Here is a 70,898-nt window from a genome sequence, read left to right on the forward strand (position 1 = left end):
CGCTAGTCTATGGCTCTGATACCATGTTAACTAGAGAAAGATAAACTGAAGTTTCTAGAGAAAAGCACAATTCAGTAGTTTTATTTTCTAACTGAATGAAATGAGCTTACATCTGAGATTTGTCTTATACAATTGAGAAAGAGAAAGGCGTACAAAAGACTGATTGAAAGAAAGAGTAAAGTGAGAAAGTAAAGAGAGAGTAAAGTGAATTGGAATTGAAAACGACGTCACTTTGCATTAGTAAAGGCCAAGCAGAAACGGCACCATCTTGACCTTTTGCTGATACCCCTTAAGCAAAACTGGTTCACTTTTCAGCACTCTCAACTTCTCAGACATTTTAACTGTTCTGATAGGTTTGACCATCGGTCAAACCGATTCAACTTGGGACCCAACCACTTTATCAGGTTTCACCCCGGGTCGATTATTAAAACACTGGTAACAATAATTTATTATTCATTTAATAATGAGGTGTATATGCCATTTATCTTATTTTGTCCCTATAATTATTGAATAACATACTAAAGTAAAAATAAACTTGTCTATTTAAAACCATTTGTTAAAACCCTAAAAAACAATCAGTCTATTGTTCACTATCACTGCATCGAAAATTTTCTAGAGATGTACATAGCTTAATTAATTTCTTCTACAAAATTTATAATTTCCTTTGCCTACAATAAGAGAAAACAGAAATACAAATTAAAGCCTGATGAGAATCTATCACAACTAGCAAGTACGTGGCATCAAAGCACATAAATGAGCTGCCTATCACTACACCTATGGATTCAAAACTCCCATATAAAGAGAAATGAGAGAATTGAGATGGGACTTTTAGGGCAGTTTCTTTTTCATTCATAATGAAAAAGAGATTGCCCTAAAAGCCTTCACAAAGAAGCTCTCTTCACTACTACAAGTATTGATTTCTTCAACTCTGAACAACTGGTTTCTTCTTCAAGCATCATTTGTAGACTTGACGGAGCCGTAAAAGAAAGATGCATGAAGAAGATTGAACTATCCTTGTTAATTTTTCGATTGTTTATGTTTTGTTGCCGAAAAATAATGGATGTTGAAGAGAACAATTTTCTAATTTCATGATATGCATTTGTGTTGTAGTAGAGCACTTAAGCGGTACAGCGCTGGCTTTTTATTCAAGGTAAGTGATGGTTTGTTATGTCGTTGTATAAGAATTTTTCCGATGAAATTTCTTGCATCAAGATCTGCCTGGTTGGTAGACGGCATTTTTCCGTCGTAATTTATTTAAGTGAGGAGAGAGTTCAATAATTAAGAATATAGATAGTCCATTTTAATACCATATATAACTCAATCAAAATACTATTATCTCTTGAACAAAATGTGTGTATCTTTAACATCTTAGTTTGATATACATCTCTCTTAATTATGCCTTTATTCATCAAATTGCATTGTTTCGCAACCTACTATAAGTTTTCGATGAAATCTTAATATTTTCTAGGGAAATAATTTATTTGAGTTTGAGAAACATTTTTTTTACCAATTTATAAGATCATACAAGTGTTACAATATGAACGAATGCTCAATTTAAACAGTGAAATTCTTACGCGACCATTTTTTTATAATGCAAATAAATTCGTTTATATTAAGTCATAAAAATTATGTTGTTCTGCACACAGTAAAAAAATGAAAATCATCTTATTTGATTTATTAATGTAATAAATTAATTGAATAAATTAATTGCATATTTTCGGATGACGACAAGGATTATAAGATTTGCCTATTTTTGTTTTAGTTTCCCTTTATTAGTAAAGAAAATTAAGATCTTCTGTTATTAACTCATATTAAATTATGTAGTTTTAAAATATGGTTAATATTTATAGGTAATTTATTAAATCCCATTATTGCTTCAAAACATGAATATGAAAATTCTCTTGCTATTTTGTGGGTGGTTACAAGTAATTAATTTTGGGCATTTCCTTTAACTTGTCATTAAATAATAAAATCAATTACATTTAACTCCAATGGGGGTGGTCTGACAGTCAAGGTGTTGCTCTCTTCCTTGAGTTCCATAATTCAAACCTTGGGGTTACCTACCACATAACATTATAGCTACCTGGTCCTTTGGGATTGTAAGGTGTTCAATGGATCTCAGGTATTAGTTGAGGTGTGCCAAGCTAGCACGGACACCTGGTTACCAGAAAAAAAAAATCAATACATAAAATTTATTATAAGAGGAAAAAGCTATAAAAATATTGTGATAAATTTCACTAATCTTCCCTCACATCTATGTAGAACTGTTTTTGAGCCGATCCGAGCCGAGCTGGGTTTTTGGCTTAACGAGCTCGGCTCGTGAAAGGGAGGGGAAATCAAGTTGGAGCTGAGTCGAGCATTGATTTCTGGCTTGGCTCGGCTCGTGAAGGAAGGAGGGGAATTCGAGCCTGGCTCGCGAGCCGATAAAATAAAAAAAGCAATTTAAAAATAAAAATTAAGAGCAGATTTCAATTTTTTTGTACTGGTTCAGAGAAAATAAAGTGTATGGCTTGTGTTGACTGTTGGTTTAACATTGAGCTTCAAATTAATTAATTAATCTGTTTGCTGTTTGTGTTTCTGGAATTTTAGCGGCTTGATGAAGGCGTTTTCAAAATTAGTTACAGAGTAGTGCTAGTGTTTACTAATTATTTGCTCTTTTCAATGATAATAATTATAGATAGTATAACATATTAAACAGTTCAGAGGTTTGAGAAATTAAGTAGCATCATATAATGAAAGTCATTATCATTAATGGAATACAAGCAAGGCAGAGAGATTTTTTCATGAACTTGAAGCTGAATCCAGATTAGATCGATTCTTCAATAGTGCGTGTGCAATATGCTTTGTTATTGAATATTATGAACCTGATTGCTTCTATCTAAGGTTTTTAAAGCCTCAAATAAAGTTTAATTACTATAAAGTTCCATTAATGAGACAATTTCGCTATTGAAACTTGAAAGTTATACACAATTATTTTTTTTTTTTTTCACCAGTATCAAAGAGATGACCCACATTTTAACCAACCATCCTGAACTGATCAGCTAACGCATCTTCCTCCCCCACCATCTTCATGACTTTGTACTTTGATATATACATTTGTGGTATTTATATGGTATTTAACTATTTTTATGCTTTCTCTTCAATCGTTTATTATTCGCTTGGTAATATGACATAACACAATAATCATAGAATAAATAATCTCTGACTTCATTATTGACGAGTGACACTTTCACAAGCAACATCGCATGTGATGTGATACTGAAGAAGCCAAAAAAATGAAGTGTATAAAATATAAATACATTCATTCAAGGAGGAGGGTCCATGTTTCGAATTCAAAATACCCTTTGTTGTTTGTATCAATAAAATGCCTCTATTATATTGTCTCGTTTGGCTTGAAACTCACGCAGGCTCACATTCTAATAACTTGTTTCGTGCAAATTACTCATAGCAGCTTCACAAGTGTCGCTTCTTTTAAACTAAAGTCTAAAACAGTCCTAACTCTATCAGATGTGCGAGCAATATAACACACACAAACCTTTACAAGCCAACACCTTCAGCAACCTTGATGATGGCGACGAGACAAAAGGAAAACACGAAGCCTCCAAATGTCGGTGAGATTTGAAGGGATAGATATGCAAGTCCGCGACAACACGACGGCGAAGCATATGGGTTTGACAGCGACAAGGAAAGACATCGGAGGCGACTGAAAAGTTGGTAGAAATTCTTTACTCGTTTTGGTTTTACGGCAAACAGTGGTGGAGTCATGTTTTTAGGGATTTCAAAATCGGGGGATCTTTTTCATTTTTGCAAACCTTTTTCTTTGCAAATTTCGGTCTAATCCCCCATACTTTAAAAAACTCCTAAAACGCCCCTACGAATTCGAGCCAGATGCGGCTCGCGAGCCTAACTAGCCAAGCCTAGTAAGGCTTGAACTCGGCTTGTTTCCTCTCACGAATCGAGCCAAGTCAGCTTGAATACAGCTAAGTCAAGCCGTTAACGAGCCAGACTCAAGTCGGCTCGCGAGCAGCTCGATTCGTTCACAAATTATATAAGGTTAAGGGTTCCTCAAATTAAAAAAATAATTTCTAAAGTGTTGTATGATGAAGCTACTATGTTTCAATATTAAAGAGAATAATCACTGATTGTATACAGTAAAATTAAGATGCATGGCCAAAGTTTGTCATTTTATTGATAACTAAGATTGAATTAATATATAAATGGCTACAACAAATAACAAAAGAATTAATGTATATATATATGTGAGTGTGTGTGTGTGTTGATGGTTTAATTTTTCTCTAAGAGCTGGAGTTGCATTTTGAAGGAAGGCCCTCGGGAAATCTCTTGGTGTCACTACAGTAATTGTATATCATGTAGTTTTTCTGTACTCATTTCAGTTTTTCCTGACTTGTTGTATCAAGGTCTTCAGAGAGCCAGCCATTATTGCTGGATGAAGAAAAAGGTGAGTTTTGTTGATGCTTGATTTTAACACCAATGACTCACACGTGCAAAGTGCTAAGCTGCTCTTAGAAATTACATGCGAATGATTCATGAGAAGAGTTTATGGTGCTTAGATTATATATGTTTGCAGAAACATAAATAATAGATTGACAAGAGGGATTTTTATAGTAGTTCGGATGTTTAAAGCGAATCCTACATCCACTGTTATTTTATTATTCTCTGACTCTTTTTTTAATATTGTCTATAAGGCGTACAAAAATAGAGAAATGCTTTGTTTACAAAGAAAAAATAATAAAGCTCAAATGTTTGTCTAGCTCTCATATACCGAACTAGCCCCTTTTTCATAAAGAGATGTGCCTATTTATACACCTTTGAGGTCAATGTAATGAGTATTTTTGTAAGTTGTCATAATGCGTGGGGACCACTCCTTAAACCTTATCTTAAAATGTGATAGGAATGATATAAAATATCTCTTGGAGGCGGTTTGGGCTAATGACAGCTAATACCACCTTATCTTTAAGTGTTTGTTGAACTCTGATTAATGGTGCTAACATCAGTGTGTATTTTTGGCACAACAAGTTTGAAGTGTAAGAAGATGCACCATTAGACCACGAGCATCAGCTTTAAAGTTTCTGTAGAAGCAGGGAAAGGAGCTTAAGTCCAATCAGTCTTCACAAGTCCACCTCTAGTAGCCCAGTCTTCAGCATTCCAAAGAGAAGAGTATATTCTCATTGGTTGATTCTTTGGGAATGGAACACCAATTGACTCTGAGTTCCTGAACTCTCTTATGGGAGTGCCATCCACAGAGAAACTGAAATTACAAACAAAAAGATGATTGGTTAAGTCTAAATGGATTAAGATAAACAAATAAACATGCATGATTGAGATTCGACTTGGAGGGAAGTACTTAATATATATACTTACATGATGCGCTGGGGATTTCAGAGAATGGAATAGGTATGGAAATCTGCTGTGGGATCAAACCAGAGATAGAATTGTTGTTCTCTGTTACCCTTTCCTTGACTGAACACATTAGTGTGAAGAATGTAAGGATCACCACTCAAATTTCCTAGGAATTCGAAGTCTATCTCGTCCCATGTAGACCCTTTTGAGGATAGCTGCAAAATTAACATAACATTTAGTAACATAAACTTGCAAATTTAGAAACTAGAAGCATATTTATTAAAATGGTTTAAGCACTTTAAACTTACATAGTAAGCAGTGACAATGCCTGTAGAGTTTCCACCAACAAGCTTGAGCTGCATATCAATCTTGCCAAATAAATACTCATTCTTGGACTGGAAGCCGGAGCCAGAGGCTTTATCCAGAGACAGAGTAAGAAGCTCCCCATCGTTAACCATCTTGGCACGGCCATCTCCCCAATTGATATCAAAATTTCCGTTCAAGCTACCGGCAGAAGCAACCATCAAAGAATCAATCAGAAGAAACAAATGCGGCATTGAAGCCATAGAAGCTTTGATTGAACTGATCATATAATGAAACTGAGTAAAGTGTTTAATTGCTAAGTGAGTCGATTAATGTGTTGAGCGCATGGTTCATATTTATACTGACCCTTGGCTTGTGAAAGTCAGAAAAGGAAAGTCCTGGGAAGGTACTATCAGCTAAGCTGTGGACAGTTATAGGAATGAAAAAAAATTGTTAGATAAAACTTGCATGTTTGTTCCAGGATAATAAATGAGTAAGACGCGGCTTTCCATTATTTTTCCGGAGAAAGAGAAGGTGAAGTGATACTTTCTCCCACATTTTACAACCACAACTATTGCTAGGTCCACTTAGCCAACCCACCGTCAAAAAATCTATCCTACGACTCTACGAGGAGAAAAGGTATACTATAAAGCTCAAAGGATAATGTTATTATTTTAAACATTAATTGATAATGTTTAAGATTTGCAGTGACGCTTTTATCTTTCAGATCCATAGGTTTTCAAAAGTTACACTAACACCCCTATAATTTAATGTTGTAACTTGTCAGCTTATTATATGCGTAGTAAAAGACGCATTGCCATCAACTGTACCAGCCCTAGTACTTCCCGCTACCTGGCCACCTCCACGCATGGCATGGTGTAAACTTTGTAGGGTTTCACTGCAACACACCAGAAATCCTGGAGTAGCAAAAAAATGGAAAACAACCAAGCAAAGAAATTATAAAGTTTATCTTGGAAAAAACGGCTGGAAAACTTAGTCAGAAAAACATAAGGGAGAAAGAGTTTTTTTGCAAAATACGAAATCAGAAAGAAGAGAAAATGGCTTAAAAGAGGTAAGAAACTCCTCCATAAATGTTTGACTTTCCAAATTGCCATTTAGTTTCTTGTTGCATAATAAAAAAGGCGAGCTTTCTATTCCCCCCTCCTGCACAATAAGATTTTGATACTCTTTATTCCTTAAAGTTTTGCTTATTAATTTATTGTACACATAGTAAAAGATGCATGGCCAAAGTTGGTCATTTTATTTATACTAAGATTGAAAAGAACAAAAAAATTGGATTCTATTAAGTACATGATAAAAATACTATACAAATGACTATAACAAATAACAAAAGACTTTATGTATTATATGTGCTGATGGTTTAATTTTTCTCTAAGAGGTGGAACTGCATTCTGCCGGGAGGCCCTGGGGAAATCTCTTGGTATCACTGCAGTAATTGTATATCATGTAGTTCTTCTGAACCCATTTCAATCTCTCTTGACCTGTTGTATCAAGTTCTTGGGAGAGCCAGGCACCATTGCTAGACGAAGAAGAAGGTGAGTTTGAAGTGCAAGAAGATTTTCCATTAGACCAAACACAAGCATCAGCTTTGAAGTTCCCGTAGGAAGCAGTGAAAGGAGCTTGAGTCCAATCTGTCTTCACAAGTCCACCTCTAGTAGCCCAGTCATCAGCATTCCAGAGAGAAGAGTATATTCTCATTGGCTGATTCTTTGGGAATGGAATACCAATTGACTCTGAGTTCTTGAACTCTCTCATGGGAGTACCATCCACGGAGAAACTGAAATTACAAACAACAAGATTAAGAAAAACAATTCTAAACAATATAGAATTTAAGTAGAGGAAAGAAATTAAATAGAATACTCGCACAATGCGCTTGGGATTCCAGAGAATGGAATAGGTGTGGAAATCAGCAGTTGGGTCGAACCAGAGATAGAATTGTTGTTCTCTGTTGCGCTTTCCTTGGCTGAACACATTGGTGTGAAGAATGTAAGGATCACTACTCAAATTTCCCAAGAACTCGAAGTCTATCTCATCCCATGTAGACCCTTTTGAGGATAACTGCAAATAATACATAAAAGTTAGCAACATTAAACTTCTATATATAGAAACTGGAGGTGTATTTAATATAGTTGATGAACTATGAACTTACATAGTAAGCAGTGAGAGTGCCAGCAGAATTCCCAGCGACAAGCTTGATTTGCATATCAATCTTTCCAAATAAATACTCATTCTTGGATTGGAAGCCAGAGCCAGTGGCTTTATCAAGAGACAAAGTTAGTAGCTCTACATTGTTAAGCATCTTAGCACGGCCATCTCCCCAAGTGATATCAAAATTTTCGTTCAAGCTACCGGTAGCAGCAACCATGAAACAACCAAGCAGAAGAAACAAATGCAACATTGATGCCATAGAAGCTTTGATTGAACTGATCATATAATGAAACTGACCGAACTTTTTATTGCGAAAGTAAAGCGATGAATGCGTTGAGAATGATGGGTTGTATTTATAGTAAAACAACCAGGCCTGTGAAGAGGAGAAGAGGAAGGTCATGGGAAGGTTCAATCGGCTGAGCTGTGGACAGTTGTAGGAATGAAAATAACTATAAAAAAAAGAAAAAAAAATTGCATGTTTTTTTCAGGATAATGAAGAGTAAGAAGCGGCTTTGCTTTATGTATGCGGAGAAGGTGAAGTGATAATTCTTTCGCCGACATTTTACAAGCACTTCTAGTACTAGGTCCACCTAGCCCACCCACCGTCATAAGGTCTATCCTAGGCGGAGAAAATTATATTATAAACCTGACTGGAGAATGTTACTATTTCCAACATTATATAATGATTACATCATATGATGATTATGGACGGGGTTTTGTAGTGGCACCTTGTAAATTTGAGATCCGTATGTTTTCAAAAGTTATATCAACACCCCTATAACTATAATTGTCGGTCGCTGGTCAGATTTAGTGACTAACACAGCAAATATAGAGTAATAGACCCCTTAAAGATCACAAAGTGTGGCAATGTTCTACAGCAATGGTGGCCAGATTTAACTGTAATTGTGACTTTGCAGTGAGATCTGACTATACTTATGGTTATATTGCAACGTTGTCACTGAACTGGTTGATAAATAGTTGGTCACGCAGCTACAGTCAGAATCAGTTTGTCATAGCTTGATTGACATAATGCCCTTTGAAATAGTCTAATTTTATCCTTTAAACGGTGAGTTTTCCCTAACATCGATAAACATAATAGGGGTGTTCAAAAGAACCGATTAGAATCAGAACCGGCGGGTATCTTGGGTTTGGTTCTGGTTCCTACTCAGAACCAATCGTCAATGGATAAGTTCCGGTTCCAAATTTTTGGAACTGTTATTGTGCGGTTCCGGTTCTGGTTCCTATAGTTAGGAACCAGAATCGAAACCAGGAACCAGGAACCGACACTAATATAAAATAAAATTAAAGATTAGAGGGGTTAATAAAAGCTTTTGTAGAAAAAAATAATGTGAATACATTTATATTTATATTTCATAACATTTAAAGTAAGTTGGTTTGACTTTTGAGAATCTACCTTTACAAAGTAATGGAGTTTGTAATTTTGAATTTATAATTTATAATTTGTAATTTTATTTTTGTTAACAAGTGCCAGGTAGGGGGGTATTTGTAAGTTTTTAAGAGTTTTTTTGCCATTTTAAAAACTTTTGGGGGGTCATTAATTTTACAGGGTACCTAGAACCAGAACCTAGGAACTGGAACTGGAACTGTCGATTCTGGTTCTGGTTCCAAATTTCAAGGAACCGTCGGTTTCGGTTCCTTCAAAAAGTGTAGGGTACTCGGAACCGAACACCCCTAAAACATAAGTGTGTAAGTGTTGTTTTGTGATATATATGGGTTTCATGAAACTAGTCAGCTTCTTTAAAAAAGGGAGCATAGTGAATCAAATGTTTGACAACCGACTAAGTATACCAAAAGCAAAAAGATTTATCATTTCTTACACGTGTGTAAGGTTGGGTTGGCTCCAACACATACATTTTTTTCATGAAACTGTTAAATTATGGGTCATGTCAAAACTATGTAAACTATTTTTGATCCCAAAACTTGTATAATTTCCGAACATAAAGTAGCTTACCCTCTTGACTTTCTATTTTTCAAATAAATACTAACAAAATCTCCTAGAATTTAGTATGCTTGCGCATGTGCCTAACTTGGATCCTTTAGAAGATTATTAATAGAGTAAACAACTTTTACCCGCCCAAATATGTCTTAATGACATTTCTTACGCTCAGACTTTTAAAATACTACTTTTCCACCCAAAAATACATTTAATGACACTTTCTTGCCGACCTCACCAATCACCAGTCGATTCTGACATCGTTGCGACCATACACTATCACTATTCTCTTCTCCGATTATCACTCACAAAAACTCTTTAAACCTTACTCTTGCCAACCCACCCCGCCAATCACTGGCAATCGAGCAATTAGAGTTTGCGCAGTCGCCCCTCTCAAGTCAAATTTCAACCAATCACGACCACCAAAATCTAACATTCCACCACCAAAAAACTTACCGGCCTCCCTTCTTCAAAAACCCCAAAAGAATTGATCAAGTTTGCTCTTGGTTAGCCACCGAATCGGAAAATATATTTTTTGGGTAGAAAAGAGATCCTTTAAAAGTCTACGGGTGAGAAAGTGTCATTAAACCATTATTTGGTTGGGAAAAAGTCGTTAACTTTTTATTAATAAACTAAAACATGAGCTCGTTTAGAAGTTTATTAATGTACACTTTTCTATTTTCATGTTATGTAATGTTAAAAGGATATTAATTAACATTCCAACTCTTATTTTTTTCCTTTTTTTTTTTTTTTTCTATTTATTTGTTACGTTATAATAAAGCACTTAAACGGTGCAAACAGTGTCAATTTTCGATCCAAATTGAGTGAGGTTTTATTGCGTTGTTGTATAGAGACTTTTCCAATAAAATTTCTTGTGTAGAAATCTGACTGATAAAGGGTATTTTCCATAGTGATTAATTTAACATGAAGAAGAAAGTTTAATAATTAATAATATAGATGGTCTATTTTAATACCGTATAATAACTCAATCAAAACACAATTATTTTCAATAACAAAATGTTTGTCACGTTTAATATTTTTAGTTGATTTATATTTGTCTTAATTCTGTCATTTATTCATCAAATTGCATTGTTTTGCATGCTATTATAAGTTTTTGATGAGATCTTTAATATTATTTTAGAAAAACAACTTATTCCAGTTCGAGAAAATTCTTTTTTCCAATTATAAAAGATCATAAAAGTCTTACAATATGAATGAAGGCTTAATTCAAACAGTAAAATTCTTAAGCAAACAATTTTTTTATTTTTTATTTTTGGTCTTTTTGTTCTCTTATTCAAGTTTTAAAATGTTTATTGTAAAACTTCCTTCAAATGCAGTAACCCTAACAGGATCGGAAGAAAAATAGAGAAAAATTATGACGTACCTCAATCTTTTACTGAATGAATATAAAATGATTTTACAAAATTATTTATACTACACTTGCTGTCTGCGTTGGCAATACATGTAAAAACAAATCTAATCCATCAATTGTTTTAGAAACAAACACAAATAAATATAATCTGGACCACTGAATCATCATCTTCTTCTTCAATAGAAAGAGAGAGAAACTCTAAGTCTTAGTATGCTTCAGCATGGTTGTTAGTATCCTACGATACCCGATACGTATCATACGATACGATTCGATACAAGTCTCCAACGATACGTATCAGAGAGTGTATCCTAAACCATTCGATACTTTGATATGTATCCTACGATACGATACGTATCCGTTCGTATCTTTAAAAATATCGATATAAATCGATACGACTTTATTAATTTGGGCCAAATGTCCAAAAAAAAAATCGGGTCGAAACCGGGTCACCCAACCTGATTCACTAAAACCTGTCCAAATTTATCTATTTTGCATGGAGAAAGTGAAGAGGAATATGTATTGCCCATTTTACATGATAATAATAATATAAGTGGAGATATAAATATTGAAATTGATCTTGGAATTTTGTGAATAATTTTGATTATGTAATACCGCAATTTAAAGTCAATAATACCACAAAATTCTTTAATTAATCTCGGGGATTATATTAATTTTTAGAAAATTTTGATTATTTTATTAATTTTTTTTAAAAAAGACGTATCTTACGATACGATACAATACGCGATACACGATTAAAAAAATTAAGTTTTCGATACACGATTTGATAACCATGTGTTTCAGTCCTTAATTTGTAGAGCGTAGGAAGAGTGCAGAGATATTTTGCTGAAACATGAAAACGCTATTGTTTGTGTTATGTGAATTAACAAGCCAAAACGCTGTCGTTTCTTCTTATTAGAACTAACGGACTTGGAACTTGGAACACTGTTAACTCTTTTTTTTTTTTTTTTTTGACACCGTAAGCTGCTGTTATCTTCAACATTTATTAAATTGTTAAACATAACACTTACATGAATATAACATATAAGAATGCAAATCAATACATTTATATTAAATCATAAAATTATCAGTAAAGTCTTGTTGTTCTATACCATGTTAAAAATGGAAAATATTCATGTTATTAATAGATTTATTAAATGTTGATAATATAATGGGAATAAATTAATTGCATATTTTCCATGACGACAAAAATTATTAAGAACATTATTTACCTGTTTTTGTTTTTGTTTTCCCTTTTTCTAGTAAAGGAAATAAATATCTTCATTTGTTAACTCATATTACAGGATAGTAATTATGTTCAGTTATTATATATATGGTTAATGAATTATAGGTAATTAATTAAATCCTGTTATAGCTCATGATAAAAAGTTGTTGAAAATGTTTTTTTTTTTTTTTTTCAAATTGGTTTTTCATTTAAAAAAGAAATTAATAAGAAATTCTCTTGCTATAATTATGGGTGGTTGCAAAGGATTAATTTGAGCATTTTAAAATTGATTATGAATATAAATACAAAATAAGTGATTTCTCTTAGTGCCTCTCATGGGTTTTAATAATAATAATAATATTATTATTATTATTATTTTATGATCCTTAACTAATATTTTAATATTTTGAAACTACCGATCGGATAAGAGTTTTATTGATTACCTCTATTAACAATTGATGAGAGATTCGAATTCAGGACCTCTTGAATAATATACTCAAAAGCTCCTATCGAATCACTCGACCACCTAGAGGTAGTTCATGGATTTTTTTTATCATAGATTTTGAATAAAATTAACCAGTGTTTTCGAAATTATAGCTTCGATGTGATAAAAGAAATAAAAACCAAGCCCTGTTTCTGAGTTGGAGACAGTGAAGATGAAGTAATTGTTCACTTTCATTAACATAGCATTAATGATAAGATTGTTTAAGTTAGACAATTTCTACTAAACTAATGGCAAGTTGGCATAATAGATTCTGCATATATCACATCTTAATGCTCTGTTTATAGAAATAGAAGAATTTGGGGATTGCCATGACAAAGAATTAAAGAATTGAACTCTACAAAATACATGACAAAGAATTAATTTGTCTAGCTCTAAGAGGTTTTGCTGCATTCTGCAGGGAGGCCCTGGGGAAATCTCTTGGTGTCACTGCAATAATTGTATATCATGTAGTTCTTCTGAACCCACTTCAATCTCTCTTGACTACTTGTATCAAGTTCTTGGGAGAGCCAGGCACCATTGCTAGACGAAGAAGAATGTGAGTTTGAAGTGCAAGAAGATTTTCCATTAGACCATACACAAGCATCAGCTTTGAAGTTTCTGTAGGAAGCAGTGAAAGGAGCTTGAGTCCAATCGGTCTTCACAAGACCACCTCTAGTAGCCCAGTCATCAGCATTCCAGAGTGAAGAGTATATTCTCATTGGCTGATTCTTTGGGAATGGAACACCAATTGACTCTGAGTTCTTGAACTCTCTTATAGGAGTGCCATCCACAGAGAAGCTGAAATTACAAACAAAAAGATTAAGAAAAACAAATACAAAATATATTAAATTTAAAGTTGGAGTGAAGAAATTAAATAGAATACTCACACAATGCGCTGGGGATTCCAGAGAATGGAATAGGTGTGAAAATCAGCAGTTGGGTCGAACCAGAGATAGAATTGTTGCTCTCTGTTACCCTTTCCTTGACTGAACACATTGGTGTGAAGAATGTAAGGATCACCACTCAAATTTCCCAAGAACTCGAAGTCTATCTCATCCCATGTAGACCCTTTTGAGGACAACTGCAAATTTAAGATAATATTCAGTAACATAAACTTAGATATATAGAATCTAGAGAAATATTTAATATAGTTTAGGAACTTACATAATAAGCAGTGACAGTGCCAGCAGAGTTTCCAGCGACAAGCTTGAGCTGCATATCAATCTTGCCAAAAAAATACTCATTCCTGGACTGGAAGCCAGAGCCAGAGGCTTTATCAAGAGACAGAGTAAGAAGCTCTCCATTGTTGATCATCTTACCACGGCCATCTCCCCAAGTAATATCAAAATTTTCATTCAAGCTACCGGCAGAAGCAACCATTAAAGAACCAAGAAGAAGAAGCAATTGCAGCATTGAAGCCATAGAAAGATTTGAGTGAATTGAGCAAATAATGAAACTGAGTGAAGTGTTAAGTGAATTGAATATGTGTTGAGCGTCATGGATCATATTTATACTGAGACCTAGCTTGTGAAAGAAAGAAAAGGAAACTCCTGGGAAGGTCCAATCGGCTAAGCTGTGGACAGTTGGCTTGAAGAAGAAAAGCGTAGTAATGATAAAAAAATAAGAGCTGTCTGTACTAAGATTTTTTTCTTATTATTATTATTATATGACGCGGTTTTAATTATTATTTTTAAGAAGTGAATGTTTGTGTTTGTTATGCAAGTTGCCGTCACCAGCTAAGTCTTTAGATTTCCCAACGACCACCATTAAAGACAGTATGAGACAAAAGCGCAGCCGATTAGGAAGCATCCTGACCGAATTTTATACCACATTTTTAATGGGAAATTAATTTTATTTTTAGTATAAAATGTTTTCCTTCCCTATATATACATATAATGGGTGTTTTATATATTGGATTTAATGTTTTATCTAATTTCAAGAATGACGTTTCCTATTGAAAAATCAATGTGAGATATTATGCTACTTCTTGATACGACATTAAGTTATGGATATGATAATTTAATAACATTTAGTAATATATCAAGTATTAAATTTAAAAAAAAAATTCTCAAGTTTGGGTACTTCCTTTTTTTTTTAATTAAATCTGACTCTTTTTACCTGGTATAGTAAACTTTGAATGATAAAATTTTACATATTTTTAAATTTTTATATCATTTGAGTCAGGGACGTAGCCACACAATAGCTTGTGAGTTGAACTTTTCAAAAATTTCAAAAAAGTATTAATGGTTTATAGATTTTATAATTTTAACCTCATTTAACTTCATTTTGATCCCACTAAATAAATTATTAATTAATACTTTTTAAACTTTTCACTTTTCTTTATTTCCTCTCTTTTGCTCTCATATTATATTTTTTCTTTGGTTGGATACTCAAGAAAGACTACTCTTTTGAATTACAAGGTAAGATGATACTAATTTTATTTTTATTTTTTTACTTAAAATTAATTCTTTTCTTTTAGCTTTCTTAATTGATGAAAGATCATGAGTTATGAGTTTTTGTTGAGTTTAATAAATGAGTTTGAAATAATTCCTAGATTTTGATGTGGGTTTTGATTTAATCTTGTTTATGTTGAGGTATGGGTTAATTAATTGTTGTTTTAAGTTGGGTTTGATAAATTGTGGTTAGTTATTGAGTTAATTTTGAATATGGTTTAAAAAATTGATGAAACCTTAAGTTGTAGAGATTTGAGGATTTGGTTTAATTTCGATATATTGGTTAGTTACTTGATATTTAGAGTTAGATTTGATGAGTTTTCATGGGTTTATGAGTTGAATTTTATTGGGTTAGTAGAAATTGTTTGAAAAACCTAAGTTATGAGTTGAATTTTGATAAATTTGTATTGTTTTTCAATTGCAATTGCAAATAAATTATATTTCCGATAATAAACATTCTTTTATTTTTTTTAGTTATGGACAAGTTTTTTATCAAAAGAAAGTTTTCTGATGAGGAACCATCAATTAAACAAAACATAAGGCGTTACGATAGTGTTCACAATGAGCCTATGGAATCTAGTTCAAGACAAACATATGTTAAGCTTAACTTGAGTAGTCTTATTGCAGATCCTGGATTGAGGATTAAAATTTTAAAATATCATCATAATGATAGAGACAAAGTGAGAAAGGCATACTTGCAAAAAGGACCTTGCCAACCACACAATCATAATTTTAAAAAGCGAGCAATTGAGAATTTAATGCGTCGTTTTAATCCCATTTGGTTTAGAGAATATGCAAATTGGTTGGAGTATAGTGTAGAAAAGAATGGCTTTTTAGACATGTTGATATTACCTGTTGCAACTGTAAGTGTTGAAAGAGCATTTTCTGCGATGAAGATTGTGAAAAATCAACTACGAAATCGAATGGGAGATCAATTGTTAAATGATTATCTTATTACATATATTGGGAGAGAGATATTTGATGGAATTGTTAATGAAACAATTATGCAACGTTTTTAGAATATGAAAAATCGTCGAGGACAATTGTAGAATTGATAATTTGGTATATATAACTTTTAAAAGTACATTTTGTATGCTTATTACTTCATTATATATTTTATTGTAAATTTATCAACTTTGATGTTTTGAATCCACTGACTCAGAATCTTGACTATGTCCCTATTTAAGTATTTTCCTATTTAATTCTCTAGGAACATGAATGATTTATTGTTAGATTTCATTTCATGAACCTGCTTCTACCATTAGGATGAAAAATTAAGAAGAAATGGAGAAGAAATCCGAAGTCTAATGGCGTCCTTCAGTTTTACCTACTATTCTTTGTTAGAATGTAAAGTCAAAGGGTGTTGTTTGTCAACTATCAAACCTGTGAGGACTTGTGTAAATTGTACAGAAAACGGTGTAGTTTTGACTACAATCGTGTTTTAGCTGAGTGTAAAGTGTAACTGTCTCACTTTACTCTTTACATATAAAAGAGTAAAGTGAGTTGAACTACTGTACTGAAATTAGCAGCTTCTCTTAATCAAATTTCTCTCTAATTTGGTCTAATTTTTCTTCGATTATCACTCAATCTTACATGGTATTAGAGCCGTGACTAACGTCGATGGCCAAAAATCCTGATTTGAGCTCAAATCCTCTGCCTAACAGCCTTGAGGAAATGCTGAAGGAAGTGTTAAATCGATCCTCATCTGCGATTGCTTTAAGCCTACTGATGATCAATCCGAAACTCACTCGAGACAATTACAGATTTTGGAGTTCCCAAGTCCTCTTTGCTGTAGGTTCGCACAAACTCAAAGAACACTTGCTCAGTAAAATTTCATGTCCTTCGCCTTTAATTTTGTCTGACATAAATGTTGATAATGAGTTGAGTCAACTGAGTGGAGAACTTAGGGTTAAGAATGATTCTGTCAAGGACAAAATTAATCCGAATTACATAACGTGGAAGATAACAGATAAGTTTCTGGTTAGTTGGCTGTTAGCTTCAATATCGGAAAGTATGTTTGGTATAGTATCGAAGTGTAGGTTTTCAACTGATATTTGGAGAGTTTTAGAGCATGAATTTGTTACAGACTTAAAGGCTAGGGCATTACACCTTAAGAATCTGTTACAGACAACTCAAAAGAACAATTTGAGCATTTTTTAATATATCAAAAAGATGAAAGAAATTAGTGAGAGTTTATCAGCTAGTGGTATGATCATATCTGATGATGATTTGTTACAGTATGTTCTGGATGGATTAGGTCCTGAATATGATCCTGTGGTGGTAAATCTTACATCTAGGCTTGAATCGAAAATAGACTCAATTAAACTCCAAGAAGCATAATTTTTGCTCCAAAAATATGAAGTTATGTTAGACAAGTTTAATTCAATTGACTTGTATAATAGCTTAGCCCATATTGCAACTACAAATAACATTAGAAGTGGAAATTTGGGGAATTCTGTACTGAACAATGACAAAACTTTAGGAGTTATTACTGGGAACTACAATTCTGTCCTATCTCTAAATTCTCTAGGAAATCCCCATGTCTAACAGCCATATTCACTGCCATCAAACCACTTCCCTACTGTTTCAACTACTCAACATTTTCCTTACAATAATACTCCCACATTTACTCTTAGAGGGACTAGTTTTGTTCCATATGGAAGGGGCAGAGGTCGTGATTATAATAGAAATAGACTGATCTGCCAAGTCTGTAACAAAGCAGGTCACTCAACTGCTCAGTGTTACCACATATTCAATTCTGCCTACAATGGTAATCTGCACCAGAATTAGTTTTTTGGACACTCACAGTTTCCTAATTCCCCTTCATATCAACCACACAACATAAATAACAATCCAAACATTGCTCAGTACTCATCTGTTTCAGCCTCTACTCCAAAACAACTGTCTCCAATTGGTCAACCACAGTTTAGCCCTCATCCTAGACAGACTAATTTTACTTCTGGTTACAGTGGTTTCTCACAAGAACAAGTTAATGTGTCACATGTTGTGCCCTCTCCAATGTCTGTTTTTGGACCACCTAGCCAACAACCTATTGATTCTGGTCACAATCAAGCATTTATGGTTGCTGTTTCCACTAGTGCAAACCATAATTCCCAGCCTATATATACCGCTCAGTTCACTCCTATTGATCCCACCTGGTACATGGATTCTAGAGCCACTGATCATGTAGCTTCAGACCTTAGTAAGTTGCAACTTGTTAAGGAATATGGTGGTGTAAGCCAACCTCAAGTGGGAAATGGTGAGCATCTGGATATCACCCATACTGGTAACACTCTGTTACCTAGTATCTTTCATTTTAAATGCTTATACCTTAAAAATATCTTGTGTGTTCCAAAAATAACAAAAAACCTGCTTAGTATTTCTAGGTTCACTAAGGACAATGATGTAATTGTTGAGTTTAATGCTGACTATTGTGTTATCAAGGATCAGTTAACCAGAGCAACATTACTATAAGGGGATCTTAAAGGTGGTCTGTATCAATTGCCTATTCTCGATTCCATCTCCCATTCAAAACCTGTTTCTACCTCATCATCTGTTTTTCCACACATTGAATCAAATAGTTATAGTTTTCATTGTAAAAACACTGTCAATAATGACTTATAGTCAGGTTGTCAAGATAGTTTTAGTGTTCCAAAATTATCAACTCTAGTTCAAATGTTACTCCAACACTTTGTGATTCTACTTCAACTGTTGTTTCATTGCAATATGATCATCCTGATAACATGTTTCCTACACAATGTACTACATTACCTATAAATAAAAGTGACTGTTTTGATTTCCCTCGAAAATGCTCTGTTTTGCCTATGATTCAGACTGATAATTCTGATGTGATTACTGATATGTCTACTTCTAAGTTAACAAACATTGTTGAAAATACTATGAATGTTCATGCATCTTACTTTACTAAAAACACAAATGCTCAGCATCACTTAACATGACATAGAAGGTTAGGATACCCTCACTTTAGTGTTATGCATAGAATTCTGTCTTCACTGCCCAAATATTATAAGTTTGCAAAAGTTAAATCTGATCATGATAACAGCTTCACTTCTTTTTGTGATGCATGTCAATTAGGAAAAATGCATAATGTTAGTTTTCCTACCTCACATACAAACGCCTCAGCTCCCTTAGAACTTGTCCACAGTGATGTTTGGGGTCCTACAATTAACATCATCTGAAGGTTTTAGGTATTATGTACAGTTTTTGGATGATTACAGTAGATATACTTGGCTATTTCCTCTTAGAACTAAAGTTGAGGTTAAGTCCATTTTCATTGAGTTTCATCATTTGGCTGAAAGACAGTTTATAATTAATACTAAGTTAAAATGTCTTCACTCTGATCAAGGTGGAGAGTTTATTGCACTTCATTCTTATCTTACAGATTTAGGAATTCATGCTCTCACGTTCACCAGCAAAATAGGTGTTGTGAGAGAAAACATCGACATATAGTAGAAACAGGACTTACATTACTTGCACATGCATCTATGCCTCTTCAATTTTTGTGGTTATCTTTTGAAACTGCTGTATTCTTGATTAATAAACTGCCTACTCTAGTTTTAGATAATATATCTCCATATGAGAAATTGTTTAATAAACCTCCTGTATATGAAAGTCTAAAAGTTTTTGGGTGTTCTTTTTTTCCTTTTCTTAGGGTCTTTAATCGTTACAAGTTTAGTTTTCACTCCACTAAGTGTGTCTTTGTAGGATACAGTCTTGTCCATAAAGGTTACAAATGTCTAAGACCTGATGGAAAAATTGTTGTCACTCCTAGTGTCAAATTTAATGAACAAGAGTTTCCATTTAGTTCTAATTTTACCTCAATCTCTCAACAAAAATCTGATGCTCCTACAACTTCCCTTGACACCTATCCTACTTATATTTCATTTCTATATAGTACTATTCCTAACAGTTTAGATACAAAGTGCACACTGAAAGATCATTCTGCAATAACTAGCTCTCTAAATCAGTCCAAAAATGTCACAACAGTGAACATTAATCCTGCAGTTCCACATTGTTCTATTCCTTCACAAACTATTCTTCCTAAAAATAGTTTATCATCCTCCCAAACACCTCATTCATCATCTCTACCTTATTCTCAAACAGACCTCTCTAATGCTGAACCAAACAACATTTTTACCAAATCTGCTCACTTTCCATATACATTAGTTTCCACTCTTCCTACTGTATCATCATCACTTTCCTTTCCTATGTGCTCACTTGAGGTTGATCTCACTTCATCCAAGGTTCCTGCGATGTTGCACACTGACAAGTCTGTTGCTACAAACACCCATCCAATGTTAACTCGATCCAAAATAGCAGCCACTAGTCACTATGCAGCCTTACCAAACACTGCAGTTATTGGTTCCAGTTTTTATAATTCTGCAGCCTTGATAACCACTACAGCCACTGATCCCTATGCTGCCTAACTAAAAACTGTAGCTATTGGTACTAAGTCTGATCACTTTGTAACTTTGCCAAACATTACAGTCTCTGATATCCAACTTGATTAGGGTGTATCTGCTGTCAAAACAACAACTACTACACTATCTACATATCATCCTCAATGTATTAGTTCAGAAACTTGTGTAGTGATACTTGAACCTCACACTGTTATTGAAGCACTTAACAGTCCTAAGTGGAAACATGCAATGAAGAGTGAGTTTGATGCCTTGCTGAAAAATGAAACCTGGACTTTAGTTCCTGCTCCTTGAGGTAAGAATATAGTAGGGAATAAATGGGTATTTAGGACCAAGTTTAATTCTGATGGTTCTTTACAAAAATACAAAGCTAGGCTTGTTGTTGAAGGTTTTCAACAAACTCCTAGACTTGACTATTTTGAAACCTTTAGTCCAGTTGTTAAAGCCTCCACCATTAGAATAATTCTCACCTTAGCCATCACTAAAGGGTGGGACATTCAATAAGTGGATGTAAACAATGCATTTCTAAATGGAACTCTGAATGAAGAAGTCTACATGCAACAACCTTTTGGTTTTGAGGATCCCATTAAGTCAGCCTATGTATGTAAATTGCATAAAGCTTTATATGGGCTCAAACAAGATCCAAGAGCATGGTTTGACAAGCTGAAAACAACTCTTCTTAGCAAAGGATTTCAAAATTCAATTTCTGACAGTAGTTTATTTGTTTTCAAATAGAATTCTCATCTCACCTATGTGCTTGTGTATGTAGATGATGTTCTTATAATAGGGTCAGATAACTTCTTCATTACTCAGCTTATGCAAGATCTAAATGCTGAATTTTCACTTAAAACACTTGGATCTTTGTCCTATTTTTTGGGGCTGGAAGCATTACGAACTGCTACTAGAATTCATCTGCAACAGAGAAAATATGCCATTGATCTGCTGTCTAAAACAAAAATGTTGGATTATCATGCTTGTACCACTCCAATGGCAGTAGGAACCAAGTTGTATTCCACTGATAGTGAGTTATTTGCTGATCCAAGTTTGTACAGGAGCACAGTGGGTGCACTACAATATTTGACACTTACACAGCTTGATATTAGTTTTCCAGTTAATAAACTAAGTCATTTTTTGCAAGCTCCCACAAATCTTCAATGGCAAGCTTGTAAGAGAATCCTAAGATACATTAAAGGTACCTTGAATTATGGACTGCATTTTAAGGTAGTAAGCATTTTAACTATAGAATGCTATGCTGATGCGGATTGGGGCAGTAACATGGAAGACAGGAGGTCTACTAGCAGATGTTGTGTATATATGGGACCTAATTTAATTCAGTGGAGCTCTAGAAAACAAAAGGTTGTTGCTCTTTCATTAACCGAGGCTGAATATAGAGCTTTAGCTCAAACAGCCACAGAAATTGCATGGCTACAAAGTATGTTTGTAGAATTAGGATTATCCATTTCAGTCACACCTGTCATTTGGTGTGATAATATAAGTGCTACAACTTTGGCAGCCAATCTAGTGTTTCATGCTAGAACTGAGCATATAGAGATAGATGTACATTATGTTAGAGAGTAGGTTATTGCAAAGAAGTTAACTATCCAATATGTGCCTTCTAAACTTCAGATTGCTGACTTACTGATAAAGGCATTATCCGTTACTCAATTCACTAAATTAAGAAGTAAATTGAATATTATTAATCAAGAGGAAATTGAATCAAGAAGACAATGACAATGATCAAGTTCACTTATTGACTGCTCTGGATGACATTCTTTATTTTTGGCTTTACTGAAATGGTTTCTGGAATGCTGATGGTTGTCTGTTTTGTGTAAACTAGGAGTTGCAGTTGGTGGTTGCCTGTAGTAGATAGTTGCCTAGTGTAAATTGAAAACTCTGGGTTTATTGAAATGGTTTCTGGAATGCTGATGGTTGTCTGTTCTGTGTAAATTGGGAGTTGCAGTTGGTGGTTGCCTATAGTTGACAGTTGCCTAGTGTAAAATGAAAACTCTGGGTTTACTAAAATGGTTTCCGAAATGCTGATGGTTGTCTATTATGTGTAAATTGGGAGTTACAGTTGGTGGCTGCCTACAGTTGGTGGCTGCCTAGTGTAAATTGAAAATTGCAGTTGCAGTTGGTTATTGCCTTGTGTACATTGAAAGTTGTAGGTGGCTGTGTAAATTGAAAAGTTGTAGTTTGGTGTTTTATGTGAATTGGAAGTTGAGTTTGATAGTTGATAGTTTCTTTGGTGATGTAATTCAAATGTTGCTTGGAGTTTGAACTGATAGTTTCTTTGATGCTGAACAATTAGTTTCCTTGGTGATGTAATCAGCAAGAGCTGGAGTTGTAGTTTCTTGTGGTACATTCAAATGTTAGTTGAAGATTAGAATACTCAGAAAATTACCCAAAATTAGTTTAAGGAAAAATGTTAGAATGTAAAGTCAAAGGGTGTTGTTTGTCAACTATCAAACCTGTGAGGACTTGTGAAAGTTGTACAAAAAACGGTGTAGTTTTGACTACAACCGTGTTTTAGCTGAGTGCAAAGTGTAACTATCTCACTTTACTCTTTACATATAAAAGAGTAAAGTGAGCTGAACTACTGTACTGAAATTAGTAGCTTCTCTTAAACAAATTTCTCTCTAATTTGGTCTAATTTTCTTCGATTATCACTCAATCTTACATTCTTTACCACTACGTCAAGAAAAGGAAAATGTTGACCTAGTTTGCCAAACACAGCAGTCAAACTTTTAGCTCACCACCTATTTTAATTTCCTTCTAATATCTATCTTCTTCATTTTAATTCTAACCGAATTTTTGGTCAGTTGATAAATTACAATGGTTAGGCCTGGTTCATGGTTGTTGTAGTTTAAAAAATAATTATTTATTTTTGCATTTTAAATGATTATGAATAATATATTTATAAAAAAAAAAATTAAAGTAGTTCAGAGTTGCTACAATCAAAAGTAGTTAATAAGTATCAATATTATCCTAATGATTAAATTTTTTTATTCTTTTTAATATAATTATTTAATAGTTTAATAAAAAATCTTTGAAAAATTGAAATTTATCGATAGTGACAGTGGCAACTGCTGTCAATAACAAAAAATCCAAGAATCCAACCAATATCCTCGTATTAAGTGAGCCAACTTGTTTACAAAAAAACAAAAAAAAGCTTTCAAATCCTTGAACAAGGCACTACATCCACATATATATGCCCATGTTTGCTTCCTGCTTGTTTCTTTATGCATCGAATCGAATATTTTATCTTTTTAATGGATTGTTCTCACTTCTCGCAACTTTACATGCAAATGGAAATGGAAGATACAATAACAATTTGCTGGCACTCAATAAGGCAAGCTGTAAAAGTGTTGCCTGATATAATTAAAAACATAGATTATCGATCATAATGAGTTATTATAAATTAATTAATCGAATTTCACTTCAGTTTTAGCACTTTAACCAAGGTTTTGCCAACTCACCCGCCACTAGCAATTTCACATGTTTTAGAAACACAATTCATTGAGTTCATATAGCTTTAATTGATTCCACTAGAACTTGACCCACTCTTTTATAGAATTTTAGAAATAATTATTTCTAGCTGTTATAAGAATATATAAGAATTCTGGAATTCTTCATAGTTGTAAAGAGTTTATAAGAATCGAAAAAGAAATATTGTCGATTCTTTTAGGTAATCATATTTTAGATAAACAAAAAGTCTACACCTAAGACTTTATAGATGAATAATGTTAAGGGGGCGTTTGTTCTGGGAATGTTGGATTACTGAAAAGATAGATTACCTTGAAGATTACTGGGAATCTTTAGGAAAATGTGTTTGGTTAATTGGTGGATATGTTATATTAATATGTTTGGTTGGGAGGAATAAATTGGTGGGTATGTTATTTAAATTACTGAATTGTCCTCTAATTAAATATTGTTATTATATTATTTTTTAATATTATTATTATTTGGATTACATAACCCCCCTACATTTAAAAACTTAGCAAAAACAACCCCATAATAAAAGTTTGAAAAATAAATAAAGCACCCCCCCACCAACCCAGCCACTGCCGGCCGCTGGCAACCTAACGACGCACGGAAGGCCGAAAATGGCCGTCGTGCGCCGCTATGGCCATTTCCGAACAGATATCTGGCCGAAAATGGCCAGATCTGGTCGTTGATGGCCAGATCGACGGATCAAGCCATTAACGGCCAGATTGATTACGGATCTAGCAGTCAACAGCCAGATCGATGGCCGTTGATGGCCACAGACGTGGCTGTTAACTACCATTGATCTGGTCATCAACGGCCAGATCGACGGATTTGGCCTTTGACGATCAGATTAACGGATCTGGCCTTTGATGGCCAGATTAATTTCCTGCCAGATATCTAGCTGAAAATGGCCATAGCGGCGCACGACGACCATTTTTGGCCTTCCATGCGCCGTTCCGACGATGGCGACGGGCTACGGCGGTGGTTACCAGGGGCATGTGGCTGGGGGTGTTGGCTTGGGTGGGCTGAATTTGTTTTGAATTAAGAGTAATTTTGTCCAAAAAATTAAGTAATTGGGGTTGAAATAGTAAAAGTTATATTCATGTAAATAAATTTAAAAATAAGGGCATTATTGTCCTAAAATTTTATTAATAAGGGATATAATTGTAACAAAAAAAGATAACCTTGGTAATCTTAAAATACCTAAGAAAATGGAGGTAATCAGATTACCTCAAATATTACCAATAGTAACCACTATTGGTACTTGAAGATTACCGGTATCTTATATCACTTGACAACCAAATATGGTAATTAAGTAATATAAGATCACTTAACCCCAGTAATGTCAAATACCCCCTAACCAAGCGCCCCCTAAAGGTTAAGTGATTATTTGATTGGGTTTTATGTGTTAACTAAAGCAATTTTATACTTAATGTAAACGCTCCTTTGATAATATAGATATATTAGTTGGATTTGAAAACAACTTATACATGATATTGAATAAGTTTTTATATAACATTAGATAAACCTAAAATTTAAGCTTCTCCCACCAGGTTTATTTAAGTTTTGAAACTGTTGTTACAAAAAACTGTAACAACTAATGATACTCAATTAAACTTGATGAGACTTGCTAAGATGTGTGCGTGATTAATAAAAATTAGCAAATGAGCAAAAATGATACAAATAATGAGAACATGAAGCAATTTTTAGAGTGGTTCTCCTCTACTGTTACAGTAGTACTTTTGGTTAGTAATGGGGGTGGTTACAGGAGAGATGTTACAAAAAGGATGCTGGTTTTCTTTCAGCGAGCTAAAACATCTCTTATGGAGTGATCACCTTTTCTCTTCCCTTGGACCCCTTTCTCTTGAAGTGAAGTCTTCCTTTTATACTACTGTTCTGACAGTAGGTGAGAAGAGGTAGATTACGGAGTGAATTACACACATAATCTCCCATAATCTGAATCTGAGTCAGTCTTCACTCATGCTTAACTCAAAACAATCATGCATAGGGTCTGATAAGCTCTTTGACTAAGCTATTCGCTGGTTGAGCGACACGTTAAAAATATTTTTTTATAGTCGTTAGTTTTGATATTTAATGCAATACATTGACTATGATTAATTTATATTTTAATTTGATACTATATGATTGTGGTGATTTTTAATTGGAATACTAGGAGTAAGTTTGGAAAAACTATTATTTGTACAAGGATTCTCCATATTTAGAATAATATGCATGAAACACCTTTTATTAGGAAAAGAACTAACCTTTTATTAATTATGAGCTACAGAGAGCATGCATTTAATTCATTACACTACAGAATGCCAAAAATACAAAAAATGAACGAACTGCAACATCAAAAAACTGAATTAATTAACAAGATATAAACAGTTAATAATAGCTAAATTTCTAGGATGATTTATTGACTGCACATTCTGCAGGAAGGCCTTGGGGAAATCGTTTTGTGTCCTTGCAATAATCATAAATCATGTAATTCTTCTGCACCCAGTTGAGTCTCTGTTGGCTTGTGTTATCGAGTTCCTCCGAGAGCCAAGAGTTACTATTATCCGAATTCGAGTTGCAAGAAGAAGTTCCGGAACTTGAAGACCAGACGCAAGCATTAATGGCGTTGTATTTTCTGTAAGAAGCTGTGAACGGAGCCTGTGACCAGTCAGTTTTGATGAGCCCGCCTCTCGTCGCCCAGTCATCGGCGGTCCAGAGACTTGAGTAGATTCTCATTGGCTGGCTCTTGAGATAAGGTACACCAACTGACTCAGAGTTCTTGAACTCTCTAATGGGCGTGCCATCAACATAGAAGCTGAAAAAGAGAATGAACTAGTTAAGAATGAACAAGTTCCTGGTCAAAGAAGAAACGTGATCAAGATTGAATGAGTGGAAACTTACATAATACGTTGAGGATTCCAGAGAATTGAATAGGTGTGAAAATCAGCGGTCGGGTCAAACCAGAGATGGAACTGTTGCTCTCTGCCACCTTTGCCTTGGCTAAATACATTAGTGTGAAGAGTATAAGGATCACCGCTTAAATTTCCCAGGAATTCAAAGTCTATTTCATCCCAAGCTGAGCCTTCTGATTTTAACTGCAACACAAAAAAGTCTGGGCGTCAGGATTTGATGATAGTAGCCCTTTAATCAACTGAAACAATTACTGTATTATTATAAAAGCAACTTACGTAGTAGGCAGTAACAGTGCCTGCAGAATTTCCAGGGACAAGCTTGAGTTGCATATCGATTTTTCCGAATAGATACTCATTCTTGGATTGCAAACCTGAGCCCGAAGCTTTGTCCAGGGAGAGAGTGAGAAGTTCACCGCTGTTGAGAATTTGCCCACGACCATCTCCCCAAGTTATATCAAAATTCTGGTAGAAATTAGCAGAAGCAAGCATGAAATAGCTAAAAACCATAAAAATCATTAGCATTTTGCCAGAATAAGAAGCCATGAATTGAGCTAAAGCCTTGATATTTTGTTGGAACTCATGAATAATGCACAGGGTTTATATAGCAGGAAAAGTGGTAAAATTAATATTAATTAAACAATTGACCAAAGAAGGGAAACTTAAGTGCGTGTATTGAAGGATCCTGGCGGGTCTTGAAGTTGATGGAGAGTAAATTATGAGCTGTGGATAGCTGGCTCGCGCTATTATATGAGATCATCATAAACTACAAAAAATAATTGATTAACAGATAAATAAAATGGACCATATAATGATGGTCTTAGTTCACCAAACACGTAAATATATTAACCAAATGAAATGAAAGGAGGAGCGAGCCGCCTCATTTGTCAAGGTCACATTCACCAAATGAATTACGAGTTGTTTTGTTTACTGCACATAGAGATAGAGATTATGGTTCGTTAACATCATCAACATTCTAGAACTTAAAAGAAAATGTGCACTCAATCATTATCCATGAAAGTGCCTGGCTCTTTCCTCTTGAGTTTGTATTTTTAAGACTTAATTTTTGTCACCCAAGCTTGACCAATTTTCTGTAAAATCTGAAAGTAACATTTAGATCTTTATATATATCCTTATAGTATAAGATAACAATTATTCGAAGATTATTATTATTTTTTTAAATCTAAAATTCTAAAGTACCCATAACCTATTAAATCTTATTTTTTTTATCATTAAAAAAACTATTCTAATTTAAATCATCACTGGGTGACCTAATAATAAAAAAGCAAAAGTAGGTTTAATGAGTTTTTGAGTTCGAGTACTCACATACCCTAATAGAAGTAACCATTGAGAGATTTACCTAATTGTCAACTTCAAGGCCTTGAGGAATTATTTGACGTGTGCGCAAACTCAGACACTCCCGATCACCAAAAAAAAAAAAAGTTCTAATTTTTAACAAAATTGCCAGTTAATAGCTATTTATTTTTGTTTTATAGTTATGTTAGTTAATAATTCAATTTACATAAGACAAGATTAAAGTATTTTAGATATTTAATAAATAAAATAAACCATTAAAAGTGATAAGGATTTAAATGCTACTTTCAGATTTTAATGGACCTAACTATATAGACTAAATCTTATGGGAAAAAAAATTATTTAACTCGTATTTTTAAAGTAGAATATGATCTAAAGTTTTAAGATAAAGTTTAGGATTAAATAATAATCAATCTTAGCAAAAGACACCCGTAGCTTTCTACTTCAAATTCGTTATCATACTAATAGTAATTATATATTAGAAAGAATATTAAAAGAACGGGGGTTAGATATCCACTTACTTCCAATAAGATGCTACCACATTTCCAGTTTAGATCTCAAATGACTGAAATAGCCCTTGATAAAGTCGACAAAATAAAGACATTAGTCGTTTGAATTGGAGGTATATACCTAGACGTCCCTGGGTTATACCCTTAATAACACTCAGATTTTTTAATAGTAATATAGTCCCTAAAACTAAGAGAGTTTACAAAATTCTGTTTGTTAACAGAATAATTTTGTGTGAAGTCTAATATGCCCTTACGATAAAAAAGAAGGAAAACTAGCCACCACTCTCGCTGTCTGTTCTGTTTTCTTACATAATCTTCTTCTTCAAAAAAAAAAAAAAAAAAAATTAAGATCCCGTCCATCTTCTCAAATTTCATACTCTAGCACACAAGCTACAACACTACCATATTTATGAGACTTCAAATCATTACACTTCAAGCTCCACCACGATTTAAAAAAAAAAAAAAAAAGCAAAAAGACAAACGTCTACAAAAATAAAATTAAATTAAAAAATCAATTCAATTCACTACTGTCACATCAAAATTAACTCAATCATAAAATCCAATTTCAAATCAACAAAATCCATACAAAGAATAGTCAATCAGCAACCAAATTTTTCTTTTTAGCTGGGTTTGTGCCACTGTAGCAGTAGAGTTGAAGAGTGGAAAATGCACAATGGAGCTAGAGAGAGAAGAAAGGGCAACAGTGGAGGCTTATAGAGAAGAAAATCCAGCAATGGAGCTGGAGAGAAAAGGCAAAGAAAGATTTTTTTTCTTCCCTTTTAAATGAATCAATGACCCAATGAGTTAGCGTAACAACAAGGTTAGTACTTGACTATACCTTTAGGGTTGATAAACAAGTCTCAATCCATAAACTTAAGCCTCAAAGTCTGAGATAAAATTTGAATAATTCATTCCATATTCTCTATATCTTCAAAAGAACAAATAATATATTGATACAAGGTGGTTACAGCCAACCCTAACAAGACTCTAATTAAACAAAGAAATAAAATCCTACCTAACCACGAAAACTAATTAAAATAAGAAATCTCAGTAGTTGACTAATTATAAAATAAGAAAGTAACATTTAACTAAATTAAAACTTCCTAAATAAACTAAACTCCTAATTTAACACTATTTTCCCTACATCATACTCCTCTTAAAAATAAACTCGTCCTCGAGTTTCAATCTGGTGGGTGATACTTGAAGTAGAGTAATAAGTCCTCCTTTGGAGCAAAAAAATATCCTTTGTCATTGATCTTCCTAGGAGAGTTGTCACGCACTATAGTCTTCAAGTCGAAATCGAATGTCATCGATGTTTCATCATTTTGATCCTTAACTTGAATGTGTTCTTCTTGCTCAAGCTTCTCCTTTAGGACATCTTGTTTTTGCTCTTGTTCAATCTTCCGTTTTTGGAGAACTCATTCAGCTTCAACGTCTACTTCATGCTCAATCTCCTTTGATGTGTGATCCTTAATTAGTAACATCTCACGATCTTTGTAGGCTTTAGGAATTTCTTTAGGAAGTGCTTTATGCTCCTTGTCTTCTTCCATAACTGGTGAGGCATGTATTCTCTGAAGAATAATTTTTTTTTTTAATTCTTAATTGTGATTTTACATCAAGGCTAATTGAAGAACATCTCGTATGTTTACATTCAACCCATTAAAGAATCTTAAAGCTACTCTATATGGACGTTCATTATAGTTGTCGAGCCGGTCGTCACGGTCGCAAAATTAAACCTAAATACCGTAATTAGCGGTAAACAGGGTCGAATCCACAGGGAGCAAAGACTAACGACCTAATGTATTTTTGAGTTAACGAAAGGGAAACTAGCAAATTGATTGATTAAAACTAAGGAAACTAATTAATTGCATCAAATAAATTGCTAACTAAAACACAATATTAAAAGCGTTGCCGCTACGAATTCAGTTCGACTCAAGACCAACTCTCACAATTCCTTTCTTCGCTCTTCAATTTCCTAAACCTACAAGACTAGACAAATCAATAAGAACATCTCTCAACAATCTAGGTATAATCTATCCTGTCTCCCCGTCATCTTAGTTACAGACGATCATTGATTAACCAAAAAATGCTAAATCATTAAACACCACTGTAATGCTTTCTTTCTAACTAGTATACTCGTAAAACAACAGTAAAACTCATTAAATATATATAAATATATATTACGAAAATATACATGTAGATGAGTATAAAATAATGGGCCCAATTTTTCTTTATATATACAAAACTGTACATAGTGTAAATAAATTTCTCAAGAAGCTCGACAGTGTTGCCCGACCCTTCCGCATTTTGACATTCCAAGCGACAGCACCTGTAAAAATATTGAAAACAATGGGGTGAGCACTAATTGCTTAGTAAGTAAACCCACTATGCTAGTCCTTTCTCTCTGTTGCTCATATTTTGAATTCTTTCCTTACATCACACTTTTCTCTTCTTCTCAATTCTTTCTTTGTTCTTTCTCTATTCTTGCTCTATTCTTTCTCTATTCTTTCCAATTCTCTCAGTTCTTTCTTTCTAATTCTCTCTGTTTTTCTTCTTTCTTTTCTTTTCTTTCTTATTCTTTTCTTTCTATTCTTTTCTTTCTTTCTTTATTCTTGTTTCTCACTTACTAACATGTAAGTACAACTAGAGAACCAAAGGTCATGATGCATGTGCATAAATGCAGAAAGAATGCAATTTCTTTTCTGTTTTCTGTTTCTTTTCTTTCTGTGTTCCATGCTTTCTTTCTTTCTGTGTTCTATTCTTTCTTTCTTTCTATTCTGCTCTTGCTTTCTTTCTGTATTCTATTATTTCTTTCTTTCTTTCTGTCTTTCTTTCTTTCTCATTCTTTTCTTTTCTTTTCTTATTTTTTTTTCTCTTTTCTTTGCCGATCGGACTCGGTTGATGCATGGATTCAGAACCCTGGCCGTGTGAGTGAGTACAGTCCTCATCTACATGCACTCTTGCGGACTGTACAAATTCTTTCTTCTTCATAGGCCACTCAATTAAGGTGGCGTGCATGTAGGAACTTCTTTTTGGTACAGCCCTCATCCATATACACTCTTACGGGCAGTACAATTTCTTCTTCTTCTTAGGCCACTCAATTAAAGTGGCGTGTATGTGGGAATTTCTTCTTCTTGTCACCCATGGGTTCCCCATCACAACAACCTATTCTTCTTTTTATCTTTTTGCACTTCTTTAAATAATATTCAGATTTGGATAAATAAAATTCAGATTTGGAACTTCTTTAATATTCTCATTTATTTCTATTTACTCTTTAACATTCTTTAGTGCTTTTTCATGCTCTTACGAATTTGTATGCATGTAGATGGTTTTATGCTTATAATTCTTTCTAAATGCAAATGTTTAAATGCAAGGATGCCATGTAGCATAAAAATATGTTTCTCTCTACCATCTCCAAACTCATATCAATTCATTTATGAATAAAACTCATGCATACACTTCTCTTGGACATTTCATCAAACATATTGCATGCATAATCAAACTCTAATTTGACTACAATTTTATCTCTTTCTCAAGCGACCAATATTTGGAGTAAAACTCCCTTAAACAATTACTAAACCTGTCCAAAACAATACATTCTCAAAAATTCTACTGAACTCTTTTCAACTTCAACCAAACTTCAATTAATCATTATACAACCAAAACCACTTCTCATGGCTAAATTCTATTCATCAATAATCATCAAACTCATCAATAATTCATCAATTTCATCAACAATTCTCAAATCATAAGCATATACATGTATGTAAAATCTCTACAAACTTGATTTCTCAAATCATAACTTGGGTGGGATTTACTTACCTTGTGCTTGAGTACTTCCACTAGAATCTCTTTATCTTTGGTAGATTTGTTCTTTCTCTAAAACCCTAAGCATAAACTCTATAAGAATTCAACACTTTTAAAATTAAATCTCATATCTATAGCAAGAATCCTTACCTTTTGATGCTTAGGATCAAATCTCTACCAAATTCTAACCAAAAGCCCTTGAATCTTCCTTGGAAATTTGATGAAAAGATGAGAGAATTTGAGAAGAGAAGTGGCGTGTGGGGTGTAGAGAATGTGAGAGTTTGTGTGCTTGAATCCTTAATATCTCATATTAATATGCCTTCTTTCCCATTTTGCCCTTGCACTTTCTTGAAAATTCCATCTTTTTCCCTTAGTCATTTACACTAATGCCCTCATTTTTATTGCATTCTCCATGAAATTCTACTTCTTTTCACTCTCCACTTTTTCAACTAATTTTGAGTGAAAAGATCATTTTACCCTAATGAAAGTTTAAGGGATTTTCTTAACATTTTTCCCAAATAACTTTAACAAAATTCAACTAAGGGTATAAGGGCATAAGTTAAGCTACATATCTCGATGTGGGCGTTATAACCACTAGTTGGTACAACGCTAACAAGTACAACCTATCAACTTGTATCATCCAATCAACTAATTACACAACGAATGCATTCCTAGTAGAAATTATATTAAACACTAATACAACTTGATTACAATCAGTATGGAAGCAATTTAAAGCCATAATCAACATTCAATAATATCAAACTGACATTCAATTATGCGAAAAGTTGTATATCAACAAACGTTCGCAATGGACATTGTCAATTCAGCACGTCAAGCATCAGAATAATATTAAAGTATCACAAACAAACTGAAATGAAAGCAAATATAATCTGAATACAAGAAACTTAACCAAATGTCCAACATTCGGTCTCATCCAACTGGTCGAGAACTGCTGAGAAGATCCATGAGTGTCGATCTTGATCTCGCCTACACCGTAATAGGCAACTGAGATCTCAGCCGCTCATGGTGGTGTCGACAAAGGCTGGAACGTAGAGAACGGAGTTGGTCATGGCGAAGAAGACGTAACCGACAACGAGATGGCATGCTTTGTGGCTAGAGAAGACGATGAAAATACCCAAAAGATGAAGGGACAGAGCTCGCCAGAAAACATTAGTGTTCAGCGGTGGTTCTCGACGACCGGTGGCGGAATAGAGATCTAAGGTATGGGGAGAAAGTTCATGAGCTGGGGAGTCTGTCTATGTGGCTGGGAAGTCGAGATGATGTCGAAAACGGAGCGAAACACGTCAAGAAGTTGAAGAGTTGCTGGATTAAAGTGATGGATCTCGCTGGAAAAAAGGCAGATCGACGGCAAAAATGTGAAGGGAAGCTGAGGGGGTGACGGTTGGCACAAAAGGACCTCAATTGGCTCTGAAAAATGGTGCAAACTCCGGTGGAAGGCGAAGAGTTGCGGCGTGGAAACAATGATGATGTGATGTGGACGACTGATCGGCGTGAAGTTAGCTAGAAAGGAGCTGAACAGTCGTCAGCTTGGAAAATGAAAGGTCATCGTCTAGCGATTGAAATCCGATGAAAAGTTGTGGTTTGGCGGCTAGCTCCTTCCATGAACTTTGACTTTCTTTTTATAGTGAGGATGGCAAATATCAGTTTAGTCCCACATAAATAAAAAGTGACAAAATCAACCCCAAGTGTTTATGACAATTTACCCCTGAATAGCATAAATGAGACAAAACCAACTCTAATTAACAAACACACGTAATATCAATTTACACAATCTCAAAATTCATTCCAAACATGCACAAATTGTAAAGAAAAATTAAAATGTGATTTTTCATAAATAATTTCATAAATTCTTTAAGTGCCTCACTATGATTTCATTATTGAGCACAAAAGGGTCTTTTTATCATCTTAATAGAGTCATTTTCATGACTCTAACAATAGTCAAGGTGGAGTAACAACCATCGATATTCAGCAATATATTTGTGGATAGATCTCTGACCCTGATGGCATCTCTGGTACTGCTAGAACAAAATTCACTCATAATCAGGAGGAAGAAAATCCCTTTGTAACAACTATTTCATCTTGTACCATGTTCTAATTGGTGCTTTCCCCTCGTGAAATCTTATGGATTGTAATCTTTCCCACCATGCAGAAGCCTCACCCTTCAATCTACACGCAACAAGTCTCACCCTTCTTCCTTCTAGAATCTCCATATATTCGAAAAACCTATCTATTTCCACAATCCAATCCAGAAAGTCTTCAATATTTAAATTACCATTAAAGCAAGGAATATCAACCTTTAATTGGAATTTGCTGGTATCTCTATCCTCATAATCACTTCGTCCATATCCAACGTGCCTCCCAAAATCTACAAAATAATCATCTTTTTCTGTTCAAATCTTCCACGTAGACTTGCTATCTATGCTATTTGCAAAAACTTGTCTACCAACAGGCTGTCCGTGAGCCACATCATCTCTGGTATGTTGCCTCTCATCATTCCAATTTATGTTGGCATCTTCGCTCAAAGCATTAAGTCGATCTGCAATTTCTTCAAAGTGTCGTTCCAAAAGCTGGAATTGAGATCCATTCCTTGCTCCAAAGCTATCAACACCACCCCTTGTGAGGTCTCAGCTCCTTGATTTTCACCATGAGAACCATCGTCGCCTACGACTTCATCACCTACCATTAGATTAGACAAATTTTGCCTGCTCTGATACCAACTGACATAGCGAGTTAGCGTAAAAACAAGACTAGCATTTGCCTATACCATGGTTTTCAAATCGCGTATCGTATCGTGTGTCGAAAACCTAATTTTTTGAATTGTGTATCGTATCGTATCGTAGGATACGTATTTTTCAAAAAAAGTTAATAAAATAATCAAAATTTTCTAAAAATTAATATCATCCCAAGATTAATTAAAGAATTTTGTCGTATTATTGACTTTAAATTATGGTATGACATAATCAAAATTAATTACAAAATCAAGAATCTATATCATTTTCTCTCAACTTTTCATATCATTTTCAAGATCAATGTCAATATTTATATCTCCACTTGTATTATTATTATCATGCAAAATGGGCAACACATGTTCCTCTTCACTTTCTCCATGCAAAATGGGTAAATTTGGACAGGTTTTAGTGAACTGAGTTGGGTGACTTGGTTTTGACCCGAAATTTTTTTGGGCCTTTGGCCCAAGTTAATAAAGTCGTATCGATTTGTATCGATATTTTTTAGGATACGAACGGATACGTATCGTATCGTAAGATACATATCAACGTATCGAAAGGTTTAAGATACACTCTCTGATACATATCGTTGGCGACCTATATTGAATCGTATCTTATGATACGTATCGGGTATCATAGGATACTAATAACCATGGACTATACCTTTAGGGTTGATAAACAAGTCTCAATCCAAAAACTTAAGTCTCAAAGTCTGAGATAAATTTGAATAATTCATTCCATATTCTTTATATCTTCAAAAGAAACAAATAATATGTTTATATAGGGTGGTTACAGCCAACCCTAATAAGACTATAATCAAATAAGGAAATAAAATCCTACTTAAACACGAAAACTAATTAAAAGAAGAAATCTCAACTATTGACTAATTATAAAATAAGAAAATAAAATTCAACTAAATTAAAACTTCCTAAAATAACTAAACTCCTAATTTAACACTATTTTCCCTACATCAATCAACCACTTGTTAATGTTTGGTGCAAAACTTCCCTCACAAGCTTTACACCAACTTACAAAGCTAGCTTTTTTTTATTTTAAAACATTATATGAACATAGAAAGCCCGTTTTACCCTCCTAGGGTTAATTTGAGTCTAATGTCTGTTACGAGGAAGGATGCTTTTGTCAGTAGAAAATAAAAGTATCCTTGACTAGTAATAGATCAAAACCATAGAGACTAATATGTTTTTGACTCTTTGAATTGAGTAGTGGTTCACATTCAATGCCAATTTGCCAAGCTATTACAAATGATTTTTATAACAAAATATCTTTATAATATTTTTTGTTTGAAGAATTTAGGAACAAGAAGTAAAAATAAAGAAATCAAGAAAACAAGAAAAGTGTGAATTTGACAAAGAGAATTCTGGAATTCTAGGATTCTTTTCATTAACTGAAAACAGAGAAGGGGAAGTTAATTTATACACTCCCCATTTTACACAAAACTCAGTCGTTTCAAGTAAGTTTAATTATACTAAAGACATGACATTTATAAAGTTTGCAAACTAAACACAATCACTACATTTAAAACTAATCAACTTTAATGAAACTCAATTTACTCAATATCTCCCCTTAAACTAAACTCCCTATGTGTTTTTCACCATCTGCTTATACTCAATATCTCCTCTTAAATGAAACTCTAATTCTGTTTTTCATTTTTATTTTCTCCATCTGCTCATACTCAATATCTCCCCTTAAACTAAACTTCAATTTGTTTTTTTTTTTTTTTTTCACCATCTACTCATACTCAATACCATCTTTCATTAACTACATCAGCTTTCTCAACACCTCTAATACACTACAGCTCCAAGAATATTCACACAAAAGCTCAAAGCACACCAGCTATAAAAATAGCTTTCAAAGAGAATCACACAACTCTTCAAACACACCAGAAATCTGAGATAACACCAGTTACACAGCAGCTCTCAAAACACAGCAACTATAACACAGCTTCTAAAGAGAATCACACAACTCTTCAAACACACCAGATATCTTAGAATACACCAGTTACACAGCAGCTTTAAGTAAATCTTCACAATAGCCAACTTTAATATACTGCAGCTTCCAAGAAAAAGAACTACACAATATCAGCAATATCAAAACAGACCAGCTATAAAACAGCTTCTACAGAGGCTGACATAATAGTTCAAACACACCAGCTTTCTCAGAATACACCAGCTACATAGCAGTCCACACAATATCAGCTATAACGTAGCTTCTACAGAGGATGACACAATAGTTCAAACACACCAGCTTTCTCATAGTACACCAATTACACAACAGTTTTAAGGAAACCAGAAAAAGAACCACACAATAGCTACAACAGTTAAAAAAAATATCAGTATAGCAACAAATTCAACTCTAATCAATCCATCAGCTTTGTAACTTTTCTTCAGGTAAGGAAGACAATACAGTCAGTTTCTCTTTAAAAGTGTGAAACCCATGTGCTGTAAGTGCCTTGGTTAGAACATCAGCAACTTGATATTCTGAAGGCACATATTGGACTGACAATCTTTTTTCAGCAGCCAGCTCCCTCACATAATACACATCAATTTCGATGTGCTTCGTTCTCGCATGAAACACCGGATTGGAGGACAAGGCCCCTGCACTCATATTGTCACACCAAAGAGTGGGGATAGAATTGATTGCTATTCCAAGTTCCTGAAACAGGTTCTAGATCCAGACTAATTTAGTGGCTATCTGACTAAGAACCCAATATTCAGCCTCTGTTGAAGACAATGCAACCACCTTTTGTTTCCTAGAACACCACTGAACCAAGTTTCGCCCAAGGAAGATAATGTACCCTGTAGTGGATCTTCTATCACCTAAGTCACTAGCTCAATCTGCATCAGCATATCCCTCTAACTGAAAGTGCTGCTATTTCTTAAAGAATAAACCATGTTGGATTGTCCCCTTAATATACCAAAGAACCCTCTTACAGGCTGTCCAATGATTGGTGGTAGGGTGCTGAAGAAATTGGCTTAACCTATTGACAGCAAAGGCCAAATCAGGCCTTGACAAAGTTAGCCACCTATAAGGCTTCTATAGAGTGAGGGTTGGTAAAAAAAATCACTATCTTGTTTTAGAAGTCTTGTGCCTGTTGCCATAAGAGTATTACAAGGTTTGCATTCCGAGAGCCCAGCTTTGATTATAAGATCTTGCGCGTATTTGGCTTGAGTAAGTAACAGGCCTTCCTTGTTCCTACACACTTCAAAGCCTAAGAAATAGCTAAGATCTCCTAAGATTTTTAGTGCAAACTTGCTATTCAGCTCAGTAACAACTTGCTTGATGAGGGTAGAATCATTCCCTGTGAGGAGAATATCATCTACATAAATCAACAAGTAAAGAACTTGACTTCCCTTCTTATAGAAAAATAGACTAGTGTCAGATACACTGTTGTGAGGGCAGTTTTCAATTTATCAAACCATGCCTTTGGGGCCTGTTTTAAGCCATATAAAGCTTTGGACAATTTACACACATGTTTGGGGTACTGTTGATCAATAAAGCCCTCAGGTTGTAACATAAACACTGTCTCTATAAGCTCTCCATTCAAAAATACATTATTGATGTCAATTTGCTAGATTTCCCAACTATTGTGCACAGCAAGAGACAGCATGTTCCTTATAGTTGCTAGTTTAATTACTGGGGAAAAAGTGTCAAAGTAATCCAATCTAGGAGTCTACTGAAACCCCTTGGCAACTAACCTTGCCTTATATTTCTGTAGAGTACCATCAGACTTCAATTTTGTCTTAAAAACCCACTTACAGCCTACTACATTCATGTCTGAAGTAAGAGGTACCAATTCCCAGGTTTTGTTTTTCAACAAAGCACCAAATTCCTCATTCATGGCTGTTTTCCATTCAGGAATTGTGACAGCTTCTGCAGCAGATTTTTGTTTTGGTAAAATAGACAGAATTGCAGTATAGGTTTGACCTATAGAGTGCTGGGAATTAGACTTCAATCTAGTAATCATGGGATGACTATTGGTGACAGGTTTGGGTTGTTGAATGGGTAAAACCACTTCTAATTGTATTCCAGAAGGTGCAACCTGATTAGCCACCGAGAAACTTTGTTGTCCACCACAATCTGAGATATCTTGAGCTGAGTTTGTGTTATTAGGAGGGTGGCAAGGTAACTCAACTGTATTAGAGTTTCTTAGAGATAACATAGAGTCACTACTAACTAACTCTAGTGTAGAAGACTCAGCAGCAACACTAAAGTTATTAACAATAGTATCAACATTAACAGCAACTTTAGAGTTATTAATAACAACACCAGCATTTAAATTACATAGTGTAAGAGAGTGAGTTAGTGAATCAGAACAGACCCTTGTAGCTACATGATCAGTACTGGACTTAGAAAAACCCTCAGCAACACTAGAATTTATCATGCTTTCTACATTAAAGTTTAGACAGTGAGATAAGTTCCAGGATGAGTGTAATCCTTCAATATTAGAGTATAAATTCAACTCTGCAGAATCCAAATCTTTGAGTAAAAAACACTTAAAACCAATCTTGTAGGGAAAAACCTCTTCATTGAATTTAGCCTATTTTACAATGTATACTTTGCCTGTAGAAGAGAGGCACTTGTATCCTTTATGAGCTGAGGCTATATCCAATAAAAACACACTGCTCAGTATGATAGGATAGTTTATGTTTTTGGTAAGGCCTTATAAAATGATAACAACAACACCTAAACACTTTCAAGGCAGTATAATCAAGTTCCTTTGCATATAACTTTTGATAAGGAGAAATACCTTCTAATGTTGAAGATGGTAGCCTGTTTACAATATATACTAATGAACTAAAAGCCTGCCACCAAAGACACAATGGCACACCAGCATGTGCTAACAAAGTCAAGCTGAATTCAATGATGATCCTATGTCTCCTCTCTACCCGACCATTTTGTTGGTGTAAATAAGGACAAGGGTGCCTAAAACTAATACCATGTTGCTGCAAATATCAAGTAAAAGATCAAAATTCACCCCCCCCCCCCTCTAATTAGTTTGCAAACACTTAAGCTTAGCATCTAACTGTTTTTCAGCAAAGCAATGAAAACAGGTAAAAACCTTAAATGCTTTAGATTTAAACTTCAAGGGGTATATCCACATGTGTCTACTATAATCATCTACAAACAATATGTAGTACTTAAAGCCCTCAAAGGAGTTTACGGGTGCAAGGCCCCACAGATCAGAATAAACCAACTCAAGGGGTTTTGTAGTTGCAGAATCAGACTTGGGAAAAGAGGCTTGAGACAACTTGCCAAATTGATAGGATTCACAAACATTATTATTATCAAAGGAATCAATTACATGAATCTTATTCAGCATACTCTTAAGAGTTTTGGCTTGTGGATGCCCCAATCGAGCATGTCACAGCTTTGTCAAACTAAGAGGTGCATTGGTTTTTTGTGAAACAACAAGAGCTTTATTAAAACTACAACTATTATTATTTGAACTAGAAATAGCTTCAGCAGGAGACAAAGTATTCAAATAGGAAGTGGATGATGCAATAATGGGTAAAGAAACTTGCAGTTGATATATGCCATCTTTGAGAGATCCTTGAAGCAATATCTCACAGGTCCACTTATCCTTTATAAGACAATGGTCAGAGTGAAACTTAACAATCACACCATTGTCTTTTGTAATTTGAGATATGCTTAATAAATTCTTAGCAATGTGAGGGACACATAGCATATTTTTGAGAAATAAAACTCTAGATGAAGTATTTGAGTTAAGAAAGGAGACACCTATGTGTGAGACTGGAACTGTTTGGCCATTTCCTACTTGAACAGTTGCTCCAGCATGATAATTATCCTGAATCACCAGATTCTTCAGATCAAAGGTCATGTGATTTGTGGCTCCAGAATCTACATACCATGTCTGATCTTTCACAGTGTGTGGAGTAGCAAATGATGTACCAAACGAGGAAGGGGTAGACTATTGTTGTGAGATCTGTGGTTCTCTATCTGAAGTAGGAGATAGAACATACTGAGACTAATAAAGGTATCCAGTATTATAGGCATTTTGTGAATTAGAAGCATGGTTTCCAGAATACTAAGCTTGAGTGTTAATTGGTAGACTTGTCCCTGCTGAGGTGAATGAAGTAGGAGCCAGATTGGTACTAAACTGGCTTGGCACAACTATAGATGCTAATAAAGCCTGTGGTGATTCATGAGAGTGCATATCAACCAAGGAGCTCTGTGAAATGTTGACATTGATAAACCTAGAAGGTTCTCTAGTATTGTGAACAGGTTGTCCAGCATTGTTAAAACTTCCAGTATTGTATCCAACCCCAGTATTATAACCTGATCCAGAATTGACAAATCCCTGGTATTCATGATTGAATATGTGATAACATTGCAATGCTCAGTGACCTCCTTTACCACATACTTGACAAATTAACCTTGATTGAAAATAACCTCTCCCTCTGCCTCTACTGCATACCAATTGAGAGTTATAAACTTGATATTGATTAAATGGAGTAAAGCCATCTCCTGGAGCTAGTTGTTGCGGGTGATGTTGTTGTATAAGCCCAAATTCAGGTCTAGGAAACTGACTTTGTAGTGGACTGACCAACTGATTCTGAGATGCAGGGTAAGGACCACTAGGAAAGGACTGTAAGGATTGTGGACTGACCAACTAATTCTGAGACGTAGGATAAAGACTACTAGGAAATGACTATAAGGATTGTGGCTGTGGGTGAGAGGTTTGTGTATATGGTTTGGTATTAGCATCATCAAATGTATGAGAGCTAATGACCTGTGAGGTTGTGTTAGAATCATTCAGACCTTGCTTTGAAACCATAAGGGCCTCATGAAAGTTGGTAAAGGATGCATGTTGCCTTTCTAGTCTAATTTCATATTTGTGGAGCAAAAATTATGCCTCCTACAGGGTGGTTTGACTACTGGTTGACACTAAATTGGCTACTACTGCATCATATTCAGGCCTAAGGCCATCCAAAATATACAACAACAGCTCTTCATTAGTTAAATTGACACCACTAGCAATCAATTCATCCCCTAGTTCTTTCATTCTCAGCGTATACTCATTAACAGTGCTAGCATCTTTCTTTGTAGTTTGTAGCAAATTTCTAAGGTGAAGAGTTCTAGCCTTAGAAGCAGACTGAAAATGCATCTCAAGAATATTCCAGATCTCATACGCAGAAGTACACTTAGCTACATGACGATACATTGTTTCAGACATTGTAGAGTATAGCCAAACCAGAAACTGGTCAATCTTTTTCCATGCACAATAATTTGGATTCGGCTTCTTGAAAGCTTGTTCAGAATCATTTGTTTTCTCAATCAAGAACATCGGTGGACACGTTCTCTCTCCAATCACAAACATTTCAATTCCATGAGAGGTCAGCGCTGGTAGAATTTGGGACCTCCAGAAAGAATAGTTTCTTTCAAGTAATTTCATAGAAATGGTGGGTAAGGTGGGTGGATTGCTTGGAATAACGAAATTCAAACCCTCAGTGTTCATTGCTACTGATTTTGAGCTGAAATTTTCTGAGTTAAAGACAAAATCAGCCATAGATGTTTGTCTAGGGCTCTGATACCATGAAGAATTTAGGAACAAGAAGTAAAAATCAAGAAATCAAGAAAACAAGAAAAGCGTGAATTTGACAAAGAGAATTCTGGGATTTTTTTCATTAACTGAAAACAGAAGGGGAAGCTAATTTATACACTCCCCATTTTACACAAAACTCAGTCGTTTCAAGTAAGTGTAATTATACTAAAGACATGACATTTGTAAAGTTTGCAAACTAAACCCAATCACTACATTTAAAACTAATCAACTTTAATCAAACTCAATTTACTCAATATCTCCCCTTAAACTAAACTCCCCATGTGTTTTTCACCATCTGCTCATACTCAATATCTCCTCTTAGATGAAACTCCAATTCTGTTTTTCATTTTTATTTTCTCCATTTGCTCATACTCAATATTGTTAAATATAGTAAAGAACTCACATTTTCAAGAATTTGGTTGTCACAATCCTATTATATTCGGCCACCAAACTCTATTTTGTAAAAAAAATTAATTTTCTGATGTTGAATTTTTAATTTCCATATCTAAATTTCAAAATTTTACTAACAAAAACCTAAAAGATTCTTAAGCATATAATTTTTTTTTTTTTTTCTCGATAGGTAAAGAAAATTGAGAATTGGAAAGTAAATATAGATGGACCAATGCTATAGCTGTATTTGGGGAATATTGATGAATCAATTTTCTTGCAAGTATCGTCACTTTTATATGTAATTGTTGATTAAGATTGGTGTTTGTTGGTACTTGTGAGTTCTAGAATACATTCAAAATTTCATTATATGAATACTTCTACCACAGTTTAATATTAAAAGTAATACTCCACTTCTCAAATAATATCATAAATTTCTCACATATGAAGTATTGTCTTATATAGTATGGACACCTCATATTTTTATTTATGCATCGTAGCCACATAAGACTACATATTACTTGGGATGAGAAATTTAAGATTTCATATGGGATGAAACCCTCAAATCTTATGTGGTTGGGATGTTGGGGATTTTAAAGAGGAAGGACTGGTGAGTCGAAAGGTGGTGACGGAGGTGATTTTTGGTGAGTGAAACAACTAGAAATCTCAAAAATAAATCCCGCTGTTGTCAACGATTGGCAAGGTAAAGAGGGTGGGGTGAGATGGGTTTTGGTCAAGAGGCTAAGGGTAGAGTTTTTGCGGTGATGGGGTGTGTTGTTAAAGCCAGAAACAGGCCCTATTTGGCATGGGTTGTCGACCCGAGAAATAGGCCTATTTGGACTGGGTTGTCGACCCCAGAAATAGGCCTATTTGGACTGGGTTGTCGACACCGACAATATAATTTGGGGCTTTATTTGCAAAATTTCAAACATGCACTATAAGAAATTTAACATTTAGGGACGAACTCAGTTTTGTCCCAAAATGGTTATCTTAGGGGACGAAATTATAATTTCGTCACAAAATGTTTAGAACTCAATCTCCCCCCGCGCCAACAATGCCATTTGGAGGGAAGGGATCAAAATAATATGAAGGGAAATCATTTTGGGACGAAATTTATTATTTCTCGATGAAACATTTTGTAGCTAAACACCTAATGTTCTGGGACGAAATTTTTAGTCTTTAATTGTATACAATTTGGGAAACTTATTGGGGACGAAATATGATTTGTCCTTTATTGTAAAAATACATTTTTAGGGACAAAATTTATTATTTTTGGACGAAACATTTTGTAGCTAAAGCTTTTTTTTCTGGGACGAAATGTTTTTGTCTCTAATGGTACAAAATTTGGAAGACTTATTAGGGATGAAATATGATTTTGTCATAGATTGTGAAAAATAAATTTTTGGGGATGAAATTTGGAACGCTTGGTTATCCCAGAGTTGTCATTTTAAGAGACGAAATTTTAATTTCATCACAAAATTCTTAGGGTTGAATTTTCCCTCTGGCACCAACCATGCCATTTGGAGGGAAAGATGAAAATAATATGGAAGGAAATCATTCTAGGACAAAATTTATTATTTCTTAATGAAAACGTTTGTAGCTAAAAACCTATTTTTTCTGGGATGAATTTTTTTGTCACTAATTGTACAAAATTTGGAAACTTATTAGAGACAAAATATGATTTTGTCCTTGATTGTGAAAAATGCATTTTTAGGGACAAAATTTGGAAAAGTAATTAACAATTTCATTTGGACAAAATTTGGAAACTTAGTAGAGGTGTTCAAAACCGGTTCGGTTAGCCGGTTTCCATGTTCTCTCAAACTGGTAACCGAATCGAAAATTTGGTTTTTTATTTTCTTTAAATTGAAATCGAACTGATTTTTCGGATAACTGAAAATTCAGTTCAATTATCGGTTTGGTTCAGTTTCTGCATTTTTTTTAACACCCCTACCAAGTAAATATAAAAACACCCAATTCCTTTTCTATTTCATTTTAAACAAAACTCAAACTTGCTTGCCGATGAATCTCGATCTCCTACTCTGAAATTGATTGAAACCCAAGACAAAATACTGAAAAATTAAGTGCAAATAGTGAATGAGGATCGGCTAAAAATGGTAGGAAGGCGTGGTGGGTACCTTTGTGGATCCTAACATGCTCTAACGGGCCATCATTTTCCTCTTTCTCTTCATTTTGCTCTTTGCTTCACCCACTATAAAAAAATGACCTATTGTAACACTGAACAATAACACTTTTTTAAAATATGTTACTAACACGTATTTATGGTAGCATTTCTCGTGAAAATGTTATGAATATAATTTTGATAAGTAACACTTCATATTTTTTTAACTCATTATCTATCAATTGTTGGAAATGGTTAAACCACCCCTAGGTAATCGAGTGGGGTGATAGGGACTCTTACGTGTATTACTCAAGAGGTATTGAGTTCGATTCTCCTCAATTACTAATAGGGGTGGTCACGTGAAGGTTCATGCGATCGTTGACTTTATGACCCCAAAGGATTAGTCGAAGTGTGCATAAGTTGATCCAAACACACTCAATTATCAAAAGAAAAAATAATAATAATAACAAGTAGCTTATATTAATTATAGTGAAAAATGAACTTATAGTGAAAAAAGTAGTTTATTTATCCCTATTTCTATATTATCAAAATAATTTAAAATGCACAATTTACACTACCATATCAACAAATCACTAATTAAAGGAGACAATCATATTCTTATTAATAAGACCATTTCTAACAAAAAAAAAAAAAAATTTGATATAAATATCTGAGTAAACGTAAAAATTAAATAATTTTATTAATTAAAAGAAGGAAAGAATTGTAGAAAAAGAAAACATTAGCTGCCTTCTCCAACGTTTCTTTGTTGTCCTTCACTTTTTCATTTTCCAGACGCACACATTTTTATCACTTGTTGTCAAGCATATCTGATTCTTCTGCTTTCCTCAAATCACAAGGTGCCTTCTAACTATCATCATTCTTCCGTCATATTTCTTTTTGATTTGTCTTGAATGGGACCTTAATTTTGTTCTTATTTAAAGCATTTATATCTACTTTTGTCTTGATTATTGGTGACTTTTCAGCCTTATTTTTTCCTCTCCGTTAAATCATGGGGTTTAATTAAGGTTTAGAATGTTTATAATCTACTTGATTAGTAAATGGTTTATCAAAATTAGGGCTTTGTTAGTTCAAATTGTTGATTCGAGTTTCAACTCTTTATTAGGGTATTATATGCTTCTAAATGAGCAATCTTTTGTTGCAATTATTTTGGTGCTAGTGCTGTGATGTGGGTTTTACGAATTTATTTACATGAGCCAACAGGGGCTGAGACTTGTAAATGAATTAAGAGAAAGTGTATAGTTATATTAGAGAGGTATAAGATTGTTGAGTGAGTAGAGAAAGAGTAGGAGGGTAAGAGAGTATTAATGGGAATTAGAAGAGTAATAGTGGGAGTATAGTTGTTTCCAAGTACAGCTATAATGAAGCAAACAAGAAGTAGAAAGAAATAACAAATTAGAAAGAGGAAAAAGAAAACAGTTAGAGGTCGGGCAATTGTTGTGGTAGCATAAATTGGGAGAAGCAACTCACCAGCGTCTTTAATTTTTATGATCAAAAAGATAGAAAGTTAATAGATTTTTGTCAGTAAGTGCTTTTAAGAAGTGGGACATGATCTTGAAAGTAAATAATGCAGAGCAAGCAAAAATAATGAGCACATTAAACTCACCTTTTTTTCAGTATCAAACTTTCTCTTTGGGTTACCCAGCAGTGCTCCAAAACCTCGGCTAGGTTTCTTTAGAGCCTGAACAGATGCTTCAGTAACCTATAAAGAAATAAACATTTTAATCTACAGCTATCAATTTAAGATTATAATCAATGCAAGGCATTAACATTTTACAACCTTAACTGAAGAGGATATGCCAGTATTTGTCTCTCTACTTTGGCACGAGTTAGTAATGCTTTCTCTGGGAGGCTCCAAGATATGAATGCTGGACTCCTCTTCTTCACCATTTGTTCCAGGATGCCCCAAAGATCCTAGTCCTTTTCTGTCAGGTTCTGTAACACTGCTTCCAAATTTCAAAGAAGGTGGTAGGTGTGGAATGATGCTAGCATTGAACGCATTGCCACCACCAACACTTTCTATTGTTACACTTTAACATACATCTTTGGTATGCATTTATCAGAGGGACTGTAGCTAGCTACCAAAACATAAATAAATAAATAGCTTTTCTGATTCAGTTGTATATGATGTATGCATTTATGATGTAAATGATCATTGAAAATTAACATATCTTACATATAATAATTATAGCAATTGTAATTCCACAGCGATCATTGGTGACGATTTGACTTCCATTTCACATACCCAACCTTTTTAGTTTTGTTTGACAACTCTTTAGCTCGCATGACCCATTCTGGCGGCTATCCACCTTTTCTAGTCTTTGGTTAGGTGAGTTCTTAATCTTTATATTCCATACTTGTTGTGACAGGTACTTTATTGTAGAAGATGGTTTCAATTTTACGCCGCCGCTCTAAGGCTAAGGGGAAATCTGCAACTAATCCTTCTCATGCATCAAAAAGTGGTACAACTGTTTCACTTAATTTAGTTGAAGATGTTCCTTAGGTTGTCTCTTCGCAAGATGAACAATTTCAGCCTTCTCCTCCCATTGCCCCTTCTATCACATTATCTCATTCAGAGGATGTCACTCTTCCTACTACAGGTTTGGGCTCTCATTAAATTGCTTAAAATTTTGGTCTTCCTTATATGTTTTCATTACATAGTATAAGTCTTTTTACTACTAATGATAAATTTCATTTTTGTCACAATAGATTCCACCTCAACCAAAGTGAAAAGAGGTCGCACACGAGGGAAAGGCCTAAGTAAAATGAACAAATCCTTTGGTAAGAAGTTGAAAGTGCATGTTGATTTGGATAAGGGAAGGCTAGTAAGTAGAGTTCAATCGGCTAAGTTGTCCAGTCAACTAGGAGTAATTTCTCGGGAGTGTATACGTGTACCAATCAAATGGAAGGATATGGAGGTTCATGATTTCAATCGTGCACTGGATAACTTAGACGTAAGTGTATTCATTATTTATTGTTTTTTATTGGGAACAATAATTCTATTTTCTTTTACTTGATATGATTTGAGAAATAGACACAAATTAGGTTATTTGATCATTCTTTATTAGATGTACTATTCATTAATAGAGACATAGTTACATATTTGATTTATTTGATCACTATATAGAGTCACCTAATGGGTATTACATATTATTCATGGAGTTTCATATGTTCTTATTCTTATAACAAGCAACATGCATACTTGTTTTCTTTCTTTCAACAATGACAATTGCCTATAGTAATAAAGTGTAACTTGTTATTTGTTTAGCTCCACATGGAAATTGAAGACATAGGTGATGAAGCAATACAAGAGAAGATTGAGCAATTGTTGAAGAATCGATCTAGGAATGTGCGGTATAAGTTGCACAAACATTTTAAGAAATTTACAACACTTGAGGAGGCACAAAGAAACAAGCCAAAAGAAAATGGTTTGACTCAAGATTATTGGAATTTACTTTGCAAATATTGGTCTGATCCTAATGTGAAGGTATAAAATCTTATAGTTGTGAAAAAATCTTATAGTTGCAAATATTGATTATTAGACCAATATTCAATACAAGGAATTTACGAGATTCACTATTTTACCGGTTTTGTCTAATGTAGGCAAAATGTGAAAAAAATGCTGAGAATCGAACAAAGAATACTATGCCACATAACCAAGGATCTATGACTTTCGTGGTGGTCCGCAATGAGATTGTAAGTACTATGAATAGCCTTTATTTTTAACTTGGATTCTTTTCGTTAGTTTAGTACAAACATACATATAAATCAAATCTGATTAATCATATATATTCAGTTATTTGGAATTTGAAATTGTATTGTTACCAATTTGGATGCACATGAAATTAGGAGAAGAAGGAACTTAATGGGGAGGAATGTGATCGAATTAGCTTTTTTAAATTCACTCATTTCAAAGAAGGAAAGGGACTTGGGTATGGTCCAAAGCCTAAGAAAAAAGCAGGACCAAGTCTTCAAATTAAGAGACTTGCAGATGCTCTTAAAGAATCTAAAGATAGATTTAGAAAATCAGAGGAGATAAGTCTCAAGTATCAAGAGAAAGTAGATGAACTAACCTTACGCTTAGAACGACAAGAAAAGATGTTTGAGATGTGGCTTGCCGCTGGAAATCATCTACCTGCTCCTTGAAGGTAAAAATCATTAGCAATATGTCTCCCTAATGTTTTATGTTTACTTTATTTTACAAACCTTAGACAAATATATAGTTGAGTAATTGTTAATAATGATTGTTGTAGACTTGTTTGGGATGCGTATACCTAGACGTCCAGCAGCTTTAGCAAATCACTTTTTTGCTTCTTTTGAAATGCAGCTACTATAGGAGTGGTACCTTTTTTGACATCCAAGTAGTGAAGAAAATAGTATATATTTTGACATCCAACTAACAAAACAAGTGTAGTTATTTTACACTTTTAGCTGATACATTCTATACTTTTTGTTTATATGTTAGTTACAGTTGGATGTGTTTATGATACTATTGGCTTATATATATAATATTTTGTTATTACTTGGTTCTTTGTTGATTTGTAGTAGTATCAACTTGATATTAAGTAACATTTTTCACTTAGTTAAAAAGATGTTTCATATGAGTTTTTTGACTTTGAGAATCAATATATTTGTTAATTTTCAATCATGAACAAGTTCTCGTTGTAATTCATCATAAAAGAAATGACGGAATTTTTCATCTCTAAATATTGAGAGGGATGAAAATTTTAGGGACAAAATTCTTCATCCCCAATTCACTATAGCACGAGGGACGAAAATTTTCATCCCTAATTCATCATTCCATTAGGGACGAAAATCTACGTGCCCAATTCACCACACCATCTAGGACGAAAATTTTCGTCCCTAATTTGCTACACAGACAATGACGAAAATAATTGTCCCAAATTATCTACACAATCAGGGACGAAAAAATTTTGTCCCCAATTACGCATTTTTTGGGGACGAAATGACATTATTTGGGACAAATAGTTATTCTTTTGTGGACGAAAAATTTCGTCACAAAATAAGTAATCTTTAGTGACGAAACTATATTTTGTACCCAATCGCGTAGCTTTCAGGACGATTCATTTTTCCGTGGGCATTACACTTTGGCAACGCGGCTTTTGGGACGATTTGGTCTGTCGTCCCGCATTACATCCGAGGACGAATATTCCACTTTCTGTGACAAAAATGTTCGTCCCTAAATGTTAAATATCTTGTAGTGATGTAAGGAATTATGTGTAATTGTCAGGGGTTTTTTCTGGATTTCAAACCTTTGTACATGTTAACGTCATTGGTTTGACCTGTCGATCAAACCGATTCAACTTGAGACCCAACCACTTCACCAGGTTTTACCCCGGTCGATTATTAAAACACTGGTAACAATCATTTATTATTCATTCATATAATGAGGTGTTACGTGCCATTTAATCTATATTTGTCCATATAATTATTGAATAACATACTAAATGTAAAAATAAAATTGTCTATTTAAAACCATTTGTTAAACACTAAAAAACAAAAGTTCTATTGTTCACTCATCATTGCATTGAAAATTTTCTAGAGATGTACATAGCTTAATTAATTTCTTCTACAAAATTTATAATTTCCTTTGCCTACAATAAGAGAAAACAGAAATACAAATTAAAGCCTGATGAGAATCTATCACAACTAGCAAGTACGTGGCATCAAGCACATAAATGAGCTGACCTATCACTACACCTATGGATTCAAAACTCCCATATAAAGAGAAGAAATGCAGAGAATTGAGATGGGGCTTTTAGGGCAGTTTCTTTTTCATTTCATAATGAAAAAGAAATTGCCCTAAAAGCCTTCACAAAGAAGCTCTCTTCACTACTACAAGTATTGATTTCTTCAACTCTGAACAACTGGTTTCTTCTTCAAGCATCATTTTGTAGACTTGACAGAGCCGTAAAAGAAAGCATGCATGAAGAAGATGAACTATCCTTGTTAATTTTTCGATTGTTTATGTTTTTGTTGCCGAAAAATAATGGATGTTGAAGAGTACTTTGTTACTCGAACAATTTTCTAATTTCATGATATGCAATGTTGTGTTGTAGTAGAGCACTTAAGCGGTACAGTGCTGGTTTTTTATTCAAGTGATGGTTTGTTATGTCGTTGTATAAGAATTTTTCCGATGAAATTTCTTGCATCAAGATCCGCCTGGTTGGTAGAGGGCATTTTTCCGTCGTAATTTATTTAACGTGAGGAGAGAGTTTAATAATTAAGAATATAGATAGTCCATTTTAATACCATATAATAACTCAATCAAAATACTATTATCTCCTTGAACAAAATGTGTGTTATCTTTAATATCCTTAGTTTGATATACATCTCTCTTAATTATGCCCTTTATTCATCAAATTGCATTGTTTCGCAACCTACTATAAGTTTTCGATGAAATCTTAATATTATTCTAGGGAAATAATTTATTTGAGTTTGAGAAACATTTTTTTACCAATTTATAAGATCATACAAGTGTTACAATATGAACGAATGCTAAATTCAAACAGTAAAATTCTTAAGCGACCATTTTTTTATAATGCAAATAAATTTGTTTTATATTAAGTCATAAAAATTATGTTGTTCTACACCATGTAAAAAAATGAAAAATCATCTTATTTGATTTATTAAATGTTAATAAATATAATTGAATAAATTAATTGCATATTTTCGGATGACGACAAGGATTATTAAGAATATTTGCCTATTTTTGTTTTTAGTTTCCCTTTATTAGTAAAGAAAATTAAGATCTTCTGTTATTAACTCATATTAAATTATGTAGTATTAAAAATATGGTTAATATTTATAGGTAATTTATTAAATCCCATTATTGCTTCAAAACATATGAATATGAAATTCTCTTGCTATTTTGTGGGTGGTTAAAAGTAATTAATTTTGGGCATTTCCTTTAACTTGTCATTAAATAATAAAATCAATTACATATTAACTCCAAGGGGTTGGTCTGATGGTTAAGGATGTTTGCTCTCTTCCTTGAGTTCCATGATTCAAACTTTGGGGTTACCTACCACAATAACATTGTGACTTACCTGGTCCTTTGGGATTGTAGGGTGTTCAATGGATCTCAGGTATTAGTTGAGGTGTGTCAAGCTGGCACGGACACCTCAGTTACCAGAAAAAAAAAAAAATTCAATTACATATCATCTTATTATTAAGACGGAAAAAGCTACAAAAATATTGTGATAAAATTTCACTAATCTTCCCTCACATCTTCACGTAGGGTTGTTTTCGAGCTGATCTGAGCCGAGCTGGGTTTTTGGCTTAACGAGCTCGGCTCTTGAAAGGGGAGAGGAAATCAAGTTGGAGCCGAGTCGAGCCATTGATTTCCTGGCTTGGCTCAACTCGTGAAGGAAGAAGGGGAATTCGAGCCTGGCTCGCGAGCCAATAAAATAAAAAAAAGCAATTTAAAAAAAAAAAAAATTAAGAGCAGATTTCAATTTTTTTGTACTGGTTCAGAGAAAATAAAGTGTATGGCTTGTGTTGGACTGTTGGTTAAACATTGAGCTTCAAATTAATTAATTAATCAGTTTGCTGTTTGTGTTTCTGGAATTTTAGCGGCTTGATGAAGGCGTTTTCAAAATTAATTACAGAGTAGTGCTAGTGTTTACTGAATTATTTGCTCTTTTCAATGATAATAATTATAAGATATGTCATAACATATATAACAGTTCCAGAGGTTTGAGAAATTAAGTAGCATCAATAAATGAAAGTCATTATAGCTTAATGGAATACAAGCAAGGCAGAGAGATTTTTTCATGAACTTGAAGCTGAATCCAGATTAGATTCGATTCTTCCAATAGTGCGTGTGCAATATGCTTTGTTATTGAATATTATGAACCTGATTGCTTCTATCTAAGGTTTTTTAAAGCCTCAAATAAAGTTTAATTACTATAAAGTTTCCATTAATGAGACAATTTCGCTATTGAAACTTGAAAGTTATACACAATTATTTTCCATTATCAAAGAGATGACCCACATTTTAACCAACCATCCTGAACTGATCAGCTAACGCATCTCCCTTCCCCACCATCTTCATGACTTTGTACTTTGATATATACATTTGTGGTATTTATATGGTATTTAACTATTTATATGCTTTCTCTTCAATCGTTTATTATTCGCTTGGTAATATGACATAACACAATAATCATAGAATAAATAATCTCTGACTTCATTATTGACGAGTGACACTTTCACAAGCAACATCGCATGTGATGTGATCACTGAAGAAGCTAAAAAAGTGAAGTGTATAAAATATAAATACATTCATTCAAGGAGGAGGGTCCATGTTTCGAATTCAAAATACCCTTTGTTGTTTGTATCAATAAAATGCCTCAATTATATTGTCTCGTTTGGCTTGAAACTCACGCAGGCTCACATTCTAATAACTTGTTTCATGCAAATTACTCGTAGCAGCTTCACAAATGTCACTTCTTTTAAACTAAAGTCTAAAACAGTCCTAATTCTATCAGATGTGCGAGCAATATAACACACACATACCTTTACAAGCCAACACCTTCATCAACCTTGATGACGGCGACAAGACAAAAGTAAAACACGAAGCCTCCAAACGTCGGCGAGATTTGAAGGGATAGATATGACAAGTCCGCGACAACACAACGGCGAAGCATATGGGTTTGACGACAACAAGGAAAGACATCGGAGGCGGTTGAAAAGTTGGTAGAAATTCATTACTCGTTTTGGTTTTACGGCAAACAGTGGTGGAGTCGTGTTTTTAGGGATTTCAAAATCGGGGGATCTTTTTCATTTTTGAAAACCTTTTTCTTTGAAAATTTCAGTCTAATCCCACATACTTTAAAAAACTCCTAAAACGCCCCTACGAATTCGAGCCGGATGCGGCTCGTGAGCCTAACTAGCCGAGCCTAGTCAGGCTTGAACTCGGCTTGTTTCCTCTCACGAATCGAGCCAAGCCGGCTCTAATACAGCCAAGTCAAGCCGTTAACGAGCCGGACTCGAGTCGGCTAGCGAGCAGCTCGATTCGTTCACAAATTATATAAGGTTAAGGGTTCCTCAAATTAAAAAAATAATTTCTGAAGTGTTGTATGATGAAGCTACTATGCTTCAATAGTAAAGAGAATAATCACTGATTGTATACAGTAAAATTAAGATGCATGGCCAAAGTTTGTCATTTTATTGATAACTAAGATTGAATTAATATATAAATGGCTACAACAAATAACAAAAGAATTAATGTATATATATATACACACATGTGTGTGTGTGTGTGTTGATGGTTTAATTTATCTCTAAGAGCTGGAGCTGCATTTTGCAAGAAGGCCCTGGGGAAATCTCTTGGTGTCACTGCAGTAATTGTATATCATGTAGTTTTTCTGTACTCATTTCAGTTTTTCCTGACTTGTTGTATCAAGCTCTTCAAAGAGCCAGCCATCATTGTTGGATGAAGAAAAAGGTGAGTTTTGTTGATGCTTGATTTTAACACCAATGACTCACAAGTGCAAAGTGCTAAGCTGCTCTTAGAAATTACATGCGAATGATTCATGAGAAGAGTTTATGGTGCTGAGATTATATATGTTTGCAGAAACATAAATAATAGATTGACAAAATGGATTTTTATAGTAGTTCGAATGCTTAAAGCGAATCCTACATCCACTGTTATTTTATTATTCTCCGACTCTTTTTCTGATATTGTCTATAAGGTGTACAAAAATGGAGAAATGCTTTGTTTATAGAGAAAAAATAATAAAGCTCAAATGTTTGCCTAGCTCTCATATGCCCGACCAACCCCTTTTTCATAAAGAGATGTGCCCATTTATACACCTTTGAGGTCAATGTAATGAGTATTTTTGTAAGTTGTCATAATGCGTGGGGACCACTCCTTAAACCTTATCTTAAAATGTGATAGGAATGATATAAAATATCTCTTGGAGGCGGTTTGGGCTAATGACAGCTAATACCACCTTATCTTTAAGTGTTTGTTGAACTCTGATTAATGGTGCTAACATCAGTGTGTATTTTTGGCACAACAAGTTTGAAGTGTAAGAAGATGCACCATTAGACCACGAGCATCAGCTTTAAAGTTTCTGTAGAAGCAGGGAAAGGAGCTTAAGTCCAATCAGTCTTCACAAGTCCACCTCTAGTAGCCCAGTCTTCAGCATTCCAAAGAGAAGAGTATATTCTCATTGGTTGATTCTTTGGGAATGGAACACCAATTGACTCTGAGTTCCTGAACTCTCTTATGGGAGTGCCATCCACAGAGAAACTGAAATTACAAACAAAAAGATGATTGGTTAAGTCTAAATGGATTAAGATAAACAAATAAACATGCATGATTGAGATTCGACTTGGAGGGAAGTACTTAATATATATACTTACATGATGCGCTGGGGATTTCAGAGAATGGAATAGGTATGGAAATCTGCTGTGGGATCAAACCAGAGATAGAATTGTTGTTCTCTGTTACCCTTTCCTTGACTGAACACATTAGTGTGAAGAATGTAAGGATCACCACTCAAATTTCCTAAGAATTCGAAGTCTATCTCGTCCCATGTAGACCCTTTTGAGGATAGCTGCAAAATTAACATAACATTTAGTAACATAAACTTGCAAATTTAGAAACTAGAAGCATATTTATTAAAATGGTTTAAGCACTTTAAACTTACATAGTAAGCAGTGACAATACCTGTAGAGTTTCCACCAACAAGCTTGAGCTGCATATCAATCTTGCCAAATAAATACTAATTCTTGGACTGGAAGCCGGAGCCAGAGGCTTTATCCAGAGACAGAGTAAGAAGCTCCCCATCGTTAACCATCTTGGCACGGCCATCTCCCCAATTGATATCAAAATTTCCGTTCAAGCTACCGGCAGAAGCAACCATCAAAGAATCAATCAGAAGAAACAAATGCAGCATTGAAGCCATAGAAGCTTTGATTGAACTGATCATATAATGAAACTGAGTAAAGTGTTTAATTGCTAAGTGAGTCGATTAATGTGTTGAGCATCATGGCTCGTATTTATACTGACCCTTGGCTTGTGAAAGTCAGAAAAGGAAAGTCTTGGGAAGGTACTATCAGCTAAGCTGTGGACAGTTATAGGAATGAAAAAAAATTGTTAGATAAAACTTGCATGTTTGTTCCAGGATAATAAATGAGTAAGACGTGGCTTTCCATTATTTTTACGGAGAAGGAGAAGGTGAAGTGATACTTTCTCCGACATTTTACAACCACAACTATTGCTAGGTCCACTTAGCCAACCCACCGTCAAAAAATCTATCCTACGAGGAGAAAAAGTATACTATAAAGCTCAAAGGATAATGTTATTATTTTAAACATTAATTGATAATGTTTAAGAATTTGCAGTGACGCTTTTATCTTTTCAGATCCATAGGTTTTCAAAAGTTACACTAACACCCCTATAATTGACAATCTTAAGTCAAATTTAGCGACTAATGCAGAATCTCAAAAATAGACTAATACATCCCTTAAAGATCACACAGCATGGCAAGATTAATTATGCAAGAATTATGGCCAAATTTAACTCTAATTGTGACTTTACAATGAATCTGGGTGATAAATAATCGGTCATGTGGTTGGGTGACATCGATGTGGTGTCTGCCGTAAGCACTCCGATGCTCAAGTCCGCATAGTTGTAGGTATTTAGTAATGGCTGAGAGCGGAAAGGGTTTATCGTAATAATACGGTCAGGGCTAGACTAACACAAAGTGTCCGGAGCACAACTTTGTAGTGGCTGAGGGTAGTAAAGTTACTCGGAACTAAGCATTATGGTTGGAACTAAGCTTTACGGCGGGGAAACAGTGATTCTTGAGAGCAAGAATTCAGGAGATAAAGCTATTATGATTTTTGAATGCATAATAAGAGGTTTGACCCTTGTTTATATAATGAATCTAAGAGGTTGAAGTCCTAGTAGAACTCTGAGTCCTACTTAGTAGATGAGTCTTAATTAGGAAGTTTTATCACTTGCCTTTATCGAATTAGGCTTACCACTTCAAGTAAGATTCTAGATCTTGACTAAAGTGGAAAGTAAATAGGACTCTGATTTCTATTCTAGGACTATTGTGGGCTAATGGGTTGGAACCCGATTTAACTTAACTCATAGGATAACTCAACGCATTGAGTGGTCAGTTCACAAGATGGATTTAGGCGTAGGCCCAACTGGAATTAGGCTAAGGCATTGGACTGTAATACGTTTATTTCGTTATTGAACCTCGTCAGGTCTAATACGATTTTTGGTCCACACAAAGACTGAAACTTTATCTGTTCAACTACAAAAATGTTAAGGGTATGTAACTTTGATCAAATGATTTTACATTAAGGTAGCGTTTGGTTCAGGGTGATATAAGATTAATCCTGTAATCTTTGTTTAATTTTCAAGATTTCCTCATTTGGTTGTCAAGTAATAAAATATTACGTAATCTTTTATTGCAAATAGTGTTTACTATTGGTAATATTGGGGGTAATCAGATTACCTTCCCAAAGGGTGTTATTATAAGATTACCGAGGTAATCTTAATTTTGACCCTATTTTGCCGTTAATAATTTATCATTTCGGACATATTTGCTCTCATATGTCTACCAAATAACAATTACCCAGACCCCCTACATTTGAGAATTTAGCTAAAACACCCCCGCCACAAAAAAGTTTAAAAGTTAACAAAATACCCCTAACCATCAAAGACCACCACCGGCCGCTAGCCACCACCGTTGGCCGCCGGCAAAATTCATCATATCGGCACAAAACCGACAGGATCTTGCCGGTCGTGTGCCGATAAGGACGTTTCTGGCCATGGATTTGTGATCCATGGCCGGAAGCGACCAGATCTGTGGCCGTTTCACGACCACATCTTTGGCCGTGAAATGGCCATATTAACGGCCAAATCTAGCCGTGAAATGGCCATATTCACGGCCAGATCTGGCTGGATTAGGCCTTATCGGCGTACGACTAGCCAAATCCGGCTGGTCGTGCGCCATTACGGCTGCTTCCGGTGGTGGTGGTGGCTGCCGGCGGTGGCTTGGGGTGAGTGGGGGTGATTTTGTTATAAATTAAAGTTGTATATGATTGGGGTGTTTTAGTAAAATTTCAAATATAGGAGGGTTAAAAAAATAATTTAAAAAATAATAGAATAAAATAATAATAAAAATAATATTATATTATTATTTAAAAATGAAGGCAATTTAGTAATCTACATAACATACCTACTCATTTATCCTCCCAACCAAACATATTATTATAACATACCTATCAATTTATTCCAACCCACTAAACACATTTCTCTAAAGATTCCCTAATAATCTATCTTTCCAGTAATACAATATTTCTCAATAATATAACATTCCCCGAACCAAAACGCACCCTAAGAAAAAAATCTCTTATAATTTAATGTTGTAACTTGTAAGCTTATTATATACATAGTAAAAGACGCATTGCCATCAACTGTACCAGCCCTAGTACTTCCCGCTACCTGGTCACCTCCACGTATGGCATGGTGTAAACTATGTAGGGTTTCACTGCAACACACCAGAAATCCTGGAATAGCAAAAAAATGGAAAACAACCAAGCAAAGAAATTATAAAGTTTATCCTGGAAAAAACGGCTGGAAAACTTAGTCAGAAAAACATAAGGGAGAAAGAGTTTTTTCGCAAAATACGAAATCAGAAAGAAGAGAAAATGGCTTAAAAGAGGTAAGAAACTCCTCCATAAATGTTTGACTTTCCAAATTGCCATGTCAGTTTCTTGTTGCATAATAAAAAAGGGAGAAAAATGATTTCAAACTTCAAGGCTAAAACACCTGTTTATGCCATTTAATACACCTTGTTCCCAAGACACCACATGTCCAAATTTTTGGAAAGGCGAGCTTTCTATTCCCGCCTCCTGCACAATAAGATTTTGATACTCTTTATTCCTTAAAGTTTCGCTTATTAATTTATTATATACATAGTAAAAGATGCATGGCCAAAGTTGATCATTTTATTTATACTAAGATTGAAAAGAACAAAAAAATTGGAGTCTATTAAGTACATGATAAAAATACTATACAAATGACTATAACAAATAACAGAAGACTTTATGTATTATATGTGCTGATGGTTTAATTTTTCTCTAAGAGGTGGAACTGCATTCTGCCGGGAGGCCCTGGGGAAATCTCTTGGTAGCACTGCAGTAATTGTATATCATGTAGTTCTTCTGAACCCATTTCAATCTCTCTTGACCTGCTGTATCAAGTTCTTGGGAGAGCCAGGACGAAGAAGAAGGTGAGTTTGAAGTGCAAGAAGATTTTCCATTAGACCAAACACAAGCATCAGCTTTGAAGTTCCTGTAGGAAGCAGTGAAAGGAGCTTGAGTCCAATCTGTCTTCACAAGTCCACCTCGAGTAGCCCAGTCATCAGCATTCCAGAGAGAAGAGTATATTCTCATTGGCTGATTCTTTGGGAATGGAATACCAATTGACTCTGAGTTCTTGAACTCTCTTATGGGAGTAACAAACAAGAAGATTAAGAAAAACAATTCTAAACAATATAGAATTTAAGTAGAGGAAAGAAATGAAATATAATACTCACACAATGCGCTTGGGATTCCAGAGAATGGAATAGGTGTGAAAATCAGCAGTTGGGTCGAACCAGAGATAGAATTGTTGTTCTCTGTTGCCCTTTCCTTGGCTGAACACATTGGTGTGAAGAATGTAAGGATCACAACTCAAATTTCCCAAGAACTCGAAGTCTATCTCATCCCATGTAGACCCTTTTGAGGATAACTGCAAATAATACATAAAAGTTAGCAACATTAAACTTCTATATATAGAAACTAAAGGTGTATTTAATATAGTTGATGAACTATGAATTTACATAGTAAGCAGCGACAGTGCCAGCAGAATTCCCAGCGACAAGCTTGATTTGCATATCAATCTTTCCAAATAAATACTCATTCTTGGATTGGAAGCCAGAGCCAGAGGCTTTATCAAGAGACAAAGTTAGTAGCTCTCCATTGTTAAGCATCTTAGCACGGCCATCTCCCCAAGTGATATCAAAATTTTCGTTCAAGCTACCGGTAGCAGCAACCATGAAACAACTAAGCAGAAGAAACAAATGCAACATTGATGCCATAGAAGCTTTGATTGAACTGTCTTGGATTATTGATTAATTGTTGTAATTAGTTAACAAAGTAGTTAATTAGTTTTATAGTTAGTTAACTGCTGTTATGGTTAGTTAGAATGCTGTTATGGTTTAGTTAGAAATAATTGACTATGGTTAACTTAACCATAGTTACTGCAGATTGTATACAACTGTAAATAACTCTTGTACAGTTAACCTTTGAGTTGAATAAAAGAAATTCACTTTACTTTCTCTCTGAAACAGACTCGAACATGGTATCAGAGCAGTGTTTTAAGCTGCGGAATTTACAATCTTTCAATTGAAGAATCAAGCTCAAATAGAAGCTGTATTTGTATCATCCTTCAAGACCGGTTGATCGTCGTCATCAATTTCTTCCTTGTCATCGTCAATTTCTTCCTTGATTAAAATAGGTTTTATGCCAAGTTGATTTCTTCTATCTTCATCAACAAATTTCGTCCTTGATTAAGCTGATTTTCTGCTAAATCGGTTCTTGATTAGCTTGATTTCTACACATACCTTAAAGTCAATCGATTCTAGATGTCGAATGTTACGGACTCGGGTTCTCCTCTCTACATTCATCCGTCGGACACCCCAGGTTCAACTCTGATTCCAGAACAACTTACTGGAACAGAAAATTATGGGATATGGAGTCGTGCGATGACAATCTCTCTAAGGGCGAAGAACAAATTGGGCTTTGTTGACGGATCTTGTGAGAAGTCAAAATTCAATGAGTCTTTGCATGTACAATGGGAACGCTGTAACTCCTTAGTTTTGGTATGGATTTTCAACACTGTGTCGAAGGAGATATTCAACAATATTGTGTACTCTACCAGTGCTCATCAGGTCTAGCAAGATCTTCAAGAACAATACAATAAAGTCAATGGTACGAGAGTGTTTGTTATTCACTGAGAGGTAGCTAATTTGGTACAAGGAACAAGTACAGTTGCAGTTTATTACAACAAATTGAAAACTCTGTGGGATGAACTGAGTTCATTGGTGAGTCTGTCGCCACTAGATAGTGAGTCAGCCAAGGCTTATTTGGCTCATCTCAACCAACAAAAGCTATTACAATTCCTCATGGGACTTAATGAATCATATGCCTTGGTGCGAAGTCAGATTTTGTTGATGGTTCTTCTACCATCAGTTAAACAGACTTATTCAATAGTGAGTCAAGATGAGAGTCAGAAGGTATTGACTGGATTCAATCATAATATTGAAGTTACTATAGCACTGTACTCACAAGGGAATCAAAGGAATCAACCTCAAAATTCGAAATACAAAGGGAAGAAACCCTACATAGAATGTGACTATTGTCATATTGCTGGGCATAAAAGGGATACTTGTTACAAATTGCATAGGGGGGGGGCTATCTTGCAGATTTCCAGTTTAAAAGGGAAGTCAGGATCGAAGGTCAAAGCTAAAGATATTGTTCTCTAGCATAGAAGGTTAGGCATGCATCTTTGCCAATTCTACAAACCTTACATCATGGGCTTAATGGACCACAAGTTTCATTGTGATGTTTGTCCCTTAGCTAACAAACTAGATTACCCTTTGCTTTAAGTGAAACAACAAACATCACATGTTTTTGAACTGCTGCATTTAGATGTTTGGGGCCCTTAGAGTTGCAACCAGGGTAATGCAAGGTTTTTTTTATGATTGTTGATGATTTTACTAGGACCACTTGGATCTTTCTTATGCAATAAATCTGATGTCTTTCAAACCTTAAAAAACTTTCTGCTTGTGCCAAAATCAATACAGTCAAACACCTAAAATAATTAGAACTGACAATGGATTGGAATTTTTCAACCAACAATGTCATGATTTATTGTCTAGCTAGGCATTGTACATCAAAGCACTTGTGTCTACACCCCACAGCAAAAGGAGTAGTAGAACGCAAGCTAGACACATTCTTAACATGGCTAGAGCCTTTAAGTTCAATCTCATATTCCAGATTACTTATAGGGCTATGCAGTCAAAGCTGCTGTCTATATTATTAATAGACTGCCTACCAAAGTTTTGAAGGTTTTCCCCTTTTGAAAAATTTTATGGTCACAAGCCTAAGTTAGAACATTTGAAAGTTTTTGGCTGTTTGGCATTGCTACAAATCTGCCTATCCAGGATAAGTTTGCTCCAAGATCCATTCCTTGTGTCTTTCTTGGCTATTCTTCACCAAGAAGGGCTATATACTATATAATTTGTACTCCAAACAGTATGTGTCAATCGAGATGTTATATTTCATGAGCACATTTTTCCTTTTCTTTTCATCAGTCCACTAAACCTCCCTTACCTTTCTTGAAACTTTCATGGAAGAAGAAGTAACTACATCCTCTGATTCAATTTTGCATACAAATCTACAAATGATCTTCATGAGACAGAACCAACTACACCTAGTTCTCCAGTTTCCATTTACACTCTGCGCCCCTAATATCCTTCCTTCTCACAATCACATTAGAAAGTCCAGTAGACCCACTAAACCCCCATTTGGACCACTGATTTTTGTGTGCCTACTTTATCCAAGTCAAATCAGACCCTCTAGTCACTATCCTGAAATTACATTGCTATACTAATCTTTCTTCTGCTACCAAAAGTGTATGTCCAGTATTTCTACTATCATTGAACCCACATCCTTTACCCAAGCATCCAAAGATCCCAATTGGTTAAAGCTATGCAACAGGAAATTCAAGCTTTGGAAAGAAATGGGACTTGGTCTCTAGTTCCCCTGCCTCCTGGTAAGAATCCAATAGGGTGTAAATGGGTGTATAAGCTAAGTTAATGCTGATGGGACTTGGGAAGGTATAAGGCCAGGTTAGTGGCAAAGGTTTATCAGCAGGCTAGAATGATTATGAGGAGACATATTTCTCCTGTAGTAAAGATGGTGACAGTGAGGGTAGTCTTAGCCATTGCATCCATGAAAGATTGGCCCCTTTTCATTTAGATGTTGATAATGCCTTCTTACAAGGAGATCTCAAGAGGAATATAAATGAATTTGCACAAGGTTTCTGTAACACCCCACTTGAAAGTGTAGCACTGTTTAAGGTATGGCCTAAAGGATTACTGAATTACCTAAATGAGTTTAATATTGTTATGTGTGTTGGTTGGTTGGTTGAGTTGATTGTTTGGGTTTGGTTGAGTGTGTACCATGGAATTGATCAAGACTTGCACGATTTGGAGTTGCAGTCGTCATCGGGGCAACGGAGAAGCTTCGCGCGGTGATGTTGGTTTTGTGTTGGGCGGTGTCGGTTTGGAATGTTTCGCCAGTGGTGACGGAGTTCTTCGCCGCTGCGACGGAGAGGAGAAAAGTTTCTTGAGTTTTAGAGAATTCTCCATAGGGGTAAAATGACCATTCTACCCCTAATTAGCAGGAAAAGTAGTGGGAGTAAAATATACAGAAATTTCATGGAGAATAGTGTAAAATGGGGGTGAGTTTGTAAAGAATTAAAGGATAAAGATGGAATTTTCAAGAAAGAGTAAGGGCAAAATGGGAAAGAGTGTATATTTAGAGCTAATAGGGTTAAGTTCCTAAACCCATCATTTTCAACATTTCCACCGCCTCTTCATCTCCCATTTTCTCTCAATTTCCTCACTCAATCTTCCAAGGGATTTGTAAGAGTTTGAGGTGGAATTTGACAAAGAAGTGATCCTGTAAGAAGAGGTAAGAATCCCTACTCTAGAGATGAGTTTTATTTATGTAAAGGTAAGTTCTTACTAGTTTATGCTTAGGAAATAAGAGAGAAGCTATGATCCAACAAGAGTAGAGAGCTTTAGTGGAGACTACTAAGATGAGGTAAGTAAATCCAACTCAAGCTAAAGTTTAAGAAATTCTTAAGTAGAGATTTATTTATGCATGTATATATGTGCTTATTGAGAAATTGAGTAGAGATGTATGTCATTTGTTGAGGAATTGAGTGAGAGGGTATTTATGTTATGTGTTGGATATTTCCTGGGAAGTGTTGATGTGTGATGAGTCTGAGATGAAGTTGGAGGAGATTGAGTAGATATTTTGGGAGTGTTCTTCTATGATAGGAACCATGTCCATAGAAGGGAGTTTCTTCCCATTTTGGATGGTTAAAAGAGAAGGAGAGTGGTATTTAGAGAAGAGTTTTTGTATGCACATGAGTTGCTTGATGAAATGCCTAAGTGAAATTGCCCTGTCACAGCCGTGACTTTCTAAGTGATTTGGGCATTTACGGATTGAACTGGGCTGAGACCAAAACATAAAAGTTGTAGCCCTATCTCTAAGCTTTAAAACGAGACCAAAACCGTAGCAATCCGAGGTTAAACGCAAGTATGCCATTTTAGTGTGACCTAGCAGAATGACTGTTTTGATGCAATATGATTTGGCATTTCAAAGTGCATTAATGAGTAGAACATACATATGTATTAATTGTGCATTCAGACGTAGCTTGAGAACGAATAGAGAAGTTGAGTATGAGAGCTACTTATGAGTACTAGAGTATAGAATTTTGAGTATAAGCTATACTAGAGTAATGGTTCGAGTGAGATAGAGTAGAGAATGTTGAGAATAGCAACTCTTAAGAGTAAAGAGCATGAGAACACTCTGATAGTAAAGAGAAAGAGAGTTGAGCACTAGTGAATAAAAGAGAGAAAAGTGCTACAGAAGAGGATAGAGCAAGTTGTGCGATAGGGAACCTGTGAGTGATGAGTAGAGTCACGAGAGTGGGTGCTTTTTGATCCCCAGCCGTGCCCGGGAAGATAAGGCCATGACCGTCACGTAGAGTGCAACATGAGGTTCCAGCCGTGCCTCCGGTAAGAAGGGGTCGTGACATTTGAGAGAGATAGAGAGAAAGCATGTACACTACAGGCCAAAGGTTCGAATCCATGCATGACCAAATCCGATCGGTAGAGAAATGAGTAGAAGTCACGTAGAGTGGTACGCCCAATCGTGCCTCCGGTCAGATGAGGTCGTGACATTCTAATGAGAAGAATGGGAAAGAACAGAAAGAGAAAAGAGTAAAGTCACGAAAAGGGGTTAAGTTCCGGCCGTGCCTCGGTCAAATGAGGTCGTGACATACACCAGAGGGTGTATAACAAAGATATGAAACAAAAACGAAAGAGAACAGAGATGAGAAAAGCTAAGAGTTAAGCTATATATGAGTACTAGCTTGGAAGGAGAAGAGGAAGATGAGCAACATGAGAAAGAATAAGAGAGAGACAATGAGTAGGGTTACAAGAGTAGGATGAGTACCCAGCCGTGCCTCCGATAAGTGAGACCGTAACTACATCAGAAAGTTAACAGAAAAAAAATATTAGAAGAGAGACAGAAAGAGAATCAGTAGAAGTCACATAGAGGAGAGAAGTCCGGCCGTGACTACGGTAAGACGGGGCCGTGCATTAAAGAGCGAGTTAGTATAAATGAATTATGAGAAATGAGAATGAGATAATAGAGAGAATTAAAGAATGAGAGAATGAGAAAGCTTGAGAAGAATGAGAAAGCTTGAGAAAGAATGAGATAGAAAGAGAGAGAAAGAGAAAGGATGAGAGATTTGAGTTAGCAAGAATAGAGAGTAAAAGAAAGAAACATGCAATCTTTTGCATTATTGCTGTACCTCTCATACATGCAGTACCATGAGTTCTTCCATGGTTAGTGAGTAGTAACAAGAATAAGAGAGAGAACCATGATTTTTCCTTCATGGTGAGATGACGAGAATAAGAGAGGAGAGAGAACCATGATTTCCCTTCATGGTGAGTATGATGAGAATAAGAGAGAACCATGATTGTCCTTCATGGTGAGTAAGAATAAGAGAGGAGAAAAGAGAATAAGAACAGAGAGAAAGAAAGAATAAAAAGAGCAGAACAGAGTAAAGGAGAATAAAAGTATTAGAAAGAAAGAGAGGATCAATGAGAAAAAGAAATAGAAGAAAGATAGAGTAAGGAAAGAACCAAGAGTGAGTTGGGGGACAGGTAGTAGAGGATTTATTACTGAGCAAGTGTTGTGCTCACCCCGTTGTTCTTCTCTGTTTTGCAAGAAATAAGAGCAACGGTCGGATGGACGTCGAGGAGCGAAGAGTATTGGCACCACTGTCCACCAGTCATGATATTTTGTATTAATTAGAAAGTTTTTAACACATAGTATTTTGTATTTGTCAAGAATTATATTTTATGAGTAAAGAAAAATTTGAGCCCACTATCTTTCATATGATATACATCTCTATATTTTACATAGTATGAACTATAAGAATAGTAGTTGAGAGCAAGTGTTACAGTTTCTCCAAGCAACCTGACAAGTCCTTAGTTTGTAAACTTCACAAGTCCTTATATGGCTTAAAACAAGCCTCCAGGGCCTGGAATACTAAGCTCACAAATGCCTTGTTGATAGGTGGTTTTCAACAATCCCCATCGGATCACTCCTTCTTTTTTAAGAAACATAATGGGCACATTGTTATCTTACTTGTGTATGTTGATGACTTGGTCCTCACTGGCAGTGACAGTTCCCTAATTCAAGCTACTAAGGATCTCTTACATTCTCATTTCAAGCTAAAGGACTTAGTCTCTCTTAGATATTTTTTAGGTTTTGAAGTTGCTCGATCCTCCAAAGGTATAAGTCTATGTCAAAGGAAATATGCTTTGGAATTGATAGCTGATTTAGGATTAGCTGCTGCCAAACCAGCTTTGGTTCCTCTTGATCCTCATCTAAACTTCACCAATGTTGAGTATGATGTGGCCTTTCCTGGCCAACAGGATCCAGCCTTAGTTGATCATTCGGTATATCAAAAATTGATTGGAAAATTGCTTTATTTGTGTCTCACCAGGCCTGATCTCAGTTTTGCAGTAAACCTCCTCAGCCAATTTATGCACAAACCTAAACAATCACATCTACATGCTGCCCTCAAGATAGTCAGATATGTGAAAGGGTCTCCAGGTTTGGGTTTATTTTTCCCAGCACATGGCTCCTTGCATCTTCAAGCATTTTGTGACTCTGATTGGGCTTCTTGCCTTATGACTCGTAAATCAGTGACTAGTTTCTGCATTTTCTTGGGAAATTCTTTGTTGTCCTGGAAATCTAAATGTCAAGTTACGGTTTCTAGATCATCCTCTGAAGCTGAATATCGTGCCATGGCATCCACAGTTTGTGAAATTATTTGGCTTACTCAGCTTCTGCATGACCTTGGTTTCTCACTACAGTTGCCCATTTCCCTTGGCTGTGACAATCAATCAGGCATTCACATTGCTTCCAATCCTATGTTCCATGAACGGACGAAGCACGTCGATATTGATTGCCACATCGTTCATACAAAGTTTAAAGAGGGTTTGGTGCATCCTGTCCATGTTCCAACACAAGAGCAGCCTACTGATTTGTTTACTAAGGCTGTTCCTCCTTCTCTTCATCGCCATTTATTGTCCAAGTTGGGGGTGCTTGATATTCATCACCCACCACCTTGAGGGGGGATCTAATCATATAATGAAACCGAGTGAACTTTTTATTGTGAAAGTGAAGCGATGAATGTGTTGAGAATGATGGGTTGTATTTATAGTAAAACAACCAGGCCTGTGAAGAGGAGAAGAGGAAGGTCATGGGAAGGTTCAATCTGCTGAGCTGTGGACAGTTGTAGGAATGAAAATAACTATAAAAAAAAAATAAAAAAAAATTGCATGTTTTTTTCAGGATAATGAAAAGAGTAAGACACGGCTTTGCTTTATGTATGCGGAGAAGGTGAAGTGATACATCTTTTGCCGACATTTTACAAGCACTTCTAGTACTAGGTCCACCTAGCCCACCCACCATCAAAAAGTCTATCCTAGGCGGAGAAAATTAAATTATAAACCTGACTGGATAATGTTACTATTTCAAACATTATATAATGATTACATTATATAATTATGGATGGGGTTTTGTAGTGTCACCTTGTAATTTTGAGATCCGTATATTTTCAAAAGTTATATTAACACCCCTATAACTATAATTGTCGGTCGCTGGTCAGATTTAGTGACTAACACTGCGAATATAGACTAATAGACCCCTTAAATATCACAAAGTGTGGAATGTTCTACAGCAATGGTGGCCAGATTTAACTGTAATTGTGACTTTGCAGTGAGATCTGACTATACTTATGGTCATATTACAACGTTGTCACTGAACTGGGTGATAAATAGTTGGTCACGCAGCTTCAATCAGAATCAGTTTGTCATAGCTTGATTGACATAATACCCTTTGAAATAGTCCAATTTTATCCTTTAAATGGTGAGTTTTCCCTAACATCGATAAACATAAGTGTGTAAGTGTTGTTTTCTGATATATATGGGTTTCATGAAACTAGTCAGCTTCTTTAAAAAAGCGAGCCTAGTGAATCAAATGTTTGACAACCGACTAAGTATACCAAAAGCAAAAAGATTTATCATTTCTTACACATGGTAACTCAAGGTTGGGTTGGCTCCAACACATACATTTTTTCATGAAATTTGATGAAATATGGAATGCTGAAGATATTTATGCTGGAATCGAGCAATTGTTGAGTTACAATTATTTAATTGATCATTGTAATATTTTGTTTATTGCATTTCCTTTACTGTATTATTTCATTACCTTTATTGTATTCAAAGCCAATGTATAAATTGGCTCATGTACTCGTTACAATATACAATATACAATTACAATTACAATTCTCTCTTGCTTGATATTCTTTGGTCTTTATTTCTGCCCTTTTATCAAGCTCTCTTTGTAGGCATTATTCGGCAGTCTTCTGCCCCTTTTGCCACCTTCAATCTCTAACTCTGACATGGTATCAGAGCTCAACCTTTGCTTCCGCTACAATCCTCTCTAAGCCATTGTTTCTCTAAACCTACAAAACAAGGCCATAAGATTAGTTTTTTTTTTTTTTTTTTTTTCCAAACATCACAGAATGGATTCAACCAAACACCAATGAACCAGACTCAGAATCCACAGCCACAAATGACGCCCACACAACCGAACTCCAACAGGCCCAAATCCCACACTGTCCAAATCATCCACCAGAGCCTAACAACAACCCCTTCATTTTCACCCTGGCCCATTTCCATTCAGGTTTATGGTCAAAACCCTAACCCGACGGGTCAAAATCCTTACTCGCCGGGTTATAATCCCTACCCGTTTTCCAAATCCTCCCAGCTGTAATAACTGCTTTATACTAGGTTACTCATAGAAATACATAAAGTAAAATGCTTTATATTAGCAAAAGTAAATGGGCCCGAAATTTCTTTTAATACATAAATCATTCTTTATACAAAGTAGGTATCATTTGTAAAAGTTATCAAAAACAGTGGACAATGTAGCTATTGCCCCTCGCTTGCCAATGCCCATCCGACCGCGTCCTCACCTAGATCCTGCAAACACAAAGATAACAACGGGGTGAGCACAAAATAATGCTCAGTAAGTAAATCCTCTACTCGTCTATCCCCGTAACTCTTTCTCTAATTCTTTCCTTACACTCTTCTCCTCTCATTTTTTTTCTTTTTCTATTCCTCTTTCACATACTCTCTTTTCTATTAACTTTCTGTTGTATGTCACACCCTCATCTTACCGGAGGCATGGCTGAGTGGAGATCACAAAGCACCCACCCACTCTTTGTGACTTCTACTCATTCTGTTCCTCTTTTCCTTCTCATATTTTCTCATTCTTTCAACTTGAATGTCACGGCCTCATCTACCGGAGGCACGGCCGGGTGGAGTTCACAAAGCCCACCAACCCACTCTTCGTGACTTCCGGGTGGAGTTCACAAAGCACTAACCCATTCTTAGATTTTTCTCATTCTCTTACTTTTAAGTAGCTCATTCACAAAGTTCTCTACTCTTTCTCAACCTAATTCTTAATGCACAATTAATGCATGGATGGTTCGTGCTTAAAGTTTCTACTTAATGCACTTATGAAATGCACAAATGCAATATTGCATCAAGATAGTCATTCTGCACAGGTCACACTCAAGAAGACATAACTTGAGTTATACACATCTGATTGATACGGTTTTGGTCTTGTTTTAACGCTTAGAGATAGGGCTACAACTTTTATGTTTTGGTTCCGTAAGATGCCCAAAATCACTTAGAAAGCACAACTGTGACAGGCAGTTTAGTAACATGTTTTCACTTAGACATTTCATCAAACATTAGTTGTCACAAACAAACCC

General features: G+C 35.0%; 6 protein-coding genes and 2 pseudogenes across 9 annotated transcripts; 2 read left to right on the plus strand and 6 right to left on the minus strand.

Moving 5' to 3' along the window:
• Window positions 1-4,295: 4,295 nt before the first annotated feature.
• Window positions 4,296-5,927, minus strand: LOC116139549 (annotated as a pseudogene).
• A 1,019-nt stretch (window positions 5,928-6,946) lies between these two features.
• LOC116139548 (probable xyloglucan endotransglucosylase/hydrolase protein 23) lies at window positions 6,947-8,092 on the minus strand. Its single transcript, XM_031425212.1, has 3 exons — window positions 7,835-8,092; window positions 7,550-7,743; window positions 6,947-7,462 (listed from the first exon to the last, which is right to left on the minus strand). Exons 1-3 carry the CDS (start codon window positions 8,090-8,092, stop codon window positions 7,057-7,059), a joined length of 858 nt encoding a protein of 285 aa, XP_031281072.1. The 3' UTR covers window positions 6,947-7,056.
• A 5,144-nt stretch (window positions 8,093-13,236) lies between these two features.
• On the minus strand, window positions 13,237-17,534 carry LOC116139546 (probable xyloglucan endotransglucosylase/hydrolase protein 23). Of its 2 annotated transcripts, XM_031425207.1 has the most exons (4): window positions 17,485-17,534; window positions 14,030-14,252; window positions 13,753-13,946; window positions 13,237-13,663 (listed from the first exon to the last, which is right to left on the minus strand). In XM_031425207.1, the coding sequence occupies exons 1-4, from the start codon at window positions 17,532-17,534 to the stop codon at window positions 13,258-13,260; spliced, it is 873 nt and encodes a 290-aa protein (XP_031281067.1). In that variant the 3' UTR covers window positions 13,237-13,257. The 2 variants fall into 2 exon arrangements, with proteins under 2 accessions (XP_031281067.1, XP_031281068.1); XM_031425208.1 differs by lacking the exon at window positions 17,485-17,534 and having other exon boundaries at window positions 14,030-14,353.
• Window positions 17,535-26,550: 9,016 nt separating this feature from the next.
• Window positions 26,551-27,720, minus strand: LOC116139555 (probable xyloglucan endotransglucosylase/hydrolase protein 23). The gene is made up of 3 exons (XM_031425221.1): window positions 27,431-27,720; window positions 27,144-27,337; window positions 26,551-27,057 (listed from the first exon to the last, which is right to left on the minus strand). The coding sequence occupies exons 1-3, from the start codon at window positions 27,695-27,697 to the stop codon at window positions 26,649-26,651; spliced, it is 870 nt and encodes a 289-aa protein (XP_031281081.1). The 5' UTR covers window positions 27,698-27,720; the 3' UTR covers window positions 26,551-26,648.
• An 18,622-nt stretch (window positions 27,721-46,342) lies between these two features.
• On the plus strand, window positions 46,343-49,551 carry LOC116139568. The gene is made up of 5 exons (XM_031425239.1): window positions 46,343-46,476; window positions 48,007-48,237; window positions 48,347-48,591; window positions 48,906-49,124; window positions 49,241-49,551. Exons 3-5 carry the CDS (start codon window positions 48,403-48,405, stop codon window positions 49,361-49,363), a joined length of 531 nt encoding a protein of 176 aa, XP_031281099.1. The 5' UTR covers window positions 46,343-46,476; window positions 48,007-48,237; window positions 48,347-48,402; the 3' UTR covers window positions 49,364-49,551.
• A 5,394-nt stretch (window positions 49,552-54,945) lies between these two features.
• On the minus strand, window positions 54,946-56,577 carry LOC116139550 (annotated as a pseudogene).
• Window positions 56,578-59,773: 3,196 nt separating this feature from the next.
• LOC116139547 (probable xyloglucan endotransglucosylase/hydrolase protein 23) lies at window positions 59,774-60,774 on the minus strand. Of its 3 annotated transcripts, XM_031425211.1 has the most exons (4): window positions 60,717-60,774; window positions 60,517-60,623; window positions 60,230-60,425; window positions 59,774-60,165 (listed from the first exon to the last, which is right to left on the minus strand). In XM_031425211.1, the coding sequence occupies exons 1-4, from the start codon at window positions 60,772-60,774 to the stop codon at window positions 59,774-59,776; spliced, it is 753 nt and encodes a 250-aa protein (XP_031281071.1). The 3 variants fall into 3 exon arrangements, with proteins under 3 accessions (XP_031281071.1, XP_031281070.1, XP_031281069.1); XM_031425210.1 differs by having other exon boundaries at window positions 59,774-60,168; window positions 60,233-60,425; window positions 60,517-60,774; XM_031425209.1 differs by having other exon boundaries at window positions 60,517-60,774.
• Window positions 60,775-61,320: 546 nt separating this feature from the next.
• LOC116139592 (uncharacterized mitochondrial protein AtMg00810-like) lies at window positions 61,321-68,184 on the plus strand. Its single transcript, XM_031425262.1, has 2 exons — window positions 61,321-61,540; window positions 67,121-68,184. Exons 1-2 carry the CDS (start codon window positions 61,321-61,323, stop codon window positions 68,182-68,184), a joined length of 1,284 nt encoding a protein of 427 aa, XP_031281122.1.
• Window positions 68,185-70,898: the final 2,714 nt, after the last annotated feature.

This window comes from Pistacia vera, unplaced genomic scaffold (assembly GCF_008641045.1).
Source record: "Pistacia vera cultivar Batoury unplaced genomic scaffold, PisVer_v2 Contig352, whole genome shotgun sequence".
NCBI classification, from domain to species: domain Eukaryota; kingdom Viridiplantae; phylum Streptophyta; class Magnoliopsida; order Sapindales; family Anacardiaceae; genus Pistacia; species Pistacia vera.

What these genes read in the sequence shown, in the direction of transcription:
- LOC116139548 (XM_031425212.1), bottom strand. Translation starts at nt 8,092, where the DNA reads ATGGCATCAATGTTGCATTTGTTTCTTCTGCTTGGTTGTTTCATGGTT. An exon ending in GCACTCTCACTGCTTACTAT is followed by an intron (nt 7,744 to 7,834) that starts GTAAGTTCATAG and finishes TATTATTTGCAG; the next exon opens with TTATCCTCAAAAGGGTCTAC. An exon ending in TGGAATCCCAAGCGCATTGT is followed by an intron (nt 7,463 to 7,549) that starts GCGAGTATTCTA and finishes TTGTAATTTCAG; the next exon opens with TTTCTCCGTGGATGGTACTC.
- LOC116139555 (XM_031425221.1), bottom strand. Translation starts at nt 27,697, where the DNA reads ATGGCTTCTTATTCTGGCAAAATGCTAATGATTTTTATGGTTTTTAGC. An exon ending in GCACTGTTACTGCCTACTAC is followed by an intron (nt 27,338 to 27,430) that starts GTAAGTTGCTTT and finishes TTTGTGTTGCAG; the next exon opens with TTAAAATCAGAAGGCTCAGC. An exon ending in TGGAATCCTCAACGTATTAT is followed by an intron (nt 27,058 to 27,143) that starts GTAAGTTTCCAC and finishes TCTCTTTTTCAG; the next exon opens with CTTCTATGTTGATGGCACGC.
- LOC116139547 (XM_031425210.1), bottom strand. Translation starts at nt 60,774, where the DNA reads ATGGCATCAATGTTGCATTTGTTTCTTCTGCTTAGTTGTTTCATGGTT. An exon ending in GCACTGTCGCTGCTTACTAT is followed by an intron (nt 60,426 to 60,516) that starts GTAAATTCATAG and finishes TATTATTTGCAG; the next exon opens with TTATCCTCAAAAGGGTCTAC. An exon ending in CTGGAATCCCAAGCGCATTG is followed by an intron (nt 60,169 to 60,232) that starts TGTGAGTATTAT and finishes AATTGTTTTTCT; the next exon opens with TAATCTTCTTGTTTGTTACT.
- LOC116139546 (XM_031425207.1), bottom strand. Translation starts at nt 17,534, where the DNA reads ATGATCATACCACTAGCTGATAAACTCTCACTAATTTCTTTCATCTTT. An exon ending in CTAATTTCTTTCATCTTTTT is followed by an intron (nt 14,253 to 17,484) that starts GATATATTAAAA and finishes TCTTCTTCTTGG; the next exon opens with TTCTTTAATGGTTGCTTCTG. An exon ending in GCACTGTCACTGCTTATTAT is followed by an intron (nt 13,947 to 14,029) that starts GTAAGTTCCTAA and finishes TTAAATTTGCAG; the next exon opens with TTGTCCTCAAAAGGGTCTAC.
- LOC116139592 (XM_031425262.1), top strand. Translation starts at nt 61,321, where the DNA reads ATGTCGAATGTTACGGACTCGGGTTCTCCTCTCTACATTCATCCGTCG. An exon ending in GCATGTACAATGGGAACGCT is followed by an intron (nt 61,541 to 67,120) that starts GTAACTCCTTAG and finishes CCTTGTTGATAG; the next exon opens with GTGGTTTTCAACAATCCCCA.
- LOC116139568 (XM_031425239.1), top strand. Translation starts at nt 48,403, where the DNA reads ATGAACAAATCCTTTGGTAAGAAGTTGAAAGTGCATGTTGATTTGGAT. An exon ending in GTGCACTGGATAACTTAGAC is followed by an intron (nt 48,592 to 48,905) that starts GTAAGTGTATTC and finishes TTATTTGTTTAG; the next exon opens with CTCCACATGGAAATTGAAGA. An exon ending in GGTCTGATCCTAATGTGAAG is followed by an intron (nt 49,125 to 49,240) that starts GTATAAAATCTT and finishes TGTCTAATGTAG; the next exon opens with GCAAAATGTGAAAAAAATGC.